Source organism: Ranitomeya imitator, chromosome 6 (genome assembly GCF_032444005.1).
Source record: "Ranitomeya imitator isolate aRanImi1 chromosome 6, aRanImi1.pri, whole genome shotgun sequence".
NCBI lineage: Eukaryota > Metazoa > Chordata > Amphibia > Anura > Dendrobatidae > Ranitomeya > Ranitomeya imitator.
This window is the reverse complement of record NC_091287.1, coordinates 498,608,964-498,681,052: the sequence shown is the minus strand read 5'-3', so window position 1 is coordinate 498,681,052 and position 72,089 is coordinate 498,608,964. Positions and strand designations below refer to the sequence as shown.

General features: G+C 46.9%; 1 protein-coding gene across 1 annotated transcript; it reads left to right on the top strand.

Annotated features, from left to right (window-relative positions):
• Positions 1 to 30,676: 30,676 nt before the first annotated feature.
• On the top strand, positions 30,677 to 65,368 carry TP53INP1 (tumor protein p53 inducible nuclear protein 1). Its single transcript, XM_069731691.1, has 4 exons — positions 30,677 to 30,820; positions 51,125 to 51,375; positions 53,424 to 53,763; positions 61,023 to 65,368. The coding sequence occupies exons 2-4, from the start codon at positions 51,270 to 51,272 to the stop codon at positions 61,264 to 61,266; spliced, it is 690 nt and encodes a 229-aa protein (XP_069587792.1). The 5' UTR covers positions 30,677 to 30,820; positions 51,125 to 51,269; the 3' UTR covers positions 61,267 to 65,368.
• The last annotated feature ends 6,721 nt before the right edge of the window (positions 65,369 to 72,089 follow it).

Here is a 72,089-nt window from a genome sequence, read left to right as displayed (position 1 = left end):
TCAGACCGAATCCGTCCTGGCGAGGAAAGCCTAGGCAGCCCAGGACCAGAGGCTCCAGGCCTCCCAAATTCCCTTCACAATGACTCGGTAACGGTGCCAGTCGATTCCACCAGAGTAGGCGGACGTCTACTTCTTTTTCAGCAAGCCTGGCTCTCCGTCGTCCACGACGAATGGGTCAGGGATCTGGTGTCGTCTGGCTACAAAATAGAGTTCTCTGCTTCCCCTCCTACTCGGTTTTTTCCCTCTCGTCTCCCCAGTTCGGGAGCTCAGTCTCGTGCCCTTCTTTGCGCCATTCACTCCCTCCGCCAGAGCGGGGTCATTGTTCCGGTTCCGGAACACGAGAAGTTCAAAGGTTTCTACTCAAACCTCTTCGTCGTGCCAAAGAAGGACGGGAAAGTGCGCCCCATTTTGGATCTGAAGCTCCTGAACAAGTGCGTAAAGGTACGGCACTTCAGGATGGAATCGCTCCGGTCGGTCATCTCCTCGATGGAGAGAGGGGAATACTTGGCATCGATAGACATCAAGGATGCCTATCTTCACATTCCAATATTCCCGCTACATCAAAGGTTCCTCCGCTTTGCCATTTTAGAGGACCATTTCCAATTCACGGCCTTACCCTTCGGTCTTGCCACGGCACCCAGGGTATTTACGAAGGTCATGGCGGCCGTCATGGCCATTCTTCATTCTCGAGGAGTGGTCGTGTTGCCTTACTTAGACGACCTCCTCATAAAGGGTCCATCTTTTCAGGCCTGCGAGGCAAGCGTCCACATTACCTTGGATTCTCTTTCGCGCCTGGGCTGGTTGATCAACTTGGACAAGTCCTCTCCCGTTCCTGCCCGACGGATCTCCTTTCTGGGAATGATCCTGGACATTTCAAGGGGTCTGGTCTTGCTTCCTCGGTCCAAGGCCCAAGAGCTTCAGCAAGGAGCCCGAACGCTCTGCCATCCTCGCCCACGACCCATGCGGTTCGCCATGAAGATCCTGGGCAAAATGGTTGCAGCAATCGAAGCGGTTCCTTTTGCTCAACTCAATCTCCGCCCCTTGCAACAGGCTCTGCTGGACAACTGGGACAGGAGTCTCTCATCTCTCGACCGTCCTTGCCCGTTGTCTCCGCGGATCAGACAATCTCTTGTATGGTGGACCCTGGGTCCCTCTCTTCTCCAGGGGAAGTCCTTTCTCCCGATCCGATGGTTAGTGGTAACTACCGACGCCAGTCTCCTCGGCTGGGGTGCGGTGTTTCTTCACCACTCTGCCCAGGGTCGTTGGACAGTTCGGGAGTCGAGGCTCCCTATAAACATCCTGGAGATTCATGCGATCAGTCTCGCCCTGAATCGTTTTCACGCCCAGCTCGCGGGTCACCCAATACGAGTCCAATCGGACAACGTCACAGCGGTGGCTTACATAAACCACCAGGGGGGTACCCGCAGCAGGGCGGCAATGCAGGAACTCTTCCACATTCTTCATTGGGCCGAAACCAACCATTCCACCATTTCCGCGGTGCACATTCCGGGAGTCGAAAACTGGGCGGCGGACTTTCTGAGCCGTCAGGGCCTTGCCTCGGGGGAGTGGGAACTCCATCCAGAGGTTTTTCGACAGATCTGCCTTCGCTGGGGGACCCCGGACGTGGATCTGATGGCGTCCAGATTGAACGCCAAGGTTCACAACTTCATTGCTCGTTCTCGGGATCCCCAGGCTATCGGAGTGGATGCGCTGATATCCCCGTGGCATCAGTTCCAACTCCCGTACGTGTTTCCTCCACTCCCCTTACTGCCGAAGGTGATCCGAAAGATCAAGACGGAGGGGGTTCCGGTCATTCTGGTCGCCCCAGATTGGCCACGTCACGCTTGGTACGCGGAGCTCGTTCAGCTCGTAGCCAATGTCCCCTGGCGGTTACCAGACCGCCCAGACCTGCTTCGCCAAGGGCCGATCTGCCATCAGAGCTCAGGGGCCCTACGTTTAACGGCGTGGCTGTTGAAACCTGGATTCTAACTCGAGCTGGTTTCTCTCAGCAGGTCATTCCCACCATGATAAGCGCTCGCAAGGCGTCTTCCGCTTCCATTTACCACCGCACCTGGAAAACTTTCTTCTCATGGTGCAGGCTCCGAGGTCGCCCTCCGCTCGTTTTCTCTATTCCTTGCATCTTGGATTTCCTTCAGTCCGGTTTGGATTCCGGCTTGGCACTGAGTTCCCTCAAGGGTCAGATCCCAGCGTTATCCATCCTGTTCCAACGCAGGATCGCTGCCAACCTTCAAGTCAAGACTTTCATTCAGGGGGTCTCCCATGTGGTACCCCCCTACAGAATGCCGTTAGAGACCTGGGATCTCAACTTGGTCCTGGGGGCTCTTCAGGAACCTCCGTTTGAACCCCTGCAGGACGTTCCGCTTTCTGTCCTCTCCTGGAAGGTTGCCTTCCTTGTAGCCGTGACGTCTATCAGAAGGGTCTCAGAATTGGCCGCTTTATCCTGCCGGGCTCCTTTTCTTGCCTTTCATCAGGACAAGGTAGTCCTACGCCCTTCTCCGGCCTTTCTCTCTAAGGTGGTCTCATCTTTTCACCTTAACGAGGACATCATTCTTCCCTCTTTTTGCCCGCAGCCCAAACACAGGGTTGAGAAGGCCCTTCATACCCTGGATGTGGTACGGGCCCTTAGGAGATACATTTCCAGAACGGCTCATTTCAGAAAATCGGACGCCCTTTTCGTGCTCCTGGAGGGTCACAGAAAGGGTTTGGCTGCGTCTAAAGCCACGATAGCCAGATGGATTCGATCTACTATCCAGGAATCCTATCAGGTCAGGGGCAGTCCTATCCCGGCGGGGATTAGAGCACACTCCACTCGGTCGATGGGTGCTTCCTGGGCCATCCGGCACCAGGCAACAGCGGAGCAGGTTTGCAAGGCCGCAACATGGTCCAGCCTGCATACTTTCTCAAAGCACTACAAGGTCCACATTCACTCCTCTGCGGACGCGGCCCTTGGCAGGCGTATTCTGCAAGCGGCCGTTGCACATTTGTAGTCAGATGGTACACGGAGTTATTTGGTTGTATTGTTTCCCTCCCAGGGACTGCTTTGGGACGTCCCATGGTCCTGTGTCCCCCAATGTGGAGATGGAGAAATAGGGATTTTTGTGTGTACTCAACGTAAAATCCTTTTCTCCGAGCCACTCATTGGGGGACACAGCACCCACCCTTTTAGCCTTACGGCTCGTTACCTTTTTCAGTTTTTGACTGTTTTTGACATGTTATACTCTAATGTTACTTGATATTTTGTTGTTATTCTCCTACTGCTTTTGCACTGAACTGGGTCTCTGGAAGCCAGCATGAGGGTGTATACTGCAGGAGAGGAGCTAACCTTTTTTTGTCTCAGCTTAGTGTCAGCCTCCTAGTGACAGCAGCATAACACCCATGGTCCTGTGTCCCCCAATGAGTGGCTCGGAGAAAAGGATTTTATGGTGAGTACACACAAAAATCCCTATTTTTGTTTGCTTATCGTAAAATCTGTTTCTTGGAGCCTTCATTGGGTGACACGGGAACCATGCGGTGTATGCTGCTGCCACTAGGAGGCTGCCACTATGCACAAAAAAAGTTAGCTCCTCCTCTGCAGTGTTCACCCCACCGACTGGCATTCTGAAGCTTACTTAGTGAAAAAGCAGTAGGAGAACAACGATAAAGTTGAAAGAGCATAACCACAGATATAGAACTGTAAGCATGAAAACAATCATAGAATACAAAACAACGAGAAACTGAACAATATGGGAGGGTGCTGTGTCCCCCCAATGAAGGCTCCGAGAAACAGATTTTATGGTAAGCAACCGAAAATTCTGTTTTATCTATCACCTCATTGGGGGACACAGGAACCATGGGACGTCCCAAAGCAGTCCCAAGGGCGGGAAAAAGAGACTTCCATCAGATCAGAGGACTCACCACTGCTGCCTGCAAGACCCTTCTGCCTAGGCTGGCGTCTGCCGAAGCGTAGGTATGGACCTTGTAAAATTTGGCGAATGTGTGGATGGAAGACCAGGTTGCCGCTTTGCAAAGCTGTAGGGCGGAAGCCCTGTGGTGCACTGCCCAGGAGGCGCCAACTGCCCGGGTAGAGTGAGCCTTAACCCCAGGAGGGGGCACTCTGTTCTTGACCCGGTAAGCCTCCAAAATTGCCGTTCTTTGCAATAGTCGCCTTGGAAGCCAGCAGGCCTCTACGCGTGCCATCAGGAATGACGAAAAGCAAATCTGTCTTCCAAAAAGAGGCCGTTCTAGCCAGGTATACCCTCACCGCCCTGACGAGGTCTAGCTTGTTCAAAGAACGCTCCAGAGGATGAGTCGGAGCTGGACAAAAGGAAGGTAGGACGATGTCCTCACTGAGGTGGAAGTTGGAAACCACCTTTGGAAGGAAGTAAGGCGGAGGCCTCAGGACCACCTTGTCCTGGTGGATAACCAAGAAAGGAGGTCGACAAGACAGGGCTGCCAACTCTGAAACACACCAAATAGAGGTGATGGCCACAAGAAAGGCCACCTTCCAAGAAAGAAATGACAGGGAAACCTCCCTGAGAGGCTCAAAGGGGGAACTCCTCAGGACCTCCAGAACAAGATTGAGATCCCATGAATACACAGGAGCCCTGTACAGAGGAGCAGTATGGGCTACTCCCTGAAGGAAAGTCTTGACCTGTGGCCAGGAAGATAACATCTTCTGGAAGAGGATGGAAAGCGATGAAACCTGGCCCTTTAGGGAACTTAGGGCCAGACTCACATCCAGTCCTACCTGAAGGAAGGCCAAAATAGAGGGAAGAGCAAAGGTCATAGGAGGAACGTGGTTGGACTCACACCAATGGAAATAAGCCTTCTAGGTTCGATAGTAGATCCTAGCCTGGATCATAGTGTGAATGACCCGATCTGAAAGCCTGGACGCTTTTAGAACTGCAGTCTCAACAGCCATGCCGTCAAACTGAGTGACCGAGAATTCGGGTGGCAGATCGGACCCTGAGACAGCAGATCGGATCTGTTTGGAAGCCTCCAGAGGGCGTCCGCGAGAAGGTTAACGATGTCCGTGAACCAAGATCTCCTGGACCAATCCAGGGTGATCAGAATGACCGGCACCCCTTCCGCCTTCATCTTTTTTAACAGCAAAAAGCAAGGGAAGGGGTGGAAACAGATAGGGGAGTACGAACTGCGACCAAGGAATGGCCAGAGCATTGACGCCCACTGCGAGAGGGTCGCGGGACCTGGAGATGAACCGAGGGACCTTCCTGTTCATTCGGGACGCCGTGAGGTCCACATCCAGAGTGCCCCATCGAAGACAAATCTGACGGAAGACCTCCGGATGCAAGGACCATTCCCCTGCCGCGAGGCCCTCGCGGCTTAGGAAATCGGCGGCCCAATTGTCGACGCCGGGGATATGCACTGCAGATATCACCGGAACCGTTGCCTCTGCCCAAAGGAGGATCTTGGATACCTCGGCCAAGGCCTGAGAACTCCGAGTCCCCCCCTGGTGGTTGACATATGCCACTGCTGTGGCATTGTCTGTCTGGATTCAAATTGGCAGACCCCTAAGAATCCTTTCCCAGTGAAGGGACAGAAAGATAGCCCGAATCTCAAGGACATTGATCGGCAGAGATGACTCCTGCGCCAACCAACGACCCTGAACAGTCAGGTGACGAAACACCACACCCCAGCCGAGAAGACTGGCGTCCGTCGTCACCACCTGCCAGTGAACTGGAAGGAATGACCTGCCCTGGGACATGAGAGGTGACGTCAGCCACCAGTTGAGGGACCGCTTGACCCGGGGAAAAAGACGAATCGGGCGATCCAGGGAAAGTACAGACCTGTCCCACAGTGAGAGAATAGCCTGCTGAAGAGGTCGTGAGTGAAATTTGGCAAAGGGAATGGCTTCCAATGTTGCAACCATCCTCCCCAGAACCTTCATGGCCAATAGGAAGGAGGGAAGCCGAGGACCTTGGAGCAAGCGAACTTCCTGACGAAGAATGGTTCTCTACTCTTTGGGAAGGAAAACTCTGGTCTGACAAGTGTCGAAGAGCATGCCCAGAAATACGAGGGGCTGAGAAAGAATAAGGCAGGACTTTTTCTGGTTGACAAGCCACCTGAAATGGGATAGGGTGTCGAGGACGATGGACAAACTTTCGTGAGCCTGAGAAAAGGATGGAGCCTTGATGAGAATGAGGTCGAGGTACGGAAAGAGTACCAGGCCTCTGATCCTCAAGATGGCTATCAGTGCTGCCATGATCTTCGTGAAAACCCTGGGAGCGGTTGCGAGACCGAATGGCAGGGCGACAAACTGGAAATGCTCCTGATGTACTGCAAAACGCAGCAATCTGTGATGTCCCGGGAATATAGGGACATGGAGGTAGGGGTCCTGAATGTCTATGGAGAACAGAAATTCCTGAGTGTTTAAAGAAGCGAATACTGAATGAAGGGATTCCATCCTAAAGTGTCTCAGTCGAACCCTCTTGTTCAGCAACTTGAGATCCAGAATGGGACGAACCTTGCCGCATTTTTTCGGTACCACAAACAGGTTCGAATAGAAACATGTGAAACGTTCTTTTTCTGGAACGGGAATGATTACCCCGGATTTGAGGAGGGAAGCGATGGCTGCAAAGAAACCCGGAACTAGAGCGGGGTCTCTTGGAGGGCGGGATTAGAAGAAACGAGCCCGGGGCCATGAAATGAACTCTATTTTGTATCCTGAGGATACAACTTCCCTGACCCATGCGTCCTCCACTGAGGTGATCCAGACGTCCCTGAAGAAGAGGAGACGGCCGCCCAGCTTGGGAGATGCGCTGGGGTCTTGTCGTTAGTCATGCCAAGGTGGATCTTCTAGTCCTATACCTAGAGGATCTACCTTGGTAATAGCGGGAACGCCAGGAAGGAGTGCGTCTAAAGGACACCTTCTTCTCTTGACGTGCCTGTGGCCTCTGCTGCTGGGAAAAGGAGTCTGATGCCGCGAAATGACGAAAGGGCCAAAAGGAACGAAATTGCCGCCTAGGCGGAGGCCGGCGAGGTTTGGACTGGGGAAGAAGGGAACTTGTGCCCCCGGTGACGTCCTTAATAATTTGGTCCAGCTTGGAACCGAAAAGATGTGATCCCTGAAAAGGCAGACAGGTAAGGGACTTTTTAGATGACAAATCTGCCCGCTCGGCCTTGAGCCAAACGGTACGATGGATGGCAGCAACATTACTGGATGCCTGAGCAGCACAAGACGTGGCATCCAGGAAAGTGGAAACCAAATATTCCCCAGCATGGGAAATCTGTGTAGCAAGATCCGCCAGCTGTTTTGGTGGAGCTCTGGCCAGGATGCCCCAATGGAGTTGACTGGCCCATTCGAAACAGACTTCGCAACCCAGGTGGAAGCAAAGGTCGGCCATAGGGTAGACGTGGCCGCTTCAAAGGCCGACTTTGATTCTATGATTCTATCGTTGGAATCTTTTAGAGACGCTCCGCCAGACAGCGTCTGTGTTGGTGGATAGTCTAGAAACTGGTGGATTCACAGAGGGAGAAGAAGTCCAGTTGGCGATGAGATCCGGAGAAAAGGGATATAAGACGCCAAGGCGCTTTCCTCTTTGAAAGCGTCTGGTCGGATTCTCTCTTTCTCTGGCCAGAAGCTCATCAAATTCAGGATGAGGAGCGAAAACCTTAGGAGATGGTTTAGACCGTCTAAACTAAACCGCCTGATCTGCGGGTTCTATAGAGGAACCAGTCTTCTAAGCACATTTGTGTGCTAGGGCTCTTGGTCCTGCTGTCGGATCTATGAGGATATGGGGTGGCAGTAAACGCCGTACTCATAGTCCATATTGTGGGATTGCAATTGTAACTGTTCACACTGTATCCCTCCGGAAAACCTGGAAGAAAAAGGACGCACATTGAGGTAGATAAGGGTCTAATGAAAGACCCGTGTCCACCTCCTACTGATACTAAGCTAAAAGCTAGTGAGTTTCAGAATGCCAGTCGGTGGGGTGTACACTGCAGAGGAGGAGCTAACTTTTTTTGTGCATAGTGTCAGCCTCCTAGTGGCAGCAGCATACACCCCATGGTTCCTGTGTCCCCCAATGAGGCGATAGAGAAAAAAGTTGCACTCAGTAGTGCTAAAATATGTCAATATGAAATATATGAAATATGAACAGCAATACTGCTTCTGGATACTTCGTTGGTTGCTGGTCATGTATGAACTGGCCAAATTATGTGCTAAGCGTCTCATTTTGTTCTTAGTATCCAGAAGCAGTAATTCATATTTCATATATTTCATATTGACATGCTTTAGCACTACAGAGTGCAACTTTTTTTGTTCATTGTAAATGGCGGTAGCTGCTCCTAATATGTACCTGTTCACATTAGCTTGGAATACCAGTCAGTCTTTTGTCGTACCAGTCAGTCTTTTGTCATTTGTATATCACACCACAGAATACAATGTCACGTGCAAGTGTAGTCACGTGGCTCGTACTTGAGCTCTTGGCGGCCTTCACCTACATCAGATCATGTCTCCAATTACCTCGGACAGGGCCAGTTTTCTAGGAAATAACCCATCATTATGCAAAAGGAAATAAATGAGAAGTCGGAGAAAAGCCACATAACCGAGAAGAACACACAAACTCCATGAAGATATCTTTGGATGAACTCCATGGCCACGATGCTGAAGGTCAATAAAGGCTCATTTACACAAGCCAAACCGTGGCCATAAAAGGCTACATAGAAGCCAATAGCGGTCATTTAACAGCCTGACTAGACAGGCCAATCAGATGAACACAGAGCGATCATTAATAGGTCATTCAGCTCACATATGATGTCATTGTTCTCAGCAGGACATCGCTTTTTACACCGGATTATGTGCTGCCGAGAACAATTATTATTTACGCAAGCTCAAAGGGGTTGTCTGAAGGCCAAAGTAGTTTGGATTCTAAATCCCTAACTATTTAGTGTTATAATATAAACTATTTTCTAATATATTTGCATTAAAAATTCCCTATTGTTCCCTAACTACAGTACACAAACTGCTTTTCTATTTTTTCCACTATTTCCTTTTTGATGGCACTTTGTTTGAGAAAACAACTGTGGTCACTGCCGCAGTTCTTGCCCCTTCCCTGATAAGAAGTGTCATTGGTGATACTCGTTTCAGGAGTTGGGCTAGTCCCTACACGATGTGTACTATGCGGTGTGCACAATGACAGTGTGCTCTGTTGTCGACTCAGAGCAGAAGTAACGCGACGGCACCAGAGCACGTTGTCAGAATACCCAGTGTGCAGATAACAGTGACATCAATTGGGGCAGCGCTGGTCTCACGGTGCAGAGGCGAGTTCACAGCAGTTCACTGGGAGAATTTCACTGCAGTGAATTTGAACTGCGGTGAACTTGCCTCTGCACCGTGAGACTTTTTCTCGCGGTGCTAGCAGGGATCTCATCAAGGTCACTGCAGTTCATTTGCCGCCTGGGAACGCATTCTCTGTGACCAGCAGTAATCTCGATGTCACTGCTAGTCACTGATGCAGCACTCGCAACAGCTCATTCCTCAGTGGTTCTCAGTCTGGAACGGTCACATTTTGGCACATTTTGGCACTATCCAAGTTGAAATCTGTCATACCGGCCTCCTCTGACGCTGCGGCCGCTTCTCCTATCAGTCCCGCTCTCTCCATTTCTCCTCGCCGCTCTCAGTGTCGCGCCGGTTCCCCTCGTCCTCTTCCTGCTGCTCGGGGATTTCGGCGTGGGGTGCGCGCTCCTCTTCCCTCCCGTCCTGTACCTGCTCCACACATGCGCCTTAGGACGCGGGCGTGCACTTCTTCCTCCAGTTAACCATTTCGGACCCTCCACTTCTTTGGGCTATATCAGGCCTCGCCTCCATAATGGAGGTGCCTGATTGTTGTGTGCAGCTTGTACCTTCGTTTGGCCCTGTCTGGTTCAGATCCTTGTCTGCTCCGGTCTGGTCCGTTTTCTCAGGCTCATTCTCCTCCTGTCTTCCCTCCGTTTTCCCAGCCTGTCTCCCTTGGTTCGTCCCTTCCTCCCCTCTCCCTTTTACTTTCATTCCCAGGATTTCTCCTCCACTTCCGTCCTTCCCTTCTGTCCTTTCCAGAGCCGTCCCTCTTGGTGCCAGCTGTTGCGGTATTGTTCCCCTCGGGCCTGCTTCCCAACTATCCCTGTATAGGGGTTGTCATCTCGGGTTCGCTCGCCCCTGGGTGTATCAGTACCGTGACCCAGAGGGTCCACTCTCTGTCCGGTTCTTCCGTCCTCACGGTCACTATAGGACTGCGCTCAGATTTCATCAGAGTGCAGTCAGATTGTCACAGTCTTCCGTCCTCACGGTCACTATAGGACTGCGCTCAGATTTCATCAGAGTGCAGTCAGATTGTCTCAGTCTTTCGTCCTCACGGTCACTATAGGACTGCGCTCAGATTACATCAGAGTGCAGTCAGATTGTCACAAAATCTATTTATCTCCCAGATGTGGATTATGGCGTGGGACAAAACGTCGGACAGGTGAGGGATATTGTTGTTTTTTATTTTTGTTTTATTACAGGAGACGAGGGCTTCAGTGGAATTAGGCATTAGATGAGTATAACTGTGTGTTGTTTTTAAAAAAAAATGGAAAACTGTGCCTTTATTCTGGCTGTGTCTTTATTTACCATACTAGATGGTTGCCCGATTCTAACGCATCGGGTATTCTAGAATATGCATGTTCACGCAGCCACGTAGTATATTGCCCAGTGATGTAGGATATTGTCCAGTCATGTAGTATATTGCTCAGCCACGTAGTATATTGCCCAGTCACGTAGTATATTGCCCAGCGACTTAGTATATTGCTCAGCCACGTAGTATATTGCCCAGCCACGTAGTATATTGCCCAGTTACGTAGTATATTGCCCAGCCACGTAGTATACAGCACAGAGCCACGTAGTATATTGGCCAGCCACGTATGTCACCAGTTAAAAAATAAACATACTCACCTTCCGATCCGAGGGCCCCTTGTAGAAAAAGAGCGCGATCTGCGCTATTCCACGGATTATCGCTGGCGGCGGCCATCTTCCAGAGGTCGCGCGTGCGCAGTAGTGCTCGGCTTCCTGGGGCTTCAGGAAAATGGCCGCGGGATGCCGCGCGTGCGCAGATGGAGATCGCGGCGGCCATTTTCCTGAAGCCGAGTTCCATTGCAAGTCCCAGGGCTGGTGTGAGCAGGACCTATGATGACGTCGCGGTCACATGACCGTGATGTCACGGCAGGTCCTTGTCGCACACCAGCCCTGGGACGGGACTGGATGCTGCCGCTTGGAATGGAGCGGTCCCGGGAGCGTGGCGAGGAGCGGGAAAGGCGGCGGAGGGTGAGTATAGCAGGTTTTTGTTTTTTTTATTATTATTTTTAACATGCATATTTTTACTATTGATGCTGCATAGGCAGCATCAATAGTAAATAGTTGGGGAGACACAGGGTTAATAGCAGCGGTAACGGAGCGCGTTACACCGCGGGCCGTTACCGCTGCCATTAACCCTGTGTGAGCGGTGGGGATTACGGAGCGGACGCTGGGCAGTGAGTGCAGGGGAGTAGGGGAGGGACTAATCGGACTGTGGCCGTCGCTGATTGGTCGCGGCAGCCATGACAGGCAGCTGCCGAGACCAATCAGCGAACGAATAACCGTGACAGAAAGACAGACAGACAGACGGAAGTACCCCTTAGACAATTATGTATATAGATAACTATAGGATTAGTAATGGATAGGTGTCTTATAGACGCCTCTCCATTAGTAATCCGTGGGCTTGATGTCACCGGACAATACGTGACATCAACCCCACTCATTTGACAGTATGGGAACCGCGGTTGTCTATCGGTGATGATGTTACTGCGATCAGCAGCAGTGTTTGCTGCGCTGTCTTGCACATCTGGTGTTTGGTGGGACAAACCTGAACAGTAACACGGACTTCCTGGTGAAGTCTGTGTTCGGTGTCCATGCCAGAACAGTAGGTGTTCAGTACGGACACCAAATTTTACTGTTCAGGTTCCCCAATCTCTAGTAGCAAGTGCTTCTTGTTTTGCTTCAGACACAGAATGTCTATAATGTATTCCACCAAATCTATGCACGTTACTAGGAAATAAAGTTTGCATTCATACCGGTATGTCTTCTTGTGCAGCATGTCTTCTTGTGCTGGCCTCCTGGGGAAGAATCCCACATCACAGCTGCTTCAGGGCTCAAAGGACACTGCAAAGAAAAACTGCTAATGAAAAAAGGAGGGGCGTATTCACACAAAAGCCTTATGTATTCTCAGTTTCACTCATAAATTAGCACCTGCTATTGTTTGGCTTCTGCTGCAAGAACACAACCAACTGCACAGCTGCAGCACATCCTTCATTACACAGAATATTAACCCTCACGTGGGGGGAGTATATTAGGTATTACCTCCCTTAAATGCTATCGAGCAGGGATATCTAACCTTTTAGCGTCTCTGGACCACATCGGAAGAAGAAGAGTTGTCTTGAACAGCATATTAAATGCACAAACAGTAACGAAAGCTGATAAGAAAAAAAACATGTCCGTGCATAATTTTTGGGATTTCTACCTCCACACATAGGATCATTATGTGAGGACATTTTTGCCTAATTATGCAGCGGTCAGTTCAGACAGTGTTTTAAAATTGTTGAGCAAGTCTCAAGATTGTAATCACTAATACAGAAAATGTGGAAAAATGCTACCCTGAGGCTGCTGTATACATCAAAAAAGATCCCCCAAAACTGCTGTATATACATCACATAGGAGACACTAAGCCATCATATAGGATCAGGAGCGGACACTGACAGCTTGGGGCCCCTGTGCAAGAAATGTGTCTGGGCCCCCCTCCTTTTATGGCAACAAAGCTACATATACAGTATATATATATATATATATATATATATATATATATATATACAGTACAGACCAAAAGTTTGGACACAGCTTCTCATTTAAAGATTTTTCTGTATCTCCATGACTATGAAAATTGTAAATTCACAATGAAGGCATCAAAACTATGAATTAACACATGTGGAATTATATACTTAACAAAAAAGTGTGAAACAACTGAAACTATGTCGTATATTCTAGGTTCTTCAAAGTAGCCACATTTTGCTTTGATGACTGCTTTGCACACTCTTGGCATTCTCTTGATGAGCTTCAAGAGGTAGTCACCGGGAATGGTCTTCCAACAATCTTGAAGGAGTTCCCAGAGATGCTTAGCACTTGTTGGCCCTTTTGTCTTCACTCTGAGATCCAGCTCACCCCAAAACATCTCGATTGGGTTCCGGTCTGGCCAGGTCATCTGGCGTAGCACCCCATCACTCTCCTTCTTGGTCTAATAGCCCTTACACAGCCTGGAGGTGTGTTTGGGGTCATTGTCCTGTTGAAAAATAAATGATGGTCCACCTAAACGCAAACGGGATGGAATAGCATGCCGCTGCAAGATGCTGTGGTAGCCATGCTGGTTCAGTATGCCTTCAATTTTAAATAAATCCCCAACAGCAAAGCACCCCCACACCATCACACCTCCTCCTCCATGCTTCACGGTGGGATCCAGGCATGCAGAGTTCATCCGTTCACCTTTTCTGCGTCACACAAAGACACGGTGGTTGGAACCAAAGATCTCAAATTTGGACTCATCAGACCAAAGCACAGATTTCCACTGGTCTAATGTCCATTCCTTGTGTCTTTTAGCCCAAACAAGTCTCTTCTGCTTGTTGCCTGTCCTTAGCAATGGTTTCCTAGCAGCTATTTTACCATGAAGGCCTGCTGCACAAAGTCTCCTCTTAACTGTTGTTGTAGAGATGTGTCTGCTGCTAGAACTCTGTGGCATTGACCTGGTCTCTAATCTGAGCTGCTGTTAACCTGCGATTTCTGAGGCTGGTGACTCGGATAAACTTATCCTCAGAAGCAGAGGAGACTCTTGGTCTTCCTTTCCTGGGGCGGTCCTCATGTGAGCCAGTTTCTTTGTAGAGCTTGATGGTTTTTGCAACTGCACTTGGGGACACTTTCAAAGTTTTCCCAATTTTTCGCACTGACTGACCTTCATTTCATAAAGTAATGATGGCCACTCGCTTTTCTTAACTTAGCTGCTTTTTTCTTGCCATAATACAAATTCTAACAGTCTATTCAGTAGGACTATCAGCTGTGTATCCACCAGACTTCTGCTCAACACAACTGATGGTCCCAACTCCATTTATAAGGCAAGAAATCCCACTTATCAAACCTGAGAGGGCACACCTGTGAAGTGAAAACCATTCCTCGTTTTGAAGCTCATCAAGACAATGCCAAGAGTGTGCAAAGCAGTCATCAAAGCAAAAGGTGGCTACTTTGAAGAACCTAGAATATAAGACATATTTTCAGTTGTTTCACACTTTTTTGTTAAATATATAATTCCACATGTGTTAATTCATAGTTTTGATGCATTCAGTGTGAATTTTACAATTATCATAGTCATGAAAATACAGAAAAATCTTTAAATGAGGTGTGTCCAAACTTTTGGTCTGTACTGTATATATATATATATATATACCACACACACATATATCTTACATAGTCTCTTTTATTATGTATATTGCTGTCCATTATTACACAGTGCCCTTGTTAAGAAAAATAACAAGAATACGCTTTGTAAAGCACAAGAATATACATAACAGCAGAGGAAGCTATATAATAAGGGATGGAACCATATATAACTAGAGAGGATGGTACGTAATAAGGGACGGTGTTATATATAATAAAAGAGGAAACTGTAACTAAGGACGGCACTATACATAATAAGTGAATACAGTTTTGGGTACCGGTGCTCAGGAAGGATATAATGGAACTAGAGAGAGTACAAAGGAGGGCAACAAAATTAATAAAGGGGATGGGAGAACTACAATACCCAGATAGATTAGCGAAATTAGGATTATTTAGTATAGAAAAAAGACGACTGAGCGGCGATCTAATAATCATGTATAAGTATATAAGGGGACAATACAAATATCTCGCTGAGGATCTGTTTATACCAAGGAAGGTGACGGGCACAAGGGGGCATTCTGTGCGTCTGCAAGACAGAAGGTTTTTCCACCAACATAGAAGAGGATTCTTTACTGTTAGGGCAGTGAGAATCTGGAATTGCTTGCCTGAGGAGGTGGTGATGGCGAACTCAGTCGAGGGGTTCAAGAGAGGCCGGGATGTCTTCCTGGAGCGTAATAATATTGTATCATACAATTATTAGGTTCTGTAGAAGGACGTAGATCTGGGGATTTATTATGATGGAATATAGGCTGAACTGGATGGACAAATGTCTTTTTTCGGCCTAAATATGTTACTATGTTACTATATACTAAGTGACTGTGCTATACATTATAAGTGAATAGACTATATAATAATAATCTTTTATTTATAAAGGTCCAACATATTTCACAGCGCTTTACAGTTTTGCAAACATTATCATTGCTGTCCCCAATGGGGCTCACAATCAGAATTCCTTATCAGTAAGTCTTTGGAATGTGGGAGGAAACCGGAGTGCCCAGAGGAAACCCATGCAACATATAGAGAACATACAAACGTCTTGCAGATGTTGTCCTTGGTGGGATTTGAACCCAGGACTCCAGTGCTGCAATGCTAACCACTGAGCCACCGTGCTGCCCTTACTAAGGGACTGTGCTACACACAATGAGTACATTATATACTAAGGGACTGTGCTATAAATAATAAGTGAATACACTTTATGCTAAGGGACTGTGCTATAATTATTCAGTCTCTGTGACTCTTCCCAATTAACTCTAACTATGCGCACACGTAAAATATGTAAGGCTTTACAGTACAAGTGAAGTGAATGAGATCCCTGAAGTCTCAAGCACACGTTGCTTATTTTTCCTTGCAGATTTGCAGCAGATTACAATCTGCATAATGTCAATTCTTGCTACGAATTTCACCCTTACTAATGAGTGGAGGAAAATACATAAGAAAAGCATGGCAAAAATGTGGAAAAAAATAAATGTGTTTTACGCAGTGTTCTTCCTGCCAACACATTAGGATATGCAGCAGAATTTTCTCCTGCAAATCCTGAATGTGTGCACATAGCCTTAGTCCCTGTCCTGTGTCCTCCCCATTCATTATAAGTCTTTGATGGCATCATAATGAATTTGGGGGTGGGAGAAGATGCCATCAGGTACTGAGCATCCTTCACCACCTTCAGCATCTTTACACTCCTTTCAATTCATTATAAAGTGTTCTATGCACCTTACCCCCTCCTGTCCCCAATAAATTTTAAGTCCCTGACAGTGTCATAGTGAATTGTAAGATAGGGGAGAAGGCTACCGGGCCCCCTCGCCCACCACCCAATTCATTTTACATCCATATCTAACGTTCTCCTCCCCCTGTTCATAAGTCCATTGTAAGGCTGCTGTCTCACAGTCAGTATTTGGTCAGTATTTTACATCAGTATTTGTAAGCCAAAACCAGGAGTGGAACAAATAGAGGAAAAGTATAACAGAAACATATGCACCACTTCTGCATTTATCACCCACTCCTGGTTTTGGCTTACAAATATTGATGTAAAATACTGCTAGTGTGACGGCAGCCTAAGCCTCACTTACTCCCAACTTAATTCCCCACCCTCTCATTGTCCTCTCGTCCATCCCCTTAATTGCCCTCTCCCCATCCTCATCATTGTCTTCTCCCCCACATTCATCATTGTCCTCTTCCAAACGCTCATCATTGTCCTCTCCTCCACCCCCTCATCATCCTCTCCACCACCCCATCATTGTTCTCCCTCACCACACCTGGGTCCTTTCCACCAGCCCCATCATTCTTCTCTCCCACACCTGTGTCCTCTCCACCATCCCATCATTGTTCTCCACTCCACACCTGTGTCCTCTCCACCAGCCTCATCATTGTTCTCCCCACCCTCATCATTGTTTTCCCCCACACCTGTCCTCTCCCCCACCAGAACTTTGTGTTCTCTCCCCAACACCTCAGTGTCCTCTCCAACACCCCATCATTGTTCTCCACAACCACACCTGTGTCCTTTCCACCAACCTCATTGTTCTCCCTAACCCTCATCATTGTTCTTCCCAATCTCATCATTGTTTTTCCCCACACCTTAGAGTCCTCTCCCCACCACTCCGCAGTGTCCTCTCCACCAGCTCCATCATTTTTGTCCCCCACCACCCTCATCATTATTCTCCCTCACCCTCATCATTATTTATTATTTTAGCGCCATTTATTCCATGGCGCTTTACATGTGAGGAGGGGTATACATAAAAAAGGTACAATAATCTTAAGCAATACAAGTCATGACTGGTACAGTAGGAGAGAGGACCCTGCACGCGAGGGCTCACAATCTACAAGGGATGGGTGAGGAAGCAATAGGTGAGGATAGCGCTGGTCGTGCAGTGGTTTGGTCGATCAATGGTTACTGCAGGCTGTAGGCTTGTCGGAAGAGGTGGGTCTTCAGGTCTTTTTGAAGGTTTCGATGGTAGGCGAGAGTCTGATGTTGTGGTAGAGAGTTACAGAGTAGGGGTGATGCGCGAGAGAAATCTTGTATGCAATTGTGGGAAGAGGAGATAAGAGGGGAGTAGAGAAGAAGATCTTGTGAGGATCGAAGGTTGCGTGCAGGTAAGTACCGGGAGACGAGGTCACAAATGTATGGAGGAGACAGGTTGTTGATGGCTTTGCATGTCATGGTTAGGGTTTTGTACTGGAGTCTCTGGGTAATGGGGAGCCAGTGAAGGGATTGACAGAGGGGAGAGGCCGGGAATAGCGGGGGGACAGGTGACAGGTGAATTAGTCGGGCAGCAAAGTTTAGATTAGATTGTAGGGGAGCGAGAGTGTTCGAGGGGAGGCCACAGAGCAGGAGGTTGCAGTAGTCAAGGCGGGAGATGATGAGGGCATGGACTAGGGTTTTTGCAGATTCTTGGTTTAGGAATGTACAGATCCATGAAATATTTTTGAGTTGAGGGCGGCAGGAAGTGCAAAGGGCTTGGATATGAAGGCAGCGAGCTTGTGGGACTGGGGAGAGTGGGCAGCCGCTTACTGTAATGGATAGGTTCGTTGGGGGGGGGGGGTCGCGTGAGATGAGGGAAAGATGATGAATTCTGTTTTGTCCATGTTAAGTTTTAGAAATATAGTGGAGAAGGATTAAATAGCGGACAGACATTGAAGGATTCTGGTTAGTAGGGTGGTGATATATGGTCCAGAGATGTAGATCTGTGTGTCATCAGCATAGAGGTGATACTGAAAGCCGTGAGATTCAATGAGCTGCCCCAGGCTAAAGGTGTAAATGGAGAAGAGCAGGGGCACTAGGACTGAACCTTGCCGAACTCCGATAGATAGGGGGCGAGGTGAGGAGGTGGTGTGTGAGTGGGAGACACTGAATGTCCTGTTAGGTATGACGAGATCCAGGATAGGGCCAAGTCTGTGATGCCAATGAATGAGAGGGTCTGTAGTAATAGGGAATTGTCCACTGTGTGAAAGGCAGAGGACAGGTCCAGGAAGAGGACGGAGTAGTGTCGCTTGCTCTTGGCGGTTAATAGGTCATTGGTGACCTTAGTTAGGGCAGTTTCAGTGGAGTGGTATGACCGGAAGCCAGATTGGAAACAGTCGAAGAGGGAGCAGGAAGAGAGATGGGAAGACAGTTTAAGATGGACGTCTTGTTCCAGTAGTTTTGAGGCATAGGGGAGAAGTGATATAGGGTGATAGCTAGATACAAATGCACATTTTCCAGCAAAAATGTTGCTTCACCTCCCAATTTTTCCTGTTCACAATGGTAAACTGAGAAAATGGACGCCAATATTTCTTGTGCGATTTCTCCTGAGTAAGCCGACACACCATATGTGGTGGAAAACAACAGTTTGAGCACACGGTAAGTCTCGGATGGGAATAAGGGCTAATAGACTGCTAGAGCGCAATTTTGGCTGGAACAGATTGAGGACACAATGTCACATTTGAAGAGCCCCTGACATGCCAAAACAGAACCCCCCCCCCCCCCCCAAGTGACCCCATTTTGGAAACTAGACTTCTTGAAGAATTCTTCTAGGGGTGTAGTGAGTATTTTTAATCTTCAGACGATTCACAGATTTACAGAACATTGCGCTCAGTCGACTTGAAAATGACAATTTTTTCCATTAAAATGTTGTTTTAGCCCCAAGTTTTGAACTTTTAAAAATGGTAATAGGAGAAAACAGACAGTGCAATTTGTTATCCAATTTCTCTTGAGTATGTCAATACCCCATATGTGGTCAAAAACTACTTTGGAAGCACAGTGCAAAGCTCAGAAGGGAAGGAGCGCCATATTGGTGTTCAGATTTTTCTGGAATCAGGGTGTGGTGTCACATTCGTAGAGCCCCTGAGGTGCCAGAGCAGCAGAACCCCTGATGAGTGAGCCCATTTTACAAACGACATCTCTAGATGAATTGATCTATGGGTGCCATGATCATATTGACATCACAGGTGTGTCTTAGAATTGTATACCATTGGGCAGTGAAAAAAATAAATAATTAAATTTTTACCTCCAAAATTTAGTTTTAGAAGCAGATGTTACATTTTCACATAGGGAAAAGGGTAAAATAGCACCAAAATATGTCACACAATTTCTGCTGAATGTGGCAATACCCCACATGTGGCTGTGCAGTACTGATTAGTCATATGACAAGACTCGGGAGAGAAGGAGGACTATTTGCATCTCGGAGAACAAATTATCGTAGAATAGTTTGTGACTCCATATACAGAACCCTTACGTGCCAGAAGAGCAGAATTCCCCCTCAAGTGACCCCATTTTGGAAATTACACCCCTCTGTGAAATTATCTACTGCTGTAATGACGATTTTGACTCCATGGATGTTTACAAGAAACAAGCAGCTGTGGTTGTTGTTGAGTGAAAATTGCATATCTGCCTTTGCAGTGCCTGTACATTATAGTGCCCAAATCGTACTTCTGGAGACATGCACCCCGTAAATTGAGAGGGCTCTTATCACCACAGAAACAACAAACATGTGGACCCTAAATGCGGTTTAGGCACACTGGGGCCCAGAAGGGTGAAGAGTATTTAAATTTTGAAGCACAGAATTCCCTGGATTCCTTTTGGGGGGAAGGAGTCATTGCATTTTTCAAGAGCCTTTATGCTACCAGAAATGTAGAAGCCCTCTCTATATTTCCATTGACAAATGACGGACCTAAGTGGGGACTTACTTTTTTTGTGGATTGAGTGGAAGCTTTTATTGTGAACATTTTACATTACATTTTGGATCACATTTATCCAGTGCTCTACTTTAATCAGTTTCCATCTAAATCTCCGAATGATGTGATTCACATGAATCCCCTGCACAATCCAATAACTATAATGAGGCAAACCTACTCTGGACTCCAACTGGCCTTTCTTCAGTGATGTCCTTCTTTTCAGAGGTGCACAACACTGTGGGCGACTGCGCTTTTATGCACGCCTAAAAACACGGACACCACCAGATCACAGGTCAGATGGCGTCCACTGTGCCTCCATCTGCCTCTTTATAGGGAATCTTCCACCGGGGGTTCTGTCTGAATCATGTTCTTCAGAGATTTACACTGAAACCCTCGTGAAAGCACTCAGCGCAGAGCCCAGGATAAATGTGCTCTGAGCCTTACTCGTGATATGGCAAGCTTATTCTTTGGGTTGGTGCGATTACAGCGATACCTGATTTTTATTTTATTTTTTATGTTTGGCTGCTTTCACACACTAACAGACTTTTTTTTGAGAGCTATATTTCTATATTTCGTCCCACAGCGTCATGTGAGGGGTTGTATTTTGCGAGACGAGTTAATGTTTTTACTAGTACCATTTTCAGGCACATTAAATTTTTTGATCGTTTTATATTCTGATTTTTGGGAGGTAGAAAAAAAAACAAAAAAAAATACAGGAATTTTATACAATAAAAACAATTTTATAAATAAAAGAACTATTTTTGCATCGCTCTATTCTGAGAGCTACAGCTTTTTTATTTCTCAGCTGGATCTGTATTGCAGCTTATTTTTTACGGGACAAGACTATGCTTTCATTCGACTTTTCGATCTCGTTTTATTCCATTTTTTTGTGATAATATGATGATAAAGCATAGTTTTTTGCCACTTTTTTTTATTGAAGAGGTTAACTAGTGTGATTGTGTACTTTTTTTGTAATGCTTCATAGCTGTCTGTGCATGCTCTGAGCATTATGACCTTGGGTTGCCATGACACCGATCAGGCCAATAGACTTTGCAGGGGCGTCTATTGGAAGGGTGAGGGCGCCCCCTCCATCTCCTAGCCTCCGTAATGCTGCGATCGATATCGATTGTGGTATTTAGGGGGTTAAATAGCCGGGACCACCACTCCTGGCTGTGAGAGACAGGGCTCAGTTATTATGTAAGCTGAGCTCTCGGTGACAATTAAGTGGGCATAACTCCTGAGCCGCGCATGATCATCATGATGCACCCATACGTCAAAGGTCGGGAACCCCTACCTGACCATGACGTATGGGTACGTCAAAGGTTGTGAAGAAGTTAATACCGGATTTATCTGACTGCGGGCACATAGACTGGTTTAATACTAGAGACAGGACCATCTTGATTGAGTACAACTTGTCACAGTGGGATGGCTTTTACACTTTTTTGATCAAAATAGTGTTAACGAAGTACGCAGTGTTATTTACATGTAAGATTACTATTATTCATTTACTTACTGTAGGCAAAGCCGGCATCATCACCTGTACAAGCTGGACAAACTGGAGTGTCCATTCACCATCAGGGACACCAGCACGCTGTGGCGTTCCCCTCATCATATTTTAAGCCGACTCGCCCTCTCCTATTGTGAAGGAACAAATTAAGAAACATTCTCCATTTTGTGCTTTTGACTCCATTTTCTTGTTACTTAAAGATATATTCTATTATTTAATTAGGTAAAAGGTTATAGCTGTCATGAAGTAACTTTATCTTGTTGTTCACAAGTCTGTTATTCAACTAGGCTATTGTTTATGTTCTGCTACAAGGCCAGAGTGTTCTCTTGAACCAGATAATGGACTCGGAGGTGTATCGCTATACAGGACTCTGAGGCACCTGTTGGTATGCTTTTTCTATGCCAAGAAGACACGACCATATATGTAGTTTCCGTTTTTTCTGTATCCTATTAGGTTAAGTTTTTCCTGCATTCTTATAGGTTAAGTGCTGTAAGTGTGTTCTTATGCTGATTGGTTGAAGTATAATTTCTATGATTATGAAAAGTGATTCACAATAAACGGGGGCTCAGAGATCTGCTCGATCCTCCCAAACAGAGACACACGTCTCCGTCTGGTCATTTTCAATTGCCGGCAACGCCCTGTAGATTAATTTGGAAATCACTGAGTCAACCGTGAAGGATCACTTTAGATCCTCCCTCAACACTATAATTTCCTTTCTACATCTGAGCTCTGTAATGTCTCAGCGCAGAGGGTGCGATGACATAACTACAGCGCGCAGAGTAGAGGGTCAGCAGACGCTGAGGAGCACAGAGTAGAGGGGGAACGGGGAGAGGTGAGTATTTGATTATTTTTTAATGTATGGAGCATTATATGAGGCCCATTATACTGTATGCAGTAATATATGGGGACCATTATACTGTATGAATAATATATGGGAACCATTATACTGTCTTAACCATTATATGGGGACCATTATTATGGAGTAATATATGGGGCCAATTATACTTCCTGGACCATTTCTTAGCCTGGTTGCACTTCATGTCCTCAGAACTCCCAACCCTTATCCTGGGAAACTTCAATATCCCCATTAACAGCCCCACTTCCACATCTGCATCCCAGCTTCTATCACTAACCACTTCTCTCGGCCTCTCACAGCTCTCAAGGACGGTAACACCCTTGACCTGGTCTTTGTCCTGCTCTATTCAATCTCCTACCTAAACAACTCACCACTTCCCCTCTCTGACCACAACATTCTCTCCTTCATGCTCACAAATCCTCGCTCACCTCAGCACACTCCTAGCTACCATTCAGTCTATTAACCCTCAGGCACTTTCAGACTCCCTACACTCATCACTGTCCTCAATCTACTCTTTTTCTTGTCTTGATCTGGCTGTACATCACTACAATGACACTCTCAGAAGCACCCTGGACCAAGTAGAGCCCCTCACCCTCAGAACTTCCAAACACAGAGTAAAACAACCCTGGTTCACATCGCAAACTTGGCTTCTCCAGCGATTCTGTAAGAGTGCTGAAAACTTATGGAGGGAAACTCTCACACCAGAAGACTTCATCCACTTCAAATTTATGTTAACCCTGCTGTTCGGGTCATAGTGACCCGAACAGACTTTTTGCGGCCCTGTAGATTTTTTTCTGTAAGTCTCTCAAACTTGAGACTCCTTGACTTTTCCTCATTTGGGGGGACCTACCTATGAGTATTTTTTTTTTTTCGTTTACTTTTTGCTACACGAAAAAAGTTACACTTGTTGTGTTCGGGTCATAGTGACCCGACATCGTTTTTTACAGCTGTGAGGCCATATTTTCAGTGAAATAAAGGAGTTATAACCTCAGTTGGGTCTATTTATTGCATCTACCATTGTATATCAATTGATTTATTTCCTAAATTATTTCAATGGGGTCGTACACGCGCTCTACCGGGGGTATGCATTGAGATCTGCACACCATAAAAATGGCTTTATATTATTTTTGGTGCGCAGTCTATTCTAAAATGTAGAGTGCATCCGGAGAGATCACTAGGTGTGCACTACACGTGTATATTATGCGCAGAACGGACTGCTCAGAACGCGCTTTCTAAGACGTTTTTTTTTTTGTAAAGCTGAGCTGTAAAGTCTTGCAAATAACTTTTTTTTGCTAAGTACCGTATATACTCGAGTATAAGCCGACCCGAGTATAAGCCGACCCCCCTAATTTTGCCACAAAAAACTGGGAAAACCTATTGACTCGAGTATAAGCCTAGGGTGGAAATGCAGCATTTACCGGTGAATTTCAAAAATAAAAATAGATCATTATTTCCCCATAGCTGTGCCATATAGTGCTCTGCACCGTTCATTATTTCCCCATAGCTGTGCCATATAGTGCTCTGCACCGTTCATTATTTCCCCATAGCTGTGCCATATAGTGCTCTGCACCATTCATACTGCCCCATATCTGTGCCATATAGTGCTGTGCACCGTTCATACTGCCCCATATCTGTGCCATATAGTGCTGTGCACCGTTCATACTGTCCCATATCTGTGCCCTATATAGTGCTCTGCACCGTTCATACTGCCCCATATAGTGCTCTGCACCGTTCATACTGCCCCATATCTGTGCCCCATATAGTGCTCTGCACCGTTCATACTGCCCCATATAGTGCTCTGCACCGTTCATACTGCCCCATAGCTGTGCCATATAGTGCTCTGCACTGTTCATACTGCCCCATATCTGTGCCATATAGTGCTGTGCACCGTTCATACTGCCCCATATCTGTGCCCCATATAGTGCTCTGCACCGTTCATACTGTCCCATATCTGTGCCCCATATAGTGCTCTGCACCGTTCATACTGTCCCATATCTGTGCCCCATATAGTGCTCTGCACCGTTCATACTGCCCCATAGCTGTGCCATATAGTGCTGTGCACCGTTAATACTGTCCCATATCTGTGCCATATAGTGCTGTGCACCGTTCATACTGCCCCATATCTCTGCCATATAGTGCTGTGCACCGTTCATACTGCCCCATATCTGTGCCATATAGTGCTCTGCACCGTTCATACTGTCCCATATCTGTGCCCCATATAGTGCTCTGCACCGTTCATACTGTCCCATATCTGTGCCCCATATAGTGCTCTGCACCGTTCATACTGCCCCATAGATGCTCCACATAAATCTGTGCTGCTGCTGCAATAAAAAAAAAAAAAGCCATACTCACCTCTCTTGATTGCAGCTCCCGGCGTCTCGTTCCGGCGTTCGGTCCCGGCGTCTCTCTCCGCTCTGACTGATCAGGCAGAGGGCGCCGCGCACACTATATGCGTCATCGCGCCCTCTGACCTGAACAGTCACAGCGCAGAGACGCCGGGAAGATGGAGCGGCGCCGGGAAGATGGAGCGGCGCCCGGAACGGGGACAGGTGAATATTACATACTTACCTGGTCCCGACGTCCGGCTCCCTCTGCCTGTCACAGCTGGTCTTCATTGCCGCAGCTTCTTCCTCTATCAGCGGTCACCGGCACCGCTGATTAGAGAAATGAATAGGCGGCTCCACCCCTATGGGAGGTGGAGCCGCCTATTCATTTCTCTAATGAGCGGTCCCACGTGACTGCTGAAGAGGGGAAGAGCTGCAGCACAGAAGACCGTGGGACGGCAGGGGGAGCGTCAGGATCGCTGGGACTAGGTAAGTATGCCTCAGCGCCCTCACCCCCTCACCCGCCAACCCTGCCACCCACCTTGACTCGAGTATAAGCCGAGAGGGGCACTTTCAGCCCAAAAATTTGGGCTGAAAATCTCGGCTTATACTCGAGTATATACGGTAAGTCTGTCTTCCTGGCTTATCTGCTTGTTTTCAGAAGGGTTCTTATCTTCTCTGCTCTTATCAGTACACATATGCTAGCCCAGACATGTTACCTTTCAGTTTCTTTGGAGAGCAGCTGTGTGCTTCTACCCCCATGGCCTCTTCCGGCATCAAAAGAAAAAGATGCAGCTATTGCCCTTCTACTTGTGACAACAAGACGAGTATAACATGTTCTGGCTGTAAAACATTTCTATGCAAAAATCATGTGTATTGTTTTTCATGCAAGAATCCGTAAATTTATATGCTCATGTAAATATATTCACATTGTAATGGTACCATTGTACAATGTACAATGGTACCATTTACAAAATATGTGTAGTTTTCTATTTTCGTTTTGCTCATTGGATGGATCTGTTTTTTCAGAATAAAAACAAACAAAAAAAAGATTTCTAGTTCATTTATCTTTTTTTTTACTACCAAACATGTTCACAAACAGTCTAGTAAGCAAAAAGTATAAAAAAAAATGGAGTTAGAGTGTCTAAAATCAAGGTTTAATAAGCCTGGTCATAGTGACCCGGAACACTACAAGTGTATAGTAAATGCGAACAAAACAGCAGGGTTAAAAACCTATAACCTTCACCTTGCCAAACAGACCTACTTCACCACCCTGATGTCCTCACTATCCAACAACCCCAAAACTTTTTGAGCCCCTATCACAGACATTTGTGCTGATGACCTGGCCTCTCACTTTATAGAGAAAATAGACAATATCCATCAGGAAATCCGCTCCCAGAAACCAAGTGCATTGACTCTAATCCTTCCCTGCATTTCCCCTGGCTCACTCTCCACATTCGATCCCATCACAGAAGTCTCCAAGCTCCTCTCTTCTTCTTGTCCGACTGCATGCACTACTGACCCCATTCCCTCTCATCTCCTCCAGTCGTCACAACTCACCTAACTACAATCTTTAATCTCTTCCTCTCCGCAGGCATTTTCCCATCCTCCTTCAAACACTATCATTACTCCACTATTAAAGAAACCGGCCCTCAACCTATCCTGCACAAATAACTACAGACCAGTCTCCAATCTCCCCTTCATCTTTAAACTCTTGGAGTGCCTAGTCTACTCCCATTACCTCTCCACTCACTCCCTCCTAGACCCTTCACAGTTCGGCTTCCACCCCCTACATTCAACAGAAACTGCACTCATCAAAGTGACCAATGACTACCTCTTGAAGCTCATCAAGAGAATGCCAAGAGTGTGCAAAGCAGTCATCAAAGCAAAAGGTGGCTACTTTGAACCTAGAATATAAGACATTATTTCAGTTGTTTCACACTTTTTTGTTAAGTATATAATTCCACATGTGTTAATTCATAGTTTTGATGCCTTCAGTGTGAATGTACAATTTTCATAGTCATGAAAATACAAAAAAATCTTTAAATGAGGTGTCCAAACTTTTGCTCTTACTGCATCTAATTATACTTGAGCCTTTCTCAGTCATGTTTTCTGTGCCCCTCCACCTTCATTTCAAATTTTTTTCTTAATGTATTGTCTCTCGCTTTTTTATATCGCATTTTGACATTCTGTATACTTTCTAATAAAATATATTTTTTATCCAACTTTGTGGTTTATTCATCTGATAACAGACTTATAGGTATTCTATCCTCATCACAGGCAGGATTACAATGAGAGGTAACACCTCTATGCACAGCAGATAGCATGAGATCCCCAAATGACTTCTGGACATGCTCAGTGCGCATCTATGAAGCCGGGAAGCGTACATCTGGCTGCAGAGGAGCAGTGATGCTGCCGAAATGTGCGGCAGGTGTGCGTGAGATTTGCAGAGGCTGGCGATGATGACAACTCCTACAAATTATGTTATCACACCAAGGGGGTGAGATAACATGGAAAGAAGGCTGACTGGTCTGAGGGAATTAACGCCCCATCAACTAGTCAAAGCCCTCATTAGCAAAGGAAACAGGAATATAAAAAAAATTTAAACCTCATTTTTACAAACGTTATACAGGGACAGTTAGTGTGAGAATTTACTCTAAAGTGAATGATTATTGACAGGTTCCCTTTAATTACTGTATGGGGGCGAGAATGAGGACCATACATTATTAGTTTATGGTGGAAAAAGGGGGAAATTATTACTGCTGTAATATAATTTACTTTATACAAGACTGTTTTCCATGGGAGGGGGGCAAAAGGAGGGTCCTATTAGTCCTGCCCTGCCAGTATGTTGGTTTTTTTTATTCATCTGGCGCAGTGGGGAATGTGCTCTAGGACAGATCAGCTATAGATAACTGTGTTATTGTCTGCAGAGACGAGTCCGGGCAGGAAGAAGTGATGGTGGTCTGTGCCAGAAGAAAAGTGAAAATAAAAGACTTAACCTAGAGACGTCACTGGTGAGTCAGTGTGTTACCTGTATACTGACACTATACACTATATACAGAGCTCCTGTGTATGTCACCGGTGTTCACTGTATTACCTGTACACGGACACTATATACAGAGCTCCTGTGTATAATGTCACTGGTGACCACTGTATTACCTGTACACTATATACAGAGCTCCTGTGTATAATGTCACCGGTGTTCACTGTATTACCTGTACATGGACACTATATACAGAGCACCTGTGTATAATGTCACTGGTGACCACTTTATTACCTGTACACTGACACTATATACAGAGCTCTTGTGTATAATGTCACTGGTGATCACTGTATTATCTGTACGCTGACACTATATACAGAGCTCCTGTGTTTAATGTAACTTTTGATCATTGTACTAAATGTACACTTACACTATACTGTCCACTATACACTCCTGTGTATAATGTCAGTGGTAATAACAGTGTTGTTACTATTGTGGTTTTAATTAATGATCAGTATTGTAGTATTTGGTTACTATGTGGTTGTAATAGGTGTTCTGGTCACTGTGTTGTGGTATTTGTCCTAGTATGTGATATTATTCGGTCACTATGTGGTGGTAATATGTGGTCCGGCCATGGAGTGGTGTTATTCGTCCGTGTATGTGGTATTATTCGGTCACTATGTGGTGGCAATATGTGGTCCGGCCATGGTGTGATGTTATTTGTCCGTTTATGTGGTATTATTCGGTCACTATGTGGTTTTAATACATTGTCCAGCTTTGGTGTGGCGGTATTTGTCCCTGTATGGGGTATTATTCAGTCACTGTGGTAGTAATATGTGGTCTGGTCAGGGGGCGGTGGTATTTGTCCCTGTATGTGGTATTATTCGGTGACTATATAATGGTAATGTGTTCTGGTCACAGTGTGGTGGTATTTGTCCCTGTATGGTATAATTCTGTCACTATATGGTGGTAATATGTGTTCTAGTCACGGTGTGGCAGTGTTTATCCCTGTATGTGACATTATTCGGTCACTATATTGTGGTAATACGGAGTCCAGTCATGGTGTGGCGTTATTTTTCTCTCGTAACTACTAGGGTTGAGCGACCTTGACTTTTTTAGGGTCGAGCCGGGTTTCGCGAAACCCGACTATCTCAAAAGTCGAGTCGAGTGAAATCGGCCGATTATGACGAAAAGTCGAGGATCGACCGAAACACGAAACCCAATGCAAAGGCAATGGGATTTTTTTTTTTTTTCTTCTCTCTCTCAACTGAAAAGCTGGTGTTACACAGTGCAAATCGCTACATCGCACAAGCGACAACATGGCGATAGGCGTCCACGCCCCTAAGACCTATGTCATCACTCTGCCCACGCCCCTTCATTGGCTGAAAAAAATGGCGCCAAGCGCGTCATACGAAACGTGACTTTGGCGCGAAAGTCGCGTACCGCATGGCCGACCCCACACAGGGATCGGGTCGGGTTTCATGAAACCCGACTTTGCCAAAAGTCGGCGACTTTTGAAAATGAACGATCCGTTTCGCTCAACCCTACTCTCAAACTACCGTAATTGTACATCCCAGTAAGGCTACTTTCCCACTTCCGTCGGTACGGGGCCGTCACCATGCGTCGGCCCGACGTGAAATAAATGAACAACGGGGCAGCGGATGCAGTTTTTCAACGCATTCGCTGCCCCATTGTAATGTCCGGGGAGGAGGGGGCGGAGTTCCGGCCGTGCATGCGCGGTCAGAAGTGGCGGACACGTCGCACAAAAAAAGTTACATGGAACGGTCCGCCAAAACACGACGCATCCGTCGCACGAAGGCCATACGTCGCAATGCGTCGCTAATGCAAGTCTATGGAGAAAAAACAACGCATTGCGACGTAGCACAAACGACGGAAGTGTGAAAGTAGCCTTATATAGTGTACACACAGCAGATGTGCAGGAGCCGCCTCACGCTCCACTATAACAGGTATACTGGCTAGGTATCTGCATTTAGGGGACCCTAGAGTCAATTGCTCCCTAGAATGAATCCCTCCCGTGGGCCCCAGGCACTCCAGTCCGACCCTGAAAGGAAATGGAAACACGTTATTCCAAATAAGAGATAAAAAACACACCAAGCTGTGAAGGGGTTAACAGCTTTCTTGACAACAATTTTTTTTAGGTCCCTGCTATTTATCAGCAGGAAAATGCAGTCAGGTCCTGGTGCTGCTCCCACTGTCCACCCCCCACTGTCCGTCCTCCCAACTCCCCACTGTCCGTCCTCCTGACCCTGCTCAGTCCTCCCAACTCTCCCGACCCCGCTCTCAGTCCTCCTGACCCCCACCGTCCGTCCTCCCAACGACCTGCTCTCCCGACCCCCACTGTCCGTCCTCCTGACACTGCTCAGTCCTCCCAACTCCCTGCTCTCCCGACCCCCGCTCTCAGTCCTCCCGACCCCCGCTCTCAGTCCTCCCGACCCCCACCGTCCGTCCTCCCGGCCCCCACCGTCCGTCCTCCCGGCCCCCACCGTCCGTCCTCCCGGCCCCCACCGTCCGTCCTCCCGGCCCCCACCGTCCGTCCTCCCGGCCCCCACCGTCCGTCCTCCCGGCCCCCACCGTCCGTCCTCCCGGCCCCCACCGTCCGTCCTCCCGGCCCCCACCGTCCGTCCTCCCGGCCCCCACCGTCCGTCCTCCCGGCCCCCACCGTCCGTCCTCCCGGCCCCACCGTCCGTCCTCCTGATCCTGACCCCCGCTCTCAGTCCTCTGTCCGGACTTGCCCTGTCGGCTCCGCAATGATTGACAGCTCCGCTTGTGTATAAGCCTCGCAGCTCGAGTCACGTGCGTTAACGACAGCCCGCCCGCTGTATCTGATTGGTCAACGGTCCCAGGTGACGTCACGACACGATCAGCTGTTTGCAAACTGAGTTGTACAACAACAAAAGCTTCAGTTGGAAGACGAGAAGCGAACGGACAAGAAGCGTCTGCTCCCGGCGCCCCTGTAACTGCTGAGAAACGCTGACAGGCGCCGAGTACTACCTCAGCAACGGTAAGCGAGCGAGGAATAATGGCGGAGTCTGCACACTGGTCTGGACGGAAGCGGCGGTGTGAGCGGAAACTTTCCTATTAACTGCCGGACCGGTTACGTCTGACCCAGAGATGGAACGTCCGCCCGCGCCCCCCCCCCCCCTCTTCCCTCTCTCTAGTTGGCCTCCCCCCCCTTCCCTCTCTAGTTGGCCTCCTACCCCCCCCCCCCCTCTTCCCTCTCTCTAGTTGGCCTCCCCCCCTCTTCCCTCTCTCCTCTCTTGTTGGCCTCCCCCCCCCCCCCCTTCTTCCCTCTCTCTAGTTGGCCTCCCCCCTCTTCCCTCTCTAGTTGGCCTCCCCCCCCCCCTTCTTCCCTCTCTCTAGTTGGCCTCCCCCCCCCTCTTCCCCCTCTTCCCTCTCTAGTTGGCCTCCCCCCCCCTCTTCCCTCTTCCCTCTCTAGTTGGCCTCCCCCCCCCCCCTTCTTCCCTCTCTCTAGTTGGCCTCCCCCCCCCTTCTTCCCTCTCTCTAGTTGGCCTCCCCCCCTCTTCCCCCTCTTCCCTCTCTTGTTGGCCTCCCCCCCCCCCCCTTCTTCCCTCTCTCTAGTTGGCCTCCCCCCCTCTTCCCTCTCTCCTCTCTTGTTGGCCTCCCCCCCCCCCTTCTTCCCTCTCTCTAGTTGGCCTCCCCCCCCTCTTCCCCCTCTTCCCTCTCTAGTTGGCCTCCCCCCCCCCCCTCTTCCCTCTCTCCTCTCTTGTTGGCCTCCCCCCCTCTTCCCCCTCTTCCCTCTCTCTAGTTGGCCTCCCCCCCCCCCTTCCCTCTCTAGTTGGCCTCCTACCCCCCCCCCTCTTCCCTCTCTCTAGTTGGCCTCCCCCCCTCTTCCCTCTCTCCTCTCTTGTTGGCCTCCCCCCCCCCTTCTTCCCTCTCTCTAGTTGGCCTCCCCCCCTCTTCCCTCTCTAGTTGGCCTCCCCCCCCCCTTCTTCCCTCTCTCTAGTTGGCCTCCCCCCCCCTCTTCCCCCTCTTCCCTCTCTAGTTGGCCTCCCCCCCCCTCTTCCCTCTTCCCTCTCTAGTTGGCCTCCCCCCCCCCCCTTCTTCCCTCTCTCTAGTTGGCCTCCCCCCCCCTTCTTCCCTCTCTCTAGTTGGCCTCCCCCCCTCTTCCCCCTCTTCCCTCTCTTGTTGGCCTCCCCCCCCCCTTCTTCCCTCTCTCTAGTTGGCCTCCCCCCCTCTTCCCTCTCTCCTCTCTTGTTGGCCTCCCCCCCCTTCTTCCCTCTCTCTAGTTGGCCTCCCCCCCCTCTTCCCCCTCTTCCCTCTCTAGTTGGCCTCCCCCCCCCTCTTCCCTCTCTCCTCTCTTGTTGGCCTCCCCCCCTCTTCCCTCTCTTGTTGGCCTCCCCCCCCCTTCTTCCCTCTCTCTAGTTGGCCTCCCCCCCCTCTTCCCTCTCTCTACTTGGCCTCCCCCCCCTCTTCCCTCTCTAGTTGGCCTCCCCCCCTCTTCCCTCTCTCCTCTCTTGTTGGCCTCCCCCCCCCTTCTTCCCTCTCTAGTTGGCCTCCCCCCCCCTCTTCCCTCTCTCCTCTCTTGTTGGCCTCCCCCCCTCTTGTTGGCCTCCCCCCCCCTTCTTCCCTCTCTCTAGTTGGCCTCCCCCCCTCTTCCCCCTCTTCCCTCTCTAGTTGGCCCCCCCCTCTTCCCTCTCTAGTTGGCCCCCCCCTCTTCCCTCTCTCCTCTCTTGTTGGCCTCCCCCCCTCTTCCCTCTCTAGTTGGCCTCCCCCCCCCCTTCTTCCCTCTCTAGTTGGCCTCCCCCCCTCTTCCCTCTCTAGTTGGCCTCCCCCCCTCTTCCCTCTCTTGTTGGCCTCCCCCCCTCTTCCCCCTCTTCCCTCTCTAGTTGGCCTCCCCCCCCTCTTCCCTCTCTCCTCTTGTTGGCCTCCCCCCCCTCTTCCCTCTCTTGTTGGCCTCCCCCCCCTTCCCTCTCTCTAGTTGGCCTCCCCCCCCCCCTTCTTCCCTCTCTAGTTGGCCTCCCCCCTCTTCCCTCTCTCCTCTCTTGTTGGCCTCCCCCCTCTTCCCTCTCTCCTCTCTTGTTGGCCTCCCCCCCCCTTCCCTCTCTTGTTGGCCTCCCCCCCCCTTCTTCCCTTTCTCTAGTTGGCCTCCCCCCCTCTTCCCCCTCTTCCCTCTCTCTAGTTGGCCTCCCCCCCTCTTCCCTCTCTAGTTGGCCTCCCCCCCTCTTCCCTCTCTCCTCTCTTGTTGGCCTCCCCCCCCCCCTTCCCTCTCTAGTTGGCCTCCCCCCCCTCCCTCTCTCTAGTTGGCCTCCCCCCTCTTCCCTCTCTTGTTGGCCTCCCCCCCTCTTCCCCCTCTAGTTGGCCTCCCCCCCTCTTCCCTCTCTCCTCTTGTTGGCCTCCCCCCCCCTTCTTCCCTCTCTCTAGTTGGCCTCCCCCCCTTCTTCCCTCTCTCTAGTTGGCCTCCCCCCCCTTCCCTCTCTAGTTGGCCTCCCCCCCCCTTCTTCCCCCTCTCTAGTTGGCCTCCCCCCTCTTCCCTCTCTAGTTGGCCTCCCCCCTCTTCCCTCTCTCCTCTCTTGTTGGCCTCCCCCCCTCTTCCCCCTCTTCCCTCTCTCTAGTTGGCCTCCCCCCCTCTTCCCCCTCTTCCCTCTCTCTAGTTGGCCTCCCCCCTCTTCCCTCTCTAGTTGGCCTCCCCCCTCTTCCCTCTCTCCTCTCTTGTTGGCCTCCCCCCCTCTTCCCCCTCTTCCCTCTCTCTAGTTGGCCTCCCCCCCCTCTTCCCTCTCTAGTTGGCCTCCCCCCCTCTTCCCTCTCTCCTCTCTTGTTGGCCTCCCCCCTCTTCCCTCTCTTGTTGGCCTCCCGGCCTCTTCCCCCTCTTCCCTCTCTAGTTGGCCTCCCCCCCTCTTCCCTCTCTTGTTGGCCTCCCCCCCCCTTCTTCCCTCTCTCTAGTTGGCCTCCCCCCCCTCTTCCCTCTCTCTAGTTGGCCTCCCCCCCCCTCTTCCATCTCTCCTCTCTTGTTGGCCTCCCCCCCTCTTCCCTCTCTTGTTGGCCTCCCCCCCCTTCTTCCCTCTCTCTAGTTGGCCTCCCCCCTCTTCCCTCTCTCTAGTTGGCCTCCCCCCCTCTTCCCTCTCTAGTTGGCCTCCCCCCCTCTTCCCTCTCTCCTCTCTTGTTGGCCTCTTCCCCCTCTTCCCTCTCTTGTTGGCCTCCCCCCCCCCCCCCTCTTCCCCCTCTTCCCTCTCTAGTTGGCCTCCCCCCCTCTTCCCTCTCTCCTCTCTTGTTGGCCTCCCCCCCCTCTTCCCTCTCTTGTTGGCCTCCCCCCCCCTTCTTCCCTCTCTAGTTGGCCCCCCCCTTCTTCCCTATCTCCTCTCTTGTTGGCCTCTCCCCCCTCTTCCCTATCTCCTCTCTTGTTGGCCTCCCCCCCCTTCTTCCCTCTCTAGTTGGCCTCCCCCCCTCTTCCCTATCTCCTCTCTTGTTGGCCTCCCCCCCTCTTCCCTCTCTTGTTGGCCTCCCCCCCTTCTTCCCTCTCTCTAGTTGGCCTCCCCCCCTCCCCCCCCTCTTCCCTCTCTTGTTGGCCTCCCCCACCCTTCCCTCTCTTGTTGGCCTCCCCCCCCCCTTCTTCCCTCTCTCTAGTTGGCCTCCCCCCCTCTTCCCCCTCTTCCCTCTCTAGTTGGCCTCCCCCCCTCTTCCCTATCTCCTCTCTTGTTGGCCTCCCCTCCCTCCCTCTCTGGTTGGCCTCCCTCTTCCCTCCCTCCCTCCCTCCCTCTCTGGTTGGCCTCCCTCTTCCCTCCCTCCCTCCCTCCCTCTCTGGTTGGCCTCCCTCTTCCCTCCCTCCCTCCCTCTCTGGTTGGCCTCCCTCTTCCCTCCCTCCCTCCCTCTCTGGTTGGCCTCCCTCTTCCCTCCCTCCCTCTCTGGTTGGCCTCCCTCTTCCCTCCCTCCCTCCCTCCTTCTCTGGTTGGCCTCCCTCTTCCCTCCCTCCCTCCCTCTCTGGTTGGCCTCCCTCCCTCTCTGGTTGGCCTCCCTCTTCCCTCCCTCCCTCCTTCTCTGGTTGGCCTCCCTCTTCCCTCCCTCCCTCCCTCTCTGGTTGGCCTCCCTCTTCCCTCCCTCCCTCCCTCCCTCTCTGGTTGGCCTCCCTCTTCCCTCCCTCCCTCCCTCTCTGGTTGGCCTCCCTCTTCCCTCCCTCCCTCTCTGGTTGGCCTCCCTCTTCCCTCCCTCCCTCCCTCCTTCTCTGGTTGGCCTCCCTCTTCCCTCCCTCCCTCCCTCTCTGGTTGGCCTCCCTCCCTCTCTGGTTGGCCTCCCTCTTCCCTCCCTCCCTCCTTCTCTGGTTGGCCTCCCTCTTCCCTCCCTCCTTCTCTGGTTGGCCTCTCCTCTTCCCTCCCTCCCCCTCTCCTCTCCCCCCCCCCCCTCTCCTCTTCCCTCCCCCTTGTTGCCCCACCCCCCTTTCCCTCTCTCTTTTTCTCTCTTATTACTAGTCCTAGTGTCTGCCCCTTTCCTTTGTGTGACACTCATGACTTTGTGGTTTATTAGTTCTCCACCTCACTGCTGCTCCGACCTATGGGGGTCCTGTAACTGGTGACGTCACGTGCAGTCAGTGATGACGTCCTTGCCTGAACTCCGCTTGCGTTAATTTCACCCTCAGTCCCTGTTGTAGATGACGGCGCGCTGTTTTGTTGTGTGAGGTCCTTTATTAGTTCTTGATTTTATTTAGCATTTACCTAGTGAGCATCTATCTATATGGCTACACTGTGACTTGGGTTACTTTATAAAGTTTGCATTGTGACATTGCATCCAATGATATGGGGAGCACGGTGGCTCAGTGGTTAGCACAGCACGGTGGCTCAGTGGTTAGCACAGCACGGTGGCTCAGTGGTTTAATTAAATCCCACCAAGGTCAGCATCTGCAAGGAGTTTGTATGTTCTCTCCGTGTTCCCGTGGGTTTCTTCCCACACTCCAAACACAGAGAGGGAATGTAGATTGTGAGCCCCGATGGGGACAGCGATGATAATATGATGGCGCTCTATAAGGAAGCATAATTCATGATTGACAGTGTATACAACCATGACACTGAAGAATCCAAACCCGCTGGATTTTTTGTTATTTGTTGCATGTGTGAAACTGCACATTAATAATAAAAAAGTGGCGCTACCACAAGTTGGAGACAAATTGCACAAAGACTTTGGATTTACGAGATGTCTTTGTGTAGTTGCTTTTTTTTCTACTTTCCAAATGCAATGATCTCCGGAGACTTGTCACATCGCAGGTAGAGTCCGAGGTTGAAATATTTCCATCTCAGTAAGTTGTGGCATATTGCTAGTAAATGCTCTCGTGTAAAAGGGGTTACTGACCCCCGCCCCATCCTGCCGCTGCTTTTTCCAATGGGGAGTGTGGCTATCTGGTGTCCATTGCATCCACTCAGGCCGCGTTCACACTATCAGTATTTTACACCAGTGTTTGTAAGCCGAATCCCAGGAGTGGTGACGTGTTTCTATTATACGTCTCTGCTCCGCTCGTGTTTTTGGGTTACAAATATTGATGTAAAATACTGAACGTGGCCTGAGTTTGGCTCACACAGAACATGCTACTGATTGGCAGCAGCGGTCATCCCTCAGAAGAGGAAGCTAGAATATTAGTGAGGGACACTGAAAAGAGCGAAGGGTGTCCAGTATGTGAGGATATGTTTTGAAAACGTTAGTTAAGGGTCTGATCTCCGTAGCCCCCAGATATTTCAGCACTGCGTTCTCTTCAGGTTTTTCCCCTCCACAGTGACCCCTCTGGCCATGTGGCTGTGCAGGGAAATACACTTGGCTGCATCCACTTACATTGAATGTGTCAGTGGGATCAGCCCTCCTAAACCCTCTATGGGCATGCAGGTCATAGGAAGCTGAATAAAATGATATCTGCTCTCTCTTTTCTTATTCCACATTTTTCTTAGTATGTCAATGATCTGTTGAGATCTATGGGCCGGACATAGATCTCCCTGAGAATCTTCTTCTAAAGCATATTGTAAATGACAGAGGGCGTTAGGAGTGTGAGACATGTAATGACTGACAGTCTACTCTCCTGATCTACATGTCTCACACTGGTTATACCCCCTTTTTATTTATAATTAGCTCTGGAGGCAGATTCTCAGTGAGACAGATCTATATCCGGCCCATAGATCTTAACCGCTTAGTTACATATAACAAAAACGTGGATTTCTCTAGAATAAGACATCGGATCGCAGATATCAAGGTGTCATTTTATTCAGCTTCCTGTGACCTACGTGCCCATACAGACGGCTTAGGAGGGTTGATCCTACAGAGTTTCCCTTTAAATGGAGCCGCATTGCAGCAGGTGGCCAGGAATACTCGGGTGCAGAGGGAATAATTAATGTGGAAATCCTCCCATTTTCAAGAGGATGTGCCATTTTATATTTTGCTGAGATACGGTAGCTGATTCTGCTTTTTTTTTTTTTTTTTATATCCTTTATGTAAATCTAGCTTTGTTAGTCGGCAATAAAGTTGAGCATCACACCTTTTTGGCCAACAACTAGATTTACATAGTGTTTTTGTATCTTTATTTGGATTAAAAAAAAAAAAAGCCGCCAAGGTACAGCAGGAGAATGCTGGTACACGTAGGTGACGGCTGTATGGCACAGACGACGCCCAGAGCAGCGCCAAACGCCCGCCACCTACATGTACCAGCATTCTCCCACTGTACCTAGGCGGCTGTTACTTATTTTATTTTTTTAAATCTCAATAAAACTTCAAGATACTATGGTGAGTGCTGCTTTTTCTTCTCTCAAAACCGTATTGCTGAGTGTTATCCTTACGTGCCGTATCACATTCACCCGTCTAGCCGTCCCCTTCACACTGCCTCTACCATAAATTTACATACAAGAAGATCTATGCGGCTGGTGGTCAGGTGTAAATGGTGACAGAGCTGAACAGCACAGCGCCACCACCTCACTAGTGGCTGCTGCCGAGTACTGCAGACCGGCTCCTGTTGTAATAAAGTGTCCCTGATCTGCTGTGCGCAACATCCCCACCGATCTCCGCTCCGGCAGCGGCCCCTGATGTAGCTGTTCTGCTCATCCCCAACCATTTACATCCGGACCCTACCAGCTAATTAGTGGGGATGCCGGATGTCGTGCCCTCACTTGGTGACCTATCCTAAGGATGGGTGCCCCTTAAATTACTGCATATTCCAGTCTAAATTACATTACTTATTTATAGAGAAAAATAAATGACCCATCTCTTTTTTTTTTTTTTTTTTTTTTTTTTTTTTTTGGTCAATGTACCAAGATTTCTTTTTTAGGTTTTAGGAATACAAGTGAGAAGTTACCCTGTTAGTTGTTCTTAATAATATTATTAGTGATGCAGTTTGGGTTTTTGTTTTCTGCTGCTTGACCCATTTTTCCTGCTTGTACAGGCAGGTGATAAGTGAAGCAGGTGTTATTGTCACTGACATGTTTGTATTCCTTCTGACGTAGGTTCCCGGCTCGGCCTTTCTTCACATTATTCTGCGTGGACATACATGACAGTGCGGTAGATACTGTGTATTCTTCGTGTTTATTGTCCTCCCCCAGAATGTCTGCGCACCTTGTATTTCCTCATTTATACATGTGCGGGATGTAAATATAGAAATCTGTGGATGTATCCGGCCTGTACAGGTCCTGTATAGATGTAACACGAGCCCCCAATCCTCCTGGTACAAAGCATTTACTTCCCAAATCACAGCTAGAACTGCTACATATAGCAGATATCTCTGGAAACAAATCGTCTTTCTGCATATGACAGATGTTATCTTTGGACTCCATTGTTTTGTCTTATGTAGACAGAGGATTTTCAGGAAAAATAACAAACCTCATTTAACTGGAAACTCTTCTCGCCCAGTTCACAGCTCATTCTTAAAGAAGCCCTCCTCCTCCCTTCACAGTTATTATCCTCTTAATATATTGCAGTCCTCCTATTACATAGCACTGTGTGCCTACAATTGCTCTTTTTGACTTTCTACCCAGTTAATTCTTCTCTTTTCTAATAGGTCTGACATCGACTGACTAGCTAATTCCTTCTAAGCTTTATGTAGAATCATGAGGTCAATTTTCCCTGCATGAGTCATAAGTTACAGCAAAAATCCCTGGCAGGGGGAGGAGGGAGCAGCTGGGTCAGGAGTTAGGTAGGTGGACGCTGCAGGTTGGACGCTGCATACTTGTGCAGCATCCAGATGTTACAGCATAGTGGATTGGAAATAAAAAATCCAATGCCCATGATGTGTGCACAGACGCCCTTGGCTCACCCATGGAGACGGACATGTGGTGCGTCTCTACAGACCGCAGCATGTCTGTTTCTCTTGCGGAGGATCGCATACCCATACAATGTATTGGACGCGGTGAATCCGCACAGTTCAATGAACAGATGCAGAATCACCTGCGTTCAATAGACGACAGCGCTTTGGACTCAGACTCAGCAAACATGCACTGCGTCCAAAGCGCTGCCAATCTGCAAATACCCATAAAGAGGGGAATGATAAATGCAGGGACAGGAGACTTCCTATTTCTAAATACAGAAGAATTAGCTGGATAGAAACACAAGATGAGCAATTGTAAGTACACAGTGCTATATCATATAATGATTGCAATATATTAAGAAGATACCTACCATGATGGCAGGGCTTAAAGTGACTATTTGATGAAACAAAACAGCTTTATTTACGTATGATGTGCAGCTGTGAACTACGGTTAGGAGTTCATAAAAAACAAAACAAAAAAAAAAAACACAATTTAAAAAGTAAAAACAGCGGGGGAGGTTGAATTGGTTGGCCGCTGTTTGCTTTTGCACCTTGGTCGGCCGCTGTTTGCTTTCGCACATTGGTTGGCCGCTGTTTGCTTTAATACAGATCACTATTTTAATTAAACTGTACTTGGAGCGGGGACAAACAAATCAATGGGTTTCACATCCTGCTGTACCTGTGTTTTCTACACTAAAGAACACAGCAAAAACTGACAGCTGCACTTTTGCACTAATTGCTTTCTATGGCTGAACAAATGCTGAAAGAAGATACGTGCAGCAGTTTTCTAATTCAGTAAGGGGGGAAAACAAGGATTGTACATGAGATTTCTGAAATCTCATAGCTTTTGCTGCTACTGCAAAAAGGAGCTTTTAATTTGTATTAAATAAAAGTAGCAAAAAATGCCACATGTGAACATAGCCTAACAAGTTGATCAGTGCGGATTTAGGGCCCCTTTCCATGGGCTGATGCAGACTAATGATATATTTAGAGTAACCGTTGTTTTTAAATTGTCATAAATCAATATGAAAAACATTGTAATGTCTTCTCAGAGAAGTCTGCTTTTTTTTTCCTCCTCCTGGATTCCAATTCATGGGTATAATGTATATTCAGTGAAGTCAGATTTTCTCATTACTGAGATGAGATGACAGTTGTTGCTTATGGAGAGAGGAGAAGCTGGGGCAGGACACAATCTGTCGCAAGGTCTGTCATTTTACAGTGCTCCATAGAACTTTATGAGCACCAATTGTCATTAATGGGAAAATGTATATTTACTGAAGATAAATTTTACCTGTGAAATGAAAATGAAAGATCAGTCCAGGAGGAGACGGTGGATTGTTCTAACAAGATACAAATCAGTTTTGTTTTCACATTTTACTATTGATTTATGAAAAATAAATAACAAGACTGGTACTCTACTATAGGGGATTTCCACATTCAGAAAATTAATCTTTCCCATCCCCCCTGGCTATTTGTGTAAGAACAACAAAACTGAGCTTCACTCACCCTCTGCATGGCCAGCGCTGAGCCGCCGCCGCTGCTCCTAGTGTCTGCAACCAATAACTGCACTCAGCAGCTCTGCCCGATTTCACAGCACAAGATGCTGAGCTCCCTGATTGGCTGCAGCGCTGCTGATGTGATGTAAGCACGGCAGAAAATAAGGCCACATTCACACCTTTAGTATTTGGGTGATGAAAAAACGTCACCACTTCTGTATTTTTCCATTCTACTTTTTCTCTGATTGTTCCACTCCTGGTTTTGGCTTACAAACACTGAGGTAAAATACTGAATGTGTGAACGTGGCCTTAAGGTACCGTCACACTAGACGATATCGCTAGCGATCCGTGACGTTGCAGCGTCCTGGCTAGCGATATCGTCCAGTGTGACAGGCAGCAACGATCAGGCCCCTGCTGTGCTGTCGCTGGTCGGGGAAGAAAGTCCAGAACTGTCGCTGGACTCCCCGCAGACATCGCTGAATCGGCGTGTGTGACACCGATTCAGCGATGTCTTCGCTAGTAACCAGGGTAAACATCGGGTTACTAAGCGCAGGGCCGCGCTTAGTAACCCGATGTTTACCCTGGCTACCATCGTTAAAGTAAAAAAAACAAACGCTACATACTTACCTACCGCTGTCTGTCTCCGGCGCTCTGCTTCTCTGCTCTGGCTGTGAGCACAGCGGCTGGAAAGCACAGTGGTGACGTCACCGCTCTGCTTTCCGGCTGCCCGGCGCTCACAGCCAGAGCAGAGAAGCACAGCGCCGGGGACAGACAGCGGTAGGTAAGTATGTAGTGGTTGTTTTTTTTTACTTTTACGCTGGTAACCAGGGTAAACATCGGGTTACGAAGCGCGGCCCTGCGCTTAGTAACCCGATGTTTACCCTGGTTACCGGGGACCTCGGCATCGTTGGTCGCTGGAGAGCTGTCTGTGTGACAGCTCTCCAGCGACCAAACAGCGACGCTGCAGCGATCCGGATCGTTGTCGGTATCGCTGCAGCGTTGTTTAGTGTGACGGTACCTTTAGACATCTGGAGACCCAGTGTCGGCCCCTGGGAGGGTACATAAAGCACAAACACCCTCCGGTAGCAAAAGACAGAAGAGCTTATCAAGCAGTGCTAACATGACACTTGGCAGGGGGCATGTACAGGGTGGTTGTGGGTTTTGCATTAAAAACAAACAAAAAACATGTAAGAGATTTAAATTAATTACTATTTCTGTTACATGTGTGATTGTTATAACATCTGGTAGTTACAGGTGACACTTGAATATTGTACAAAGACTTGAGCGTTGCAAAAGCAGAACTCAACAATCACTTTTTGGGATCTGTGCAATAATCAGGGCTGTGGAGTCAGTATGAAATGGACCAACTCCTAAAATATATAATACATTGGGTACAGGATCTGCAGTAAATATTTTCATAATAATTTGGGAAAGTTCTGAAATGTCCTATAAATGTCTGTTCTGTTCCTGATCTAAGGATCTCAGCTTTTATTTGAGATGAATCTGTGCTGCACTTTATGCACATGCTCAGTAGTGACCAGTGCTGGGGAGTCGTAGATGAGATGAATCTGTGCTGCACTTTATGCACATGCTCAGTAGTGACCAGTGCTGAGGAGTTGGGGAAATTGAGGAGTCAGAAGCTTGGCTTACTAACTCCACAGCCCTGGCAATAATTAGCAAATCTAAGAGTCAAATTACATTAAAAGTGGCCGTTGGCTTTTGCAGGGCCGTTAGTCTCGTCATGCAGATCTGCCTTGTATTAAGGTACCGTCACATTAAGCAACTTACCAACGAGAATGACAACAATCCGTGACGTTGCAGCGTCCTGGATAGCGATCTCGTTGTGTTTGACACGCAGCAGCGATCTGGATCCCGCTGTGACATCGCTGGTCGTCGCTGAAAGTCCGGAACTTTATTTGGTCGGCGTGATTCGTCCTGTTTGACAGCAAAAGCAACGATGCCTGCAATGTTTTTCCATGGAGCAACAACCAGCGAGAACGATAAGTACGTCACTGGATCGCTCCTGCATCGTTCTGCGTTGCCGGTGTTTGACATCTCCTAGCGACCTAAACAGCGACGCTGCAGCGATCGGCATCGTTGTCTATATCGCTGCAGCGTCGCTTAATGTGACGGTACCTTTAGCCTGGGTCTTGGTGGCCATTAATTCACTACTCTTCTTAAGATTACACTTAACTACCCTGAGTCGCAAACTGCACACCTGCCATCTACTGTATATATGACAGGAGAACATCTCCAGATCAAGGTGGTCCGCACACCGTACCTGCTGTAATATGGACAGGGGCTGTCTCTCTACTTATGGCCCACCTTCTAGTTGAAAAGCCGCCATAGAACAGCACACTAATCTGAGATCTTCACTTGGTAGAGTTTCAAGTTTACACAGGTCATTGTTGGCTTCACAGCATAAAGTTTGTTCCAAGTTGTCTGTCACCTACAGTGCAACGTTCTCCGGAGGAGGGTCACTCCCCCGACACTGCTGGAGACTCGGCCAGGTCAGCGAATGTCCCTGTGTGACCACCACCCGTCCTTGTTGTCCTGTACTCTCAAGCACGTCTAGTCCTTGGGGTCGAAGGTTGACAACCGTCCAGAAATTCTAGGACTGTCCTCCAAAATAATACAGCACTTTTTTTTTACCCGGTCTGTTAAATTTTATTTAATTTTTTTGTTTACGACGTCCATGAATTTATTAAGCATAACAAATTTACACCAATTATTTTGACTAATTATCATAGTTTTCCACTTCACAGTGACTGCAGCTGATGTTTTCATGTCAGAATTATGGGCTGTAGACCTGAATCACTTCTAATCATAATGATTTATTATGGTTTTCCAATGTGTCCACAACATTTTTTGCCTCTTTGATTTATTTATTTTTTGATAAGCCGTCCAGAAAATCTAAAAAGTTAAGTTGGCAACCCTGTTGTGGTCACTGACTATTTTAGAAGTCTCTCCTAGCTCCACTTGCTTTAAAGGGAACATGTCACACCCAAAATCGAAGGTAAGCTAAGGCCACCAGCATCAGGCGCTCATCTACAGCATCGGGGGGGGGGTTGGGGTCGCGCGCTTATCTACAGTATTCCGGAATGCTGTAGATAAGCCCCTGATGCTGGTGGGCTTAGCTCACCTTCGATTTCGGGAGTGACAGGTTCTCTTTAACTTCCATCTCCCTGATGGACGGGCCTAAGGTCCCTGTAGGATAATGGCAGATGTCTCGGGTGCCTCAATTTGTCTCACCACCGTCCCTCCATATGACACACCTATATCACTCTCATGGTCTTCACGAGACCTCAAGGACAACCAATGTCTATGGTGATATTTAGTGTGTAAACAGCAATGCCATATAGCATATAAAATAAAGAGATAATGGTGGTACCATAAAATGCACGAATCATGCCAAAAGCAGAGACTTCTATAGACCTTATCATACAGTGTGCAAATAAATGTCACATGGCGTGCAAATAATGCCATCCACGAGCCAGTAGATAAGAGGTCAGTAATCCCCCAGAGGATGGAACTGACAGCTGGGGAGAAGGCGACGATCAGGAGAGGTGGGTCCTAGGGGACATTACTTTTATGGAGCAAACTTGTTTTATTATAACTGTGTGTGTGTGTGTGTGTGTTTTTTTTGTTTGTTTTTTTTTCCAACAAAGGGGGTGTCTTCTGAAATTACTTGTCCACCTCCTGTGTGGCTTTGCCCCTTTTTTTTTTTTTTTTTTATTTTTTGATCTGTCAAGTGTTTATAGAGAACTAGATGGTGGCCCGATTCTAACGCATCGGGTATTCTAGAATATGTATGTAGTTTATTTATGAAGATTTTAGAATAATACATTGAATACACAGGATTCGGCCAACCGCGACAAATTAGCGAAGCGTGGTTGAAATCCTGCGCCAATTCGCGGCCGGACTGCGACTGTCACTGATTGTTCGCGGCCGCCCACGGAGTGTATAGCACAGCCCACGGAGTGTATAGCACAGCCCACGGAGTGTATAGCACAGCCCACGGAGTGTATAGCACAGCCCACGGAGTGTATAGCACAGCCCACGGAGTGTATAGCACAGCCCACGGAGTGTATAGCACAGCCCACGGAGTGTATAGCACAGCCCACGGAGTGTATAGCACAGCCCACGGAGTGTATAGCACAGCCCACGGACTGTATAGCACAGCCCACGGACTGTATAGCACAGCCCACGGACTGTATAGCACAGCCCACGGACTGTATAGCACAGCCCACGGACTGTATAGCACAGCCCACGGACTGTATAGCACAGCCCACGGACTGTATAGCACAGCCCACGGACTGTATACCAATGTGGGCATCATATCCCTGTTAGAAAAAAAAAAATGGTTATATACTCCCCTTCCGTTGGCACCCCCCCCCCCCCCCTGATCCAGGCGAAGCGTTTACCGATGCTCCTTGCGCGCTCCAGTCTCGAGAGTGCATTGCGGTCTCGCGAGACCACTGCGTCATCATCTCGTGAGTGGTCACAGGAGCGTTGCGAAGAGCGGGAAAGGCCTGTTCTGGATCCGAGGGGCCGACGGACGGTGAGTATATAACGATTTTTAAAAAAACATTTTTTATTATTTTTAACGTTAGATCTTTTTACTATTGATGCTGCACAGGCAGCATCAATAGTAAAAAGTTGGTCACACAGGGTTAATAGCAGCGTTAACTGAGTGCGTTACACCGCGGCATAACGCGGTCCGCTAACGCTGCCATTAACCCTGTGTGAGCGCTGACTGCGGGGAGTATGGAGCGGGCGCTGACTGCGGGGAGGAAGGAGCTGCCATTTTGCCGCCGGACTGTGCCCGTCGCTGATTGGTCGTGGCTGTTTAGCCACGACCAATCATCGACTTGGGATTTCCGTTACAGACAGAAAGAAAGATGGAAGTGACCTGTAGACAATTATATAGTAGATATTTCCTATGAACCTTTTTAGGCTGTATTCACATGTTGCGTTTTTTTTTTTTTTTTTTTTTTGCTGCGTCGTTTGCCATGATTTTCAAAAATTGCATGTTTAAAATAAAATTAAAAAAAACCAAAAATCAGCATTACAAGGGATTAGTCAATATTTTACAAATTGTATATGCCCTAAAGTAGTAGTTAAAACAAAAATAAATAAAATAAAATTTGTTTATACTTGCCAACATTGTGACCTATGGCATGTTGAGCAATTCCACCCCCTTTTAGCTCAGAATGTTTGTGGTCTAAATAGCTGTAATTTCACTAAAAATTAAAAAACAAAAACCAAGCCCTTTACAAGATAAACCAGCGGATCCCTTTGATTCCCCCACCCCCTTTCTCCAATGCGCTGCTCCAGATGCAAGTAATCTCATTTGGAAGTGCATTGGGATGTGACGGTGCACTTACAGCTTCTCAGCCCCACAATGTATTTCCTAAGTAGCAGCCCCCTCCCCTGGCTGACAGGTCGTGTGATCTCGTACTTGGCAACTTGCCTGTCAGTTGGCCAGAGGAAGGTGCTGATGGGTGGTAAATACAGCGTGGGGCTGAGAAGCTGTAAGTGCATCGTCACTTCACAATGCACTGCCAGGCACCACGTCAAAACATTATTTCTGGCTGGCGGAGCAGTGCTTTGGGGTCATAAAGGAATCCAGGGACTTGTCTTTTTAAAAAGGCTGCAGAATCCTATTAATGATTATCTGGGGCAGGAGGGTTACGTTTCTGACAGGTTCCTTTTAATAAATCTCATCTACTTGCTGTGGAGATGTGTACATTTTTAAATGGATTTTCCAGGCCTGCGGAGATTGGACAGGATTAGCACATGGCCAGTTAGAGCATGGCGCTAAAAGCGCCAGGGTCGTGGGTTTGATGCCCGTTACAGCTTTTTTTTCAAGTGTAAAGTGCTGCGGAATATGTTGGCGCCATATAAATTTGATTTAAAAAAAAAAAATAAATAAATCCTAGCTGCTTTCCTTCAGAAACGCCTCTGCCCCTTCACAATTGTGTGTGTGATATTACAGCTTGGCTCTATTCACTTCATTGGGGTTTACTTGCACATCCAGACCCTTTTTTTTATTTTTATATTTTTGAGATATTGAAGCCTTTATGGTCCATTTAGACCATGTAATCGTGGCGTGTACATATCCCGATCCACTATATCGGGGTCTATCGGCGCTTGTTTGCACGAGTCGTCCCTAACCAGTGGGAACAGAGCGATCTTCAGGTGATGTGTTTCCGATACCGATATAGTGACAAATAAATGATCTGGTAAAAAGGAATTGGAGCTGCGAGAGCGTTATTCTGTACACTGTGGTCGCCGTGCTGCAGCTCCGCTCCTCCACTTCACCAGGCACCGCCGCCGATGTGAGGCCACGGTCACCCTATCAGTATTTGGTCAGTATCTTACCTCAGTATTTGTAAGACCCAACCATGAGTGAGTGAAAAATACAGACATGGTGACGTGTTTCTATTACTCCCCCCTCCCTTTTTTTTTTTCTTCTTCGTTTTACCACTCCTGATTTTGGCTAACAAATACTGAGGTAAAATGCAGAACGTGGCTTAGAGCCATCATTGGCAGACCACAATCTGCTTGAATAGAATACTGCACTAATGTTGTGTTTTTTTTGTTTTTTTTCCTCCTTCATAGCTGCCTTCGAATGGTTAAATATTTTGTGGTCCTCATTCCTGCATATGAGGCAGTAGTTGCCAGAGCAGGAGGGTGATTTCTCCACAGCCAATTTAATCCTTCTGCTTAGTAATTGTTCCAGTCAGACATTTTTTTTTCTTCTATATTTGCATTGAAGGGAACAAGGTGTCCTAGAAACTACAGCCAACCTTATAACCAGTGACGTGCTATTATTTTTGTGGTTTTTTTTTTTTATTACTGCATTGTCAGAGGTTGGCAATCTGCAGCCACATAGCCTGACTACAGAGATTTAGCTTAAAGTGGTATTCCGATCTCCAAGATCATATCCTAATATGTAGTATGTGCAATAGTTTGTAAGCTTGCGAGCAGGGCCCTCATTCCTCCTGGTATCTGTTTTGAACTGTATTTCTGTTATGCTGTAATGTCTATTGTCTGTACAAGTCCCCTCTATAATTTGTAAAGCGCTGCGGAATATGTTGGCGCTATATAAATAAAAATTATTATTATTATTATAATATTTATTTTCCTCCAATTAGAAATGTAGTGTATTTTTCTGATTCACTATGTCTTTCCTCATGGGCAAGCATTGCAGGACCTCGGGTATCCATGGCTACGTCCACTGATAAACGGACAGCTAGTTGCTAGTGGTAATAACCATGGATACCTAAGGTCCTGCAATGCCTGCACATGAGGAAAGAGACATGGCGAATCAGAAAAACTATACTACATTTCGAATTGGAGGTATTTGCTAATATTACTTGGTGATGATGATGTTAATAATATTATTATTATTATTATTATTACATCTACTACATATTGGGATAGGATCTTGGAGATCCCCATACTCCTTTTAAGCCCAGTAAACCCCTTTAACTTCATCTCCCTCTTTATTCTGCAAATATTATAGTTGTAAATGCTGCTGTGTTTTACCCAAGTTCCATCTGCCCTTTATCTTAGCAGGTCAAATACCCCTATGGCTGTGTTCACATGCAGTGTTTGTTTTTTGTTTTTTTAAATAAAGCCGCGTGTACAGTTCCAGCAAAAGCACTGAGATTTCCTAAATATTACGCACAGACCTTTTTTTTTTCCTGACTTACGGTAATTTGAGAGCTGCAATGTTTTTAAAATCTGCAGTGTGCCAATACTGTGTGTTGTTGTTTTTTTTTTTGTTTTAATTTCCTATAAAAAAAAAACAAACAAAAAAAACACAATACACTTTTCTGCTGTGTTTTTGTTGGAAAGTAAATTTATTGACCATTTTAATATAGACAAAGCAAACCCAATCCCCGTCCCTCCCCCCCCCCCCCCAAAAAAAAAAAAAAAAGCCTTGAATGCAGTTTAAACTGCCAAGAGAGCTGGTTTTGGCTGCAGAAAAGAAGCCTAAAAAAAGCAAGTGTGAACATGACCTATAATTGAGCTGTAACTGATAAAAAAAAGCTTTCCCTTAAGTTCCATCAACAGGAAATGTGCTTCCTTGAAGGGGTTGTCCACTACTTGGGTTGTTGATGGTTTATCCTTTGAGGTGGTCCGACCTCCGTAGCCTATACAGCCCAGCGCCGTACACTGAAGTGGCTGTTCTCAGTACTGCAGCTCAGCTCCTATTGATGTGAATGGTGTCGGCTCTATAAAGCCTTGTGGCTGCCATGATTTTGCAGCTAGCCCCTTTAGGAGAAGCCTGATATTTTCCGTGGTTCATCCGAGGTCTTTGACATGATAAGCCTTTTTAGCTGTAGCCTTGCTGCTTTGTTTTGGGTTACTGTGGACGCCAATGAGACCAATTATTCTCTGGTTTCTGCCCGGCCTCCCTCCTGTTCTGGCCTTTATGTAAATCTACCATAATTGTTGTATAATTAGTTCTGCCTATAATGTACCCAAATCCTTTCCCAAGTTCTTTGATACTGTCTGGACAAGAACAAGAAAGTCTACATTCACAGCGATCGGAACAAACAGACCCGAGGCTCCTTATTCATTCCATCTTGAGCCTTCCATCCAGTGTACACGGACGGTGTATCTGGGTAATTTTCCTATAGAAGACACTGGTGTACGCAAGTGCCTAGGCAAATGTCGCCCATAGGGCCCTGTAGAAAAAACAAATATATATTTGCTCTAGAATGAAAGAAGGGGGAAAAAAATCCTCCCTTGTGTATGTGTGGGGAAAACCAACAAACCACGGATACATTATCTGGTGTGTATTCTGACTGTCGTGAAACGTGAACGCCATTATTTCTATTACTTGTCCCAGATGAGGAAATTTTATAATGGATCCAGTCAGGGAAACTAACACATTTTCTGTTAAATTAATTTATCCCATGAATCATTTTTAGGACAACATCTGCAAAGTTTGTATGTTCTCTCCGTGTTTGCGTGGGTTTCCTCCAGGTTCTCCGGTTTCCTCCCACATTCCAAAGACATACTAATAGGGATTCTAGATTGTGAGCCCCAACGGGGACAGTGATGATAATGTGTGCAAACTGTAAAGCGCTGCGGAATATGTTAGCGCTATATAAAAATAAAGATTATTATTATTATACCAAAAGTCCTGAAAGTCTTAATAGCTGTTTTTAAATAACACTACTAATTCCTGTTTCTGCAGTGTGCGATCCAGTTATAACTCGGAAGTGTTTGGATACATTATAGTGACTTTAATTACAGCTACGTTTCCTCTATGTGCGGTTTTTATGTTTGCAGAAATAACAATGTTTAAGGCTATGTGCACACGTTGCGGATCAGCCTCTGGAATTTTTTGTGCGGATTCTGCATCTCTTGGCAGAAAATGCAGGTGCGGATTTGATGCTATTTTTTTTATGCGAATTTCTGTAATGGAATGGGTACAAAACACTGCAGATCCGCACAAATAAATGACATGCTCCTTCTTTTGATGCGCAGCGTTTTCCGTGCAGAATTTTCCGCACCATTAGCACAGCAATTTTTATTTTTCCATTGATTTACATTGTACTGTAAATCACTTGCGGATCTGCAGCGTTTCTGCACGGAAAAAAAACACTGCTGATCCGCAACGTGTGCACATGGCCTTAAGGGTATGTGCACATGTCAGGATTTTATGCAGTAATTTCCTTATCAAAACTGGAGATTTTCTGCAGAAAATCCACACGCGTTTTTCTCGCTCGTTTTTGTGTGGATTTTTCGTGTTTTTTTTTGTTTGTTTTTCCCCCCCCCTGAGTTTCCCAATGCATTACATGGTGGGAAATCTGCATGTGAAAATAAGAAACTTTGTACTACATCTTATTGGCGAAATCTGCCTTCTTACTACTCATTCTCAAAATTCTCAATTCAAGGTTAAAATGTCTTCAGTGAATCCAGACATTCCCATTACGGAGATAGGAGATGGCTGTTGGTGCTCATAAAGTTCTATGGAGAACTTGCAGCACAATGTCTGTCTCTGCCTCCAGCTCCTCCTTCTCTTCCCTCCATAGAATGTTAGAAGCACCAACTGACATCTCTTTATTCTTTGAGATATATTACAAAGTTTTTTTGTTTTTTTTTGTCTACTGTTGATTTTGAAGAACGTACAGAATGTCTGTGTCTAGCGCCTTTATTCTGCTTCCCCCTTCATAGAACCTTATGAGCACCAAATGTCATCTCCTATCTCCGTAATGGGGAAAATCTGTCTTCACCCTTAATACAAATTGTACCCATATATTGGGAGTGAAAAATCAGTCCAGAAGGTGAAAGGAGTGGCTTTCTCTACAAAGTTTCTTATTTCCTTGTGTACTACTTATTTATGCAATAAAAATTAAAGCGACGATTACTCTTTAAATCTAGTTTCTGCAAATTGTGGCAAGTACATGAGACATTCCCTTTACGTGTATGAAATGCCGGTTGAGCTGTGCATGGGAGAGAATTATGCCAAAAAGATGGTGGTGATGATTTGAGGTTGTTGAGCATTTTCTAAACTCTGAGAAGAATAAATGTAGGTAATCTTATTTTTTTTTTCACGGTCTTCCAGGTTTTGTACAGCCCTGAGACCTTTCCTGTGCTCCTCTTTGCTGGACCCTCTGCACTTTATCACTGCCTGTGCCGCCTTGCTAACCCTGAGCCACCGCTGTGCCCTGTGACGGACTGGCAGGAGGAGACCCTGCTATTTACCTGGGATGTTCCAGAAGCTGAACAGCATGTTTGTAAGAGACGTCCCCGGCGTCCAGGAACCAGAACTCGCAGAAAAAGATGATGACGAATGGATTGTGGTGGACTTCATAGGTAAGGATGTGCGGTCTTGTGGCCCACCGATGTTGTGTGGGTGAGCACAGTGGTCCGTGGATGCGGTGCCCCCATCAAGTTGGTAAGTGTTCTTGGTGTCGGTAAGTGCACAGTTTGGGCTAAGGAACTGAGCCCACGCCGTCAGTGAAAGGTGGCAGGTGACACTACGGTGCAATGGCCACAATCGTAGTAGATCACTCTGATCCCGGTCGTAGATTCTGCAGTCAGTGCGAACGACAACACCTAGGAAAGAGGGGGGCTTCCCAGGTACATCCATTAGCCAGTGAGTGTGGCGCACTTGGTGCAGAAAGTTCAGGCCATTTGGCACTGGCCATTGGACACTTGGCACAGTCATGAGAGAAGAATTCATATTTGTTTTTTTCCCAGAACACTATTAACCCCATATCTAGCATTTATTTTACACTATATGGAGGCACGATGCTATTGCATCGGGAGGGCGGTATTGTCACGATGGGGGCAGGCATGCGGCGCTGTTGTTGCCTAATGTCATGCTGTGATCTAATGACTTTTGCATCAGGGGACTCATGTGCTTGATGCCTACGCTTATATGCATTGTTTTTGTCCCAGCGATGCTGTTGCTCTTTGAGTCTCATTTGCCCTTTGTTGTCTTCGACGTGCCTTTGCTGCTTTCCTTTTATTGTCATTGGCGTACTTTTTAGGAGGAACCATGTTGGCGTTGATATTTGCTTTTTAAAGGGGTTTTCCCACGAGACAAATTTCATTTTAAAAATTGTCTGTCTGACCGTGTACAGAACATGCCACAGCTCCCGGGCAGGGGAGGAAGCAAAAGCGAATACTGACATTACAGCAGGGAATCACAGTGGATTCATTTTGTGAAGTAAAATATTTTTTAAAAAGTCAGTGAAATATTTTACCTCACAAAATGAATCCACTTTGATCCCCTACTGTAATCTCCGTATTGTCTTTTGCTTCCTCCCCTGCCCAGGAGATGTGGTATGCTCCGTACACGGTCAGACACAGTCAATTTTTAAACTTTTGTTCGTGGGAAAACCCCTTTAATGTGACTGACTTCCTCTGCCTGTAGACACGTCGTGCATCTGCCGCCGGGATCAGCCGAATGATTCACTGCACTTGTGCGCAGTAAATCAGACCGCCGCCATCTTTGTGCAGACGGATAGCGACGGTCACATTAAAACTGCGCAGGTGCTCCTCCTGTACAAAGATGGCGGCAGTCAGTGATTCATTTGGCTGATCCCAGCGGCGGCGTGTTCACGACGATGTTCCACTAGTGGTACCGCGCAAGAGGCTGTGTGAGACTGTGTGTGTGGTGCGACGGTGTTCTGCTGGTGGTGCCGCGCAATAGGTTGGTACCGGCATCAGTTTCCATTTTGAGACACCCATCACTTGGGTGTCCCAATATGGCGGTCGGTGAACTTCCTCCGCTTGGAATTCTGGGATACGGTGACATCTGGACAGAACAGGAAATGAAAACATTACAATGGAGTTATATAAATAGATGACCGGCTGCATCTTTTTCTGCCCCATGACGTTCCGGTACATCCTAGGTGTCAGGTGCGGCTTTATGGAGCCGGTTCAGAAGCTGAGCCCCACCATCATTCTTGGTGGCTGCCAGCTGTATAATACAGCCACCAAACCCTTCTAAATCCCAATTCCCATCCTATTTCCAAGAATGATGCCACAAGGAGCCGATGTGATGCTTTTGCAACCAAGGACTTGCTGTAGGCCTCTGCCATTGCCATCTTGGTGCTCCTATTTAAGCCTGGCATGTGGAGGCTTTTTTTTTTATTTTTTTTTTACATTTATTTTTTATTTTTCTCATTTGTATTTTTCAGTACATTGTATGGTAAAAATGAATGGTATAATTCCAAACTACAACATGTCCTGCAAAAATAGAGAGAGGAGGGGGGGGGGGGGGGGGGTAAACAAATGCCAGGCTAGTGGAAGGTTCCCTGGTCAGGAATGGGTTAATCAACCTCACATAACTTTTGGAATTTTGTCTATAACTTCATATCCTAATGTTTTTCTGTTTTTCTTTTCCAATAAAGTCAATAACTGCACTAGAACACCAGAAGAAGCCTCTTCCTTTGAAGAAATCGACCGCCCACATGAAGACCCCGTCGTGACTTACGCACCAGGTGCCTTTGAACAGTTTGACGATATTAGTGACTCCTTTTATGTCCATTTTGATCCGTGTCCTATGGAGGAAAGTTGGTTTATTACTCCACCGCCCTGTTTTACCGCTGGAGAGTTGGCCACTATGGAGGTGGAGACGAGCCCGCTGGAGAACCTGCTCATCGAACACCCAAGCATGTCCGTCTACGCCGTGCACAACCTCTGCAGTAAGCAGACGGGCGATTCGGAAATCCAGAATGCAAGCTCTTTACGGTGAGTGATCATCTGTTTTGGGGATGGGTTTTCTCTCCTCTTGCACCATAACTGGCAGATGCCAGCTGCATTACACAGGAATTTCCCTGTAATGGCTAGGGCTACAACTGATTGCTGCTGTTTAACCATTTAAATGCTCCTGTTGATGAGTGATGGCAATAACAAGATTTTCAATGGTTCCGTGCACCAGTTCCATAGGGATCTGTGACATGATAACGGGATGCCAATGGGTTGTGGTTGTAGGTGGGGACATACTAAAGGAACCTTGGATGCAAACCTAGTCCTCCTACGAAACCCAGCCTATGTTTTATGGGAGAAAGTAATGTTGACTATATACTGCAATAAAGCTGCATCGTAGTTTATAGGAGCAATCAAATGATCACATGTACTGATAAACGAGCGTGGTCGGATAAGGTATTATCAGAGCACTCATGTCCAAATCGAGTATTTTCGGCGTGCTTAAGCGGCTGCATGTCTCATGGCTGTTAGACAGCTGCAACACATGCAGGGATTTCCTGTTTGTTAGGCAATCCCAACACACAGGCTCTCCATACATGTGCTGTGACAGTGACACAGCTGCGAAACATGGAGCTGCGGCGCCGATCAGCTGATTATCGGGAGCGCTCCATGTATCCGGGTTACCTCTGCAGCTTATTCAGTAAGCGCTATAGCTTGCCAAATAAGTAGGGACCTGAAGAAATTGGCTCAACTATACTGTCTAACAACGCAGGCACTCGAGCATCTTTTTTCGAGTACGCCGAAAACACTCGACTAGGACACGAGCATGCTCTAATGACAGCTATCTAAGCACGCTTGCTCATCCCTAATCACAGGTTAAAATCCCTTTAGGGGACTAAAAAAAAAAGTCAAGTGTTAAAAAGAAAAAAGAAATGCAGTGCCAACATATCATTGGCGCACACTGACAAATGTCGGCCATCCACCTCTCGTGTCTCCCCTTTTCCTCATAGTTTGTAAGCTTGCGAGCAGGGCCCTCATTCCTCTTGGTATCTGTTTTGAACTGTATTTCTGTTATGCTGTAATGTCTATTGTCTGTACAAGTCCCCTCTATAATTTGTAAAGCGCTGCGGAATATGTTGGCGCTATATAAATAAAAATTATTATTATTATTATTATTACTGATGACTTCAAGTGGCACTAACTTAATGTGAGCAGGGGTTTATCAACATTCCCTTATGGCAGATTTCTCCTTCTTTCCCTTGACGTTACTCTGAATTTCACCGTGCCCCATCCCTTTTACTCCAGCAGCTGCCATAGGTGTCTGATCAGTGACATTATTCCCTTGGTCCCACTGAGAATCATGTCTGGGAGATGAGGGAGAACAGGCTGTGGATCGCCGGCTGTCTAATGAGTATGATCTTCCTTTAATCATTGGCCACTTACTAATGGTAGGGGCGCACTAGGAGATCGACAGAGCGCAATATGGCCATTTCTCCTTCGCCTCATTGGGGGACACAGACCGTGGGTGTATGCTGCTGCCACTAGGAGGCTGACACTAAGTGATGCAAAGAAAGTTCTCTCTTCCCCTGCAGTATACACCCTCCCGCTAGCTCTCGGCTAATCAGTTCTTGCTTGGTGTCCGTAGGAGGCACACTGGGGTCTGTTATTCAGACCATACTTTTTTTAAATTTTATTCTTATTTTTTAAACTTTTTAAACCCTTTTGCGCAAGAGGAAGACTAGGGCCACGGACCCTTCCAAGGGGCCGATCTCCCACAAACATCAATAGGCAAGCACGGCGAGTGTCGCCTCCCCGTACCCGCTCCTGCGACGTGGGATGCCATGCCTGAGCGATCTTAGGGGCGACTGTTCCCTTCAGTGCGCCGATCTCCCCGCACCAGCAACAGACGGAAACACGGAGTGTCGCCTCCATGTACCCCCTTCTGAGCCAGGCTACAGCCGGACACAGGCCCTGTGAAATCCTAGGGGAGCAAACGCTTAGGACACACAGAGGCCCCTATCGCGTTCGTGCTGCTCCCGCTGCACCACCACTGATTAAACAGCAGTGCTACAAGGAGCTGGACGGTCCCTCTCCTCCTCCCTTCTAAAAGGGGATGGTGGATGGAGGGTTCCTGCACTCTCTACAACCCTCACCTGCAAGCAGAGTGCCGGCTCTGCCTTCCCTCCAGCGGTGAGTTTTGGGATCCCGGGGGGCTCCTGCAGCGCGATCCTCTGGACTTTCCGGCCAGCATTCTTTCCCCTCTGCCGTGCTTCTAATTTAGTTCCCGGCTTCGGCCCGCGCTAGGCCGCAAGCCGATAACCCCCCCAAAATTTAGTCCCCTGCGCTAGGCCGCAAGCCGGTATCTCTGCCTGTGTTCCAGCGGCACCAAAAACTTTAGCCCCCGGCTTTTGGCCTGCGCTAGGTCCCAAGCCGGTAACTGTTCTTGCAGGCACCGAAAAATTTAGTCCCCGGCTTGTAGCCGTTTAGGCCGCAACCCGGAGGCGCCGCCTATGCTATGGCGCATTCCGGCGGCCCCTCCCACGATTCTGGAGCTTCTCGTGCAAAACGAGAGGCACCTGTTGTGTTCTCGGGGGCCATCTTCCTACCCCCCTCCTCATTTCCTCCGGAAATGGATCCTGTATTTGGGCACTGAGATCACCTGAATTTGGAGGGAACAATCTTCAGCCATGGAGGCGGGGTTTTTGTGTGTTTGATTCACCCTTTCCTTACCCGCTGGCTGCATGCTGGCTGCAATATTGGATTGAAGTTCATTCTCTGTCCTCCATAGTACACGCCTGCGCAAGGCAAGATTGCTTTGTGCAGGCGTGTACTACGGAGGACAGAGAATGAACTTCAATCCAATATTGCAGCCAGCATGCAGCCAGCGGGTAAGGAAAGGGTGAATCAAACACCCAAAAACCCCGCCTCCATGGCTGAAAATTGTTCCCTCCAAATTCAGGTGACAGTGTCCCTTTAAGTTCAAATCTCAGCAATTTTTAGTCTCTTCTATTTCACCGCATGTAAATCCTGCCAGTCTGCTTTTATCCCAAAGCGCAGAACTCGACACTCTGCAAGCCGGTGATCTCTAATACACTCAGGAGCCCCCCACTGCCACAGAGTCCAGGGTACTTAGTCCTTCTAAGCGGGTATCATCACTGTTGGACTCTCCAAAGCCATTGGATCCCTCCATGGATCGCTGATCCCATCACTGAGGTGGATGGATCCTCTCATACCAGGGGGCCGTCGGCTAGCAGGGGCCGCATACATTCCAGATACCTGCAGACATCTGGAAAACGGACATGTAGTACGTCTACTAAGCTATCATGTGTCTTGGCATCCGCGACCACTGCTCCTCGCTCTAGCGAAAAGGATTTACTTATTGAACCTGTCTCCCGCACTCCGTAGGTTGATTAGGACTCCGGTTCTGCTCACGCTGTTCTGCAAAGGATGCTCTACTTAGGAATGCCTGGGCTGATTTTTAGAGGTGACAGGTCCCTTTAAAGGGCACCGATCTCCCCTCACCACCAATATTCAAGATCATGGAGTGGCGCCCCCGTATCCTCTCCTGCGATGTAGGATGCAATACCTGGACTATCTTTTTTTTTTTTTTTTATAGAGGCGACGGGTCCCTTTAAAGGGCACTGATCTCCTCATACTGTCAACAGACGAGCACATGGAGTGTCACCTCCATGTATCCTCTTCTGCAGCCAAGCCTAACGCCGGACAACGAGCCCTGTCCACCCAGAGACCTGAACTCTGTGGATGTAGAGGCACCCTTTTTGGCATCCGAGCACCCCCCTCTGCATCACCACTATTTATAGCAGAAGGGGAAGGCGGACGATCCCCTTCCACTCCCCTGTTAAGAGGATTGTGGATCAAGGGTTCATCATTTCAACTCTGCATGACTTGTCAGTCACCCGCACAGGGGTGTCCGGATAAGTGACTGTCAAAGAAAGCGGCGCTAGCAAGAGACAGCTTTTTTCCTGACCTGCTGGATGCAGCCACGTATTCTGCCACTTGGCAGATTAACCTGGGTAGAATCTCCTGTGGTATACCTACTGGTATCCCTGATCGATGGGTCATCCATTAAAAAGACAACAGACTATCAGATAGCAATCTGGTTGGTTTCTGCCTTGTGGCTTCCGGTTTAGCGCTCTACCCTTCCTTAGCCGCCGCGTGTGTTACCAGAGCAATGGTCTCCTGATCAGAGGCCTTAAATATTTTCTTTTCCAAAAAAGTAACCTTTTCCCGAAGACGGTACAGCTGGTCAATTGGGCAAGCAGACTAACTGCTTCATGCCTCTCGGATGCATCTACCTGTTCGGTGCTGTCAGTAGCAAATGCCATTACACTCAGAAGGACATTAAAGCTCAAAATGGAAACGTACTCTGCGTTCAAAAGGCCTCTGACATCACTCCCTTACCAGTGATCGGTTATTCGCTGAGAAGTTGGGAGTGTTCCTCATGCAGGAACAAAAGATCGCATGTTTCCTATAGACCAATCAGCAGTGGATCAGTTGTCTAGGACGGTCTAGATCCAAGGGATCTTGGTTCCAAAAAGGGGACCGATAAGTAAAACCGACCCTGAACCTCAAACTTCTACAAAGCTTGACAAGGTCCTCCTTCTTTGGATGGAGTTCCTCCGCTCAGCCTTTACTTGAACAGAAAAATGTGGAGTTCCTCACATCCACTAACATTCGGGATGCTTGCCTTCACATTCCTATGTCTTCCCCTCTTCAAAAAATTCCTTTGCTTTCCCTTTCGCGAACAGCATTTTCAAATCGCGTCCTTGTCCTTCGGCCTTGCTACCGCACCCAGAGTGTTCGCAAGGGTTATGGCGGCTGTCATGTTCCTCTTGCACCCTAGAGGCGTGGTCGTCCTGCCCTATCTGGTGGACTTTCTAGCCGCTCCTCCAGCCCTGCGCTGAGCCGTCTATATCCCTTGCAATACCCTCTCTCTCCTGGGCTGGCAACTAAACATAGACAAGTTTTTCCCTCATTTCCCGCCCAGCAAATATCCTTTTCGAGGATGATTCTGGAATCTTCCAGAGGGTCGGTGATTCTCCCCTGAGACAAGGCCGTTGCCCTTCAACAGGGAGCTCGCGCATTTGTTCACTCTCCCCTCATCATTCCATTCGCTTTGCTAGGAGGGTTCTGAGGGGAATTGGTGATGACAATGGAAGCGGTTTCCTTCGCTCCTCTCATTTCCTGCAGGTCAATCAGGCTTTCAGGGGATAGCCTCTGAGCTCCTTCCTCATCCAGGGGAGATCCTTTCTCCCGGATTCAACGGTTATTGGTGACTACTCATTGTTCTAGGGGATCCGAACGGTACAGCTAATTCTACAGCAGGTCCACTGCCTTTTGGCGGGTCACCCCATCCGATTCAACCCAACAATCCCACGTCTGTGCCATACGTCAATCATCAAGCACATGTCCACGGTCGCACGTCATGGCCGAGGTACCTCACATTCTCTATCGGGCCACGATCTATCATTCGGTGATCTCGGCACTACACATCTCAAGAGTAGAAATCTGTGCGGCAGACGCCGTCGGGGTCCCGCCTCATGAAAGTGGGAACTTCACTCTGAAGTCTTCCATCAGATCTGTCTTCTCTAGAGCACTCCAGATGTAGGTCAGATGGCATCCAGACTGAATGCCAATGTACTCTATGTTCATGGTTCGGCCTCCCGATCTAAAAGCCATTGCAGTACATGCTCTGGTTCTTCCATGGTTCCATTTTCCATAACCCCTTTTCCACTACTTCCAAGATCTTCTCAGAAACAGGAAGGGCCCCAGTGATCCTGGGAGATCCTCACTGACTATGTCAGGTTTTCTCGATTGCGGAACTAGTATTTTTCCGTCTTTTTGCAGCAAAACTACAAATATGGACTTCCTCGCAGGGAGTCTTCACCTGTGGTTCTTCCCTATCGCATACCGCTAGATCTTTGGGACCTTAATGCTCCTAGGAGTCTTACAGTAGACTCCTTTTTGATCCGAACAGACTTTACTATCAGGAAGGTCGCCCCCTTTTTTTTTTTTTTTTTTTCTCTGTGATCTCCTCATCCTGACGAGTATTCGGAGCTAGCCTCTCTGTTCCTTCAGACTTTTTTTCCCTTATCACCATCAAGGCAAGGTTGCCCTCAGGCCATCCACCGTCCCTCATTACCAAGGTGGTATGGTATTCCCACAGTTATGAGGGTATCGTTTTTCCCTCTTCTCTTTCCACACCGGTCCACAAAACTGAATGGGTTCCCCATATCTGGACATGGTGCGTGCTCTATGTAGGTATGTCTCGAGGACAGCATCCTTCCGAAGGTTGGACGCTTTATTTGGGCTACCTCACGGTCAGAGGACTGTTCCCTGACTGTGTCAGGAAGGGTTTCGTTACACCATCCAGGAGTCCTTCTGTGCTAGATGTCAGCCTATCTCCCTGTCAATCGAGGTTTCTAGGCACGAGGCGTCAGCAGTGCACGCCTGCAACCTTGCCGGTTCGTCCAGTCCGCACGCATTCCTGAAGCACTATAATTTCCAACCCTCCACAGATGTGAGTCTGGGCAGGCGGACTCTGCAGGCCGCGGTGGCGCACTTGTAAGTAGCAGTCTCACAAGGCCTGACCTGATGTTGTTCCCACCCAAGGACTGCTTTGGGACGTCCCACGGGCTGTGTCCCCCAATGAGGCGAAGGAGAAATAGGGATTTTTGTGTACTCACCGTAAAATCCTTTTCTCTGAGCCATTCATTGGGGGACACCGCTCCCACCCTATTATTAGCTTGTGCTTGTTTTTATAATTTGTCATGCTATACTCTCATATATAATGTGACATGCTATACGCTCATATATTGTTGTTGATCTACTGCTTTTGCAGTGAACTGATTAGCTGAGAGCCAGCAGGAGGGTGTATACTGCAGAGGAGGAGCTAACTTTCTTTGTATCACTTAGTGTCAGCCTCCTAGTGGCAGCAGCATACACCCACGGTCTGTGTCCCCCAATGAATGGCTCGGAGAAAAGGATTTTACGGTGAGTACACAAAAATCCCTATAGTTCAGGTGTCTACACAGTACAACTTTGGCCGTACTAAGTAGTTACCTGAAATATATGGCCGTATTCAGAATTGAATGTGTCCACTCAACTAGACTCCCTCCCCCCCCGGTAAAGTTTTGCTTATATCGGCAGGTAACACAGTTTGTTAGTTTCATGTCGACAATTAATTTATAGAATAAAATTTAAAATGTCGGTTATTCTTTAATCTTTACTTTTTGCTATAACTTTTTTCTTTTTTTTTCTTCCTCTTCTTTATTTTTTAGGTTGAATCCAGGTCATACTAATATAGCTCAACATGTGCACTGTTTTGTTGCAACCCTATCCGCTCGGCTGAACCCGACAAAGACCATTCACTTTCCTAAATTGTCAAAACCGCAAATGGAAAAAACTCTTCTCAACCGAAAGAGCCTTAGACGCCAAAATCGCATCCGAGGTTGTCGTTCGCACCAGGTCAATCATAGCAGGGTCATCGTTCACCAGCCTTCCCAGCGTCGGTACAATTATTGAGAACATGTCTGACCACTTTTTTTTTTTTTTCTTTCTTTCTTCCCCCTCTTTTTACAAATGAATCCACACCTTGTGGAGTCCATGTTCTGTAGTGTCGGGAGCACAAGTTTCATCCAGTGAGTAGTCGCCGGTCTGGGTGCGGCGTCCCGTCTAGTTAGTTCTATAACTTTGTTTTTTGTCTCTCTGAAATGTCTTACATTTCATATTAATAAGATGTCTCACAGACGGACACATTCCTTGTGATGGACGCAGTTACAAATGCTGAAGCCTTAGCAGGTTGAGAATGCTTTCTGACAGGTCATGGTTGCATGGTTGGCTATGGCTCTGGCAGCCGGCACCATCACTTTGGCACAGTTGGGGCCCAAGTAAACTTTGTGGCATATTTGGGGACTATTGTCACCCTGCCAAAAAAAAAAAAGCCATTCCTAAAACTTGAGCAGGAATATGAACTCTGGTCTCCACCAGTCCATTATGCAACTAGAAGACTGTACACAGGCCTGTAATGAGACCTTTTTGATCCACTATCGTCCTTGGCTGGAAACCAAAAAAATATGCATTATTTTTTTTCCCCTAAAATGTAGGGGAAAAACTGATACCTATGTATACTGTGTTCCCTCTGTAGAGGGCTGCATTACCTACTAATTTTGAGATCTAACCCTGATTGTTAATACCAGCAATTGTTCAAGCTTCCACTGATGACCAAACTGGTCTTCAAACCACCATGGATTACTTCTCTTTTGGCAATTTTTTATTAACTTGTTAAGGATTCTTTTTTTTAATAATATTCTTGTAGGGCATTGTATAGGAATTACAATATAGCTATTGTGTATGTATATGGTATTCTAAAATGGAAATTTATTCTATTTTTTTTTTTTTTTTTACAGCATACTTTTTGTCTGCCATTGATTTTTAAATGTGAAGGGTTAATGTAGCGGGCCGTGAGCAAATCCAGTGTGGATACCCTGACCTGAGCGGACCAGTCCGTAGCTTCGTCTGCCTCGCTAGCTTAACCCTTCACGTGCATGGTCTTGTGCACCAAACTCCTGATGGTTACCGGATGTAAATCGGTGCCATTGTTGAGCTGTGTGAATATGGTAAATGGACCTCTATATTACAGGACGTGGTACATGTAGGGCATAGTTTGTGTTCTTGAAGGCATATAATAGGGGGTATTTTCTGCTCGTGGTAAACCATTGACCAGTGGAAAAGGAATCGATGACTTCTGCTGGAGTGTGGTGGGGTGTTGTTACTTTTGCAGCCACGTCATCACGGTGGCGCTCATCCTTGGTATGATGGAATGCAAGCCTTGTAATGGACCGTGCTTGCGATATTGTGTGGCAGACTCATGCCAGGGTTTAGCTTATTTTTATTATTTGGAGTACCAGTTGCCTTCTAGTAACTCTATGCAGGTCACCGTTCATGGGGCACAAATGCTTCCGCTCTTCTCTGCAATGCGGTAAACTAATGCGCATGATTTGATCACGTGGGACGATCTATATCCTCCCCCGTCAGTCGATGAAATGCTTGAGATCTGTAGTAATTCGTCCTCATTGTGTGTCTACAGCGTCACAATACAGACTTGTGTGTATATTGTAGTCCGGTCGGCGCAACATAATATTTCGTTAAAGCATTGTTTCGTTTTATGTTTGGTCGAATGGAGGCACAGAGGGTTTTGTTTGGGGGGAGTTTTCACAAATAACCATATATGTGGCCCCAAGAAGGCCGTTAACTGTGCAGCCGCCCTCAGTCATTTCTGCTACTCTGTCGTGAATCCAGTTCTAAACTCTCTAGTTGTGCTCGGCTGTGATACAATGCCGAGGCTTTATGGTCGTCGTCATTTCTTTTTTTCTTTTTCTAAATCTGTGTTGTAAAGGGAATCTGTAAGCAGGATTTAATTTAGCCCCCCCCCACTCCTCCCTAACTAATTTGTGGCTGTTGACAATACATTGCAATCCATATCTCATGTTATGAATCTCTTATACCATTAACCCCTATACACTCAGGGATAGAAGTACATTAAGGGTCATGTTGCACTTCCAGAGCCTCATTACCCACATAGTGCCTCCTTCTTCTTGGCTGACACCTCTCTGGCTGTGAAGGTAACTTTCGGTATGTGCCGTACTCTCTTCTAATCGCGAGTGCACAGTGCTCCTCACCTCCCGACTGGGTGTGTGTTTGGAGCTCCTCACCTCCCGACTGGGTGCGCTTTTGGAGCTCCTCACCTCCCGACTGGGTGCGCTTTTGGAGCTCCTCACCTTCCGACTGGGTGCGCTTTTGGAGCTCCTCACCTTCCGACTGGGCGCTTGTTTGGAGCTCCTCACCTCCTGACTGGGTGCGTGTTTGAGGCTCCTCCCCAACTGGGCACGTGTTTAGGCCCCCCCCTCCTGACTGGGTGTGCGTTTGGGGCTCCTCCACCCCCACCTGACTCAGCGTGCTTTTTGGGCTCCTCCTCCCCCCACCTGACTGGGCGTGCGTTTGGGGCTCCTCCTCCCCCACCTGACTGGGTGCGCGTTTGGGGCTCCTCCACCCTGCGACTGGGCGTGCTTTTGGGGCTCCTCCACCCCCCCCCACGCCCACCTGACTGAGCGTGCTTTTGGGGCCCCTAACCCCCTCCCGCCGCCTTCTCCACCTCGTCCTCCTCATTTCCCTCACAGCCATGTAAAAACTTTACATGACATCATGTAGACTTTTTTATTTTTACTTTGAACCTATGAGCAATGTCCAGAGTGTACACTATAAGGGAATGTGCACACGTTGTGGATTTTGCTGCGGATTCACAGCTGTTTTCCATGAGTTTACAGCACCATGTAAGCCTATGGAAAACAAAATCCGCAGTGCACATGCTGTGGGAAAAAAATGCGTGGAAACGCAGCGTTGTTTATTCTGGAGCATGTTCATTCTTTGTGCGGATTCCGCAGCGGTTTACACCTGCTCCATTATAGGAATCCGCAGGTGTAAAACCGCATAAAATCCGCAGTAAAACGCATCGCTTTTTACCTGCGGATTTCTCAAAACAGGTGTAACAGAAGTTACTTCTACGTGTGCACATACCCTAAGGGTCAGGTCCACTGGTCAGTAGTGCGGGAACAGTAATTGCAGAATTTCAAGTTCTCCAGCGCTGACTTTACATATCCGGCCACATTGTTAATGCACAGATGCACAGTGATGGAGTGTTTGGGGATTCCAGTCTGGGGCCTTTTTGCTTATAGGTCTCAGAAATAATGTATTCCAGTGGGGGTAAATTTTGAGGGTCTGTATGGGGGAAAAAAATAAAAAACCTATATTATGTGAAGTGTTTTGTAGAAACTGATTTCAGCACTACTGGGGTGTGTGCACTCGGTGCGCTTCTTTAGGTGGATTCACCCTGAAGAAGCATAAAATAATGACCAACATCAAAACTCCTTGCTGTGCACTTCTCTTAACAACTTCAGGATTAGACAGCCCCCGCAAAAATGACAATTATGACAAAGAACACGCTTCAGGGAAAAAAAATCTCCAGCATTTTCCTGTTGCCTCTTCTGCTTCAAAAAACTGTAGCTACACCAGCGTCCGAGACTCCATGTGCATGTAGCGCAGAGATTTTCCTCTTGGGTTCCATTTACACGATGAGTTTTTGGTCATTTTTTTTATTTTGCATATTTTTGCAGCGTCTCGCTGTTCCAGTAAAGTGGATGGGATTTCTATATTCTTTTTTACGCAGTGTGAACTGACCTGCGGCGCGTGTTTCGAATCCTCTGCGTGCTAATTGCGGGTATGCTGGGATTTCTGTGCGGATTTTTCCCGTAGACTTACATTAGAAAATCTGCATGTTAAAAAAAAAAAAAAAATGCACATGTGCATTTCCACGGGAGAAACGCATGTAATCCACACATGACTATCAATAACGTTTTGTCAAAGCCAAATACCAGGAATTATGTTTTAAACAATGCTGCTTGGTATGTCATCAAAAACAAACAATAGAAAAAAGTGCAGCAATCAAAAATCTGCAACATCAAAAGCTTTCCATTTTTCTCTTGAACATTCCTGACCAGTAAGATGTGTCCTTTATTTACCGTTTTCTCTCTTAGGGTATGTGCACACGTCAGGTTTTTTTCCTGACAAAATCCGGAGATTTCTGCCAGAAATTCGTGTTTTTTTTCCGCGCGGATTTTTTTGCGGTTTTTGCGCGGATTTTTTGCGGAATTTTTGCGTTTTTTTTTTTTTTTTTCCTGAAAGTCATTTTGGCTAAGAAATCCGCAAAAAGAATGAGCATGTCCATTTTTTTTTGCGGAATGCGTTTTTTTTGCGGTAAAAAACGCATCCATCTGAACAAAAAATCCGGAATGCATTCTAAATGATAGGATGCATATTTTTAGCATTTTTGATGCGGAATTATAGCGTTTTTATAGCGAAATTCCGCAAAAAAAAAACGCTAAAAATCCGGACGTGTGCACATACCCTCACATTTCTAGCGCAACATTTCATATTTTGTTTTACATAGATTATAAATCATCAGCTGCTGAGAAACTACAACACTTTTTTTTTACCCCAATAATTATCTTGGCAAACTGTGACTGTACAGCCCTTCTCTGCTCATCTGCCAGTTTTTTGTTTGTTTGTTTGTTTGTTTGTTTTTTTATATAGAGCAAGCAAAAGAACTCTGCAGCCTGGTAAATGGAAACTGGCAGGGGAAACAAGGAATGTTTTTTTTATTTACCATTGTTTTGCTGTTTGGAAAAAAAGATTTTGAGGCCTGGAAACCACTTGTTTGATTGGGACTGAAATGCAATACCAGATACGGCCAATAAGCAAGGGTGGCGCTGGTTGTAGGGATCAGTAGGTTTATCCCTGTAAGAGCCTTCCTGTATTTACTTCTCTGCTCATTATAACTCCGTTCAGAGTTCGTTACAAAGGATCCGTCCATGCCGGACACCGCCGTTATATTGGTGACATATGTTTTCCATCGTTCTGGGGACCCTATGCAAATATCCGGTGGAGCAGATTTAGTGAAACAGTCCAGCCATAAGTTTTTCTTGCCTATAGTGATCAGTCACAGAGCAATTTTCCTTACATATGGTGGTACTGGGAAAATGAAATTGGGACTGTGATTAGTCGCTCTAATGTCGGAAACTTCTTACCATAAATCTCTATGGCCGGACTGCCAAACCATACAGCCGTCCATTCATATATATGATGGCTGTAAAAAGCCCATTCGGCCAACAGTGGCTACAGTAGGGAAGTAGGAGACGAGCCAGTGCCGGGACCTTCTGACAATGCCTGGCTGATTTTCCTGGGAGAGTAGGATTGGGCATGCTGAAGTCCAACATGCCCAATCCTCATTTCTTCTCCATCTGCCATAGATGGGGCAGTCAGGAGACCCTGCTCTGATGAGTTTAGTAGACTGCATGTGGAAGAAGGTAAAGATAAAAGCAGAAAGCTGTGCTGTCGAGTCTGAGCGGAAATCCGGAGACCTAGGGTGCTCTTGTCCGCACGGGTGCTGATGGTTACTGAAGGCCTCCTTTTTGGCAATTTTTATTTTTGGCTTGTTCTTGGCTTTCTGACCAATATTTCCATTTGTTACTTGACAGAATCCTTCAATTTCTGATCTGTGTCACCAGTAAATGTCTGAGTATTGTTTCATGTTGGGAACGGTTCTCAGGGTTAAAGCGATTCAGCCGAACATATGAATAATTCGGAACTTAAGATGAGAACCTAGAAGTTGTGGAAGGAGTTTGTTCTTTATTTGTTATGTTTTCTCATTTTATTTATTTTATTTATTTCTAACCCTCATATAAACTGGTCCCGTCAGATCCTTTTGTTTTTGGAGATTAAGTTAAACCGCAGCAGAAAATCTGGAGATTTAGTATGAGATGACCTTTCTTTATCTGGTGATTAGTGTGTGTCTGTGTCCTATTGACTGTGGTCCTACAGCAGATGTTGGGGTAAGAGATTGGCCCTGTTGGATTTCAGCATGCCCAATCCTATTTCTCTGCTGTCCTCTTTAGTTGTCTCAGCCAAGGTATTGTTTATGGCGGAGTCTGGACAAATGGTTCTTGATAGAAAGGTTAAGGTCTCATACACAACAGATTAAATTCAGCTGATGTCTGCTGGATCGGCTCAGTCTGATGTCCATGGGGGCCTCACTACCCTCCTACCGGCATCATCTATTGGGGTTTGTGGCAGTTTTGAATCCAAACGTTTGACCCTGGAGATGAGATGTTGCCCAGCTGGCTGGCCACAGGTTTCTCGCCTCTCCCATTTGTAAAGCCCATGCACTCTCAGCTGGGCTGAACGTACATGTGTTTTGGCTGCAGCTGTCTTGTCTGGATGGCCAGTGGTTTAGCAGAACAAAGTTATTCCAAGTCGCTGCCCTGCACGACACATAGGAGATACTGAGGCCTGTGTGGCTGATATAAATTGATTTTAGTCTTGGGTCAACGCTGCATAGAGAAGTGATCCACACCAGCTATGGGGGGCATTCAACTCTGCAGGCTCTACAAAATACTCAGTTGTGCCCTTTGTTACTGCTTACATGGACCACTTAATCACTGCTTTGTGTATTATATGGATTATATCTTACTAGGGCTATTGCATAATAAAGGTCTACTCTATTCTACTCGAAAAGACCAGACTTCATGAACACTTGTGGCACTGCACCATGTACGGAGTCACTATCGTTACACACAGATCACCTTCATAAAAGACTACCTTTTTTGCCAAATTTTTCATGTTGAACTGGACACACAATGTAATAGTGGCTGCAGAGTGAAATAGAAATGTGTTTTTTGTGTGTATTTGTTTTTATTTTCCCTCTCCGTTGCGGAGATATTATCAATGAAGTACTTGGCATCTAATGAGTTAACCTTACTTAAATATAAGTGTGTTTAAATTGCATAGGATTCACTGGGGGTGTGTACTTCAGCATCCTGTATGATGCTCACCAATCATCAGGCTGCATCATAGAAGAGCGGAAGGACCAGTGATTGTCTTCAGAGTCACATGACCTGAGTCCACAGTCTCTGCCAGTCAAGAGTGTGCAGCTTAATTAAGCACTGAACATCTATTACACAGCACAGAAGTTCCGGAAATAATAGCTGGAGTTAATGGCTCCACAATTCTGTGCTGAGTATTTCATTCTGGCTTATTTAGGCTGCACAGTCCGGCTGGCAGAACCTGTAGACTTAGGTCATGTGACCCTGATGGCATAATCACTAGTTCTTCTGCACTTCTATGTTGCTGCCTGCTTATGATTGGCCAGTGTCATACAGGAGGCAGAAGTGCACGCCCCCAGTGAATACTATCCAAGAAAATCCACTTGAACTAAATATTTGCCACACATTGACTTAACTTTACTTGATTGGTAATATCTTTGCAACAGTAAGGCGAAATTTAAATAAAAACAAACTTTTTTTTTTAATTCTACTTTGCAGCCAATTGTCTAGTGAAACATTTCTTGAACAGACCACTTTGTTCTTATTTACTTTTGTATCTACGGTTTATTATTGTGCTTCTAATCTAGAGGTAACCTTGTAGCCATGTTTTCAAAGCTTAGATGTGTAGGTTAGTGACTGTGCATCTGCTGGAAACTAAAAGGAAGTCCTGATTAAAGACGGCTACATATGTACCACAGCTACTTCCTATATGTAGGGGACGACCCAAAGCCTTCACACTGCAGTGCCTTTCTGTGAATATGCCAGCTTAGGAGTACTAGAGTGTATAAGCCTCGCCAATGCTAAGGTTATTTGCCTACTTATTTTTCACTTTGAAAGAGCTACTGTAGATGTGCAAAACGTTGCAATATACAGACTTGAGCCTGTGGCATAACTTGAAGCTCATGGGCCCCGATGTAAAAGCTCCAATGGGACCCCCAATTATTGCAAGTCTTTAATAGAATTGGTCTTTTCTTGTGGGCCAAATCGACTTTTTGGGCTCCAGAGCCCAGGTGCTATTGCAACCCCTGCCCTTAACCTCTGCTGAGAGCTCATGCGCCCTGGACTGGCTATATTGAGTGCATAACAGTAGCCTTTATGGATACTGACATATATAATGTGTGTATATACTGCAATCATATGATATGTGGATTTGTAAACCGCACGTCTTATACAAAAATGTTCCCAAATAAATCATCCTTCTACTGTTGCAAAAGGTCAGGGTAAAAAAAACCTTTTTAAAAGGAATCTATTGCTTTATTCTGTAAAACTATATAAAGCATATTCTATTTTTTTTTTTTTTTTTTTTTTATCTATGTCCGATTTGATTTTACACTATTGTGGGGCAGTCATATTACCAGGGTTGCTTTAACGGCTGCTCCAGAGATGTGTTTTTTTTTTTTTTGTTTTTTAGTAGGCATCTGCATTGGCACACCCAGAAATGTCCCTTGTGCATCACCTATGATGCACCCACCCTATGGCATTTTACTTAGAAAATAGTACTTATGACACCATTCATCACACCTCAAAAACCAAACGCGAGACCCAGAAATCAATCCAAACCACAGACATTAGTTGCTGTATATTAGAAGGGAGAATAATGTATGTATTAAAGGAGGGCAATATCCATAATAAGGGAGGACACTGCTTACATTAAAAAAATGACTTTTTGGGATGACCAGTGTGAAATTGATCTTAATGAGTCCAGCCCCAGGCTTTGTACAGGACTGTATGCATTCCTGTCTTTATAAATGTGTGCTTTGTGAAACTACACCTTCCACTATAACCTTAAGCAGCAGTAACTGTCCATTTACACTTCATGATGCACCGCTCTGAACTACCGGCGAGGGTCTACATGTTTGCCTGCCTGTGGTTAATACCCCATTTCAGAAGCTCGCTGAACAATCAGTAATTAGCCACTGTGCCCCCCCAAACATGTACAATTACCACTTTTCCCCTCCTCCCCGAATAAGAAATTGGCCAGTATACCCCCTGAATTTATTATTAGCCACCACTGTCCCAGATATAATGTAAGTCGTCTGATTACTCTTCCCTTTACCCAGTAGGCGTAACTCTGGGCATCTGAATACAAGCAAAACCAGTCAGAGAGACCCTTAATTTTATGGGAGGGTGTTCCAGTTCCGTTTGTGTGATATCAAAATATACAATAAATTTTTTTTTTTTTTTTTTTTTTTTTTTACTGACAGACCTTGGACCAATAAATATGATGTAAAAGTAGCCCAATGGAGAGGACCTCTGTTAACTGTTCATATTCTTTGCTGTATATTCTAATGAGGTGTCTAGAACTTGGGGATACATAGATTATATCGTGACTTCCAGGCTGCAGAGTTGAGACTTGTTGCTCTAGAAGTGCAGAGTCTTTCTGATCCTAATTACTGCCGATCTGGAGGTTCTCATTGAGTCACAGTAGGGTGCCGAGATCTTCATCTGAATGTAGCCGAGCCGCCGGCCCCTCTGAATGGAGGGCGATTCTATAGAGCAGACTGTTCAGCGTAGATTTCCAAGCAGATGGCGGCAAGTGGAGGAACAAAAAACATCTGCACTGAAATTGAGGTTTCCAAATGACCGTGCTGCGCAGACTTCATTCCCAAAATTAGACACCATTTACTTGGGGGCTTAATGTTTGGGTTTTTTATTTTTCTTAGAACATGAAAATACACATACTATTTTTAATTTGTTGTTTTTTTTTGTTTGTGTTTTTTTACCAACCATTGCTAAACCCTGTACATCCCTAACTTTTTTTTTTCTTTTGTTTTTTTTTTTTTGAAAAGTTAGAAAGTCTACTATATAATTATATTAGCCACTTCTTGGTGCTACTCCACTTTTTCCTGCACGGTTCGCTTTGTAGAATGTTGGTCCCATCCCCCCCGCCCTCTATATAATAGATATTTGGACCAGACCTACTGATATAGGAGTAGTCTACGGTCTCCCCCATCACGGGAAGTTACATTTCACGCTTTTCTCCTCTGCTTACACAGTTGTGTATGACACCTGCCGACTGTCCGTAAAGTTGTAATGTCCCCTGCATGGCTAATGAGCTGAACATCATAGGTGGCGGGAGGCGCTGACAGCTGTCGGAGCTGCACGCTGCCTGTATACGTGCCATTACCACGCAGACGCCCATTATGCTTTGTCATGTCCTTGTTCGTTAACCCCTCTGCTGCTAGTCAGATTTATATCCTCTTTAAAAAAAAAAAAAAATTGTGGCTGGTTAATGTGACGTGTGGATTATGTTGCTTGTTGTGAACCCGATTGTGGTCCATTGTATTAAAGAACTGTTTTGCCAGGGAGAGATCGTATAGAGATGCAAACCAAAAAAAAATTTGAGGCAAAAATTCAATATTGTCTTAGTAAATTTGAACTGTCCCTAGAGGTAGAAAATGAAGTCCTACACCTCCTAAATTACAAGTGTGGTGCAGATCAAGTTTGATAAAGCTGCTTAAATGTTGGCCGCAACCTTATGGGAACAGCATTCCCCCCAAAAAAATAGTCCCTAAAGGCGGACAACCCCTTTTTTTTTTTTTTTTTTTTTTTTTTTTTTTTTAAATCTCTGGATTTTCTGGTCCTATTTAAACTCCATGGGAAAAATCCACACGAAGATGCCCAGCGTCAAAAACTCGCCAAAACACGAATCGTAGGAGCTTAACCCAAGTCTATGGCCAAGTGTAGTTCATAGGGAAACCTCATGGCGACTCCGGTTGGGTTTAGCTGCCGGTGTCATCTGCATATTGATGCCATAAATGCATCCTAAAAGATTAATTGCGAAGTTACTGAGCATTTGACATGGCCCGGGACTCTGGCAAAATATACAAATTGTAGGATATATGGATCGTGTTTAGTGATGAGCGAACATGTTCAGATAAGGTGTTATCCGCCATGCTCAGGTCCTAACAG

Coding starts and splice junctions, on each gene's coding strand:
- TP53INP1 (XM_069731691.1), top strand. CDS start 51,270: ATGTTCCAGAAGCTGAACAGCATGTTTGTAAGAGACGTCCCCGGCGTC. Junction 51,376..53,423: donor GATTGTGGTGGACTTCATAG/GTAAGGATGTGC, acceptor TTTCCAATAAAG/TCAATAACTGCACTAGAACA. Junction 53,764..61,022: donor CAGAATGCAAGCTCTTTACG/GTGAGTGATCAT, acceptor TTTATTTTTTAG/GTTGAATCCAGGTCATACTA.